Genomic DNA, 72,089 nt, shown 5'->3' with positions numbered 1-72,089 from the left:
TCTAGGGATCTACACTTCTAAGAAGCTCTTCAGGTAATTCTGGTCCTGATGCAATGGAAGGCTTTATTTTAGAGGTCAGCTGTGAGCAGGCCCCTACTGAGAATGGCTGTGGCAGGTTTCCCACACACCTCTCTGCTTTGCTCAGTCTAGGGGAGACAGAAGAAGATTGCAGAGCTGAGCTGCAAGGATTTCCTGCAGCAAAGCCTGCCCTGGTGTGGGCTGGGGAATTTGTTTCCCCAATTCTCATCACTAGTGGTGAGCAGACCGTTCTCTGCTCAGACTAAAGAAGAGTTAACAAAATGAGCTTGAAACAATAAATGCCTGCTTGGAGCCCTAGTTGCTAAAAAAAAAAAAGGGGGGGGGGAGTGAAACAAGAATCCAAAGGACGTGAAATGAGCCTCCTCTTTTGACACCCTCCCTGGTCCCTAACTTTCTCATCTTCCACCTCCCAAGACTGTACAAACTGAGTTCAGATCCTGGAATAAAGATCCCCAGGAATATTGCTGCTTTCGTCACCCCGTGAGGGTTTCCCGAGTGCTGGCTGGAATAAGGTCTGAGAATCCTCCAGGGGCTGCCCAGGCCTGTGTACTAGACATTCAACACACCGAGATTCAGAACCACTTCAGTTTTCCAACACTCGGGCTTGACCCCAGGGACCTGACCCTGAGGAAGCTGAGATTTTCTGAAGTCAATACTCCCACCCACTCCTCAGGTTCTCCCCATCTGAGCCTCGGGATCAGTCAGGCCTCACGTCCTCTCAGCAGTGTTTCTGCTAAAGGACAACAGAGGGTACTGTAAGGAGCACTGGTGGCACAGTGGTTAAAGTGCTCAGCGGCTAGCCAAAAGTTTGGTGGTTCAAACCTGCCAGCCACTCCACGGGAGAAGAGGTGGCAGTCTGCTTTTGTGAAGATTTACAGCCTTGGAAACCACGTGGGGCAGTTCTACTGTGTCGTATAGGGTCTCTATGAGTTGGAATTGACTTAATTGCAGTAGGCTTGGGTTTTTAAGGGCACTGTGGGTTTGTGCTCTATACCTTGAGCACCTGCCCCCTCTGAAAGGTACAAGGAGCTACTGAAAGGACACCATCATAACTGGCAGAAGCCACAGCCCATGGTGCTGAGGGAAAGCTGGGAGGGAGAGAGAGGTGGGTGAGTTAGAAAGGCCCGGTCTGTAGGCAGCCAGGGGCCAGGGTGACCTGAAGCCAGAAAGCTGACTGAAGACAAAAAGCTTCAAACCTGCCCCTCCTGAGTCTGTTTCTTCTTTCAAAGCCTTTTCAAAGTCTTTCGCTGCTCTTATTGGCTAGGCCTGAAAGGCCTTTGCTTTAACATGAAGGAGCCTCCAAAGCCTCTTGGGGCAAAGGATGGCCCAGGAGGCCCTGCCCACCACACTCCGTCCTTCCCGCAAGTCCGAGGGCCAGTAGTTTCAGCCTTCCAGCTCCTCCACCGATCTAATGACTTGAAACAGGATTTCACTGAAGCTGAAACATAACATAGACTGGAAATACTCCTGGGTTCTCTTCTCACAGCAGCTGATCGCCTGGTTCCTAGTTTTATTAGAAAAGTTAGATAAGGGACGAGAAGAGGAGATTGTGGAATGCCTGACATCTTAGCGCCAGTTTTTTTTTTTCTTGAGGAGAAAAGAAGGCGGCATTTACTGTGTCCTTTTTTTTTTCCTTGAGTCTCACAAAATTCTCACAAAGACCCTCTCAGTTAAGGACTGTTGGGAAGTGCCTTGCTTTTCTTTTAAACTTTGTCCTGAGGTGCTTTGATTATGGAGCATATATGAAGAATTTTCCCCTCAGGGAAGCATTCTAATTCTTACCTAGACTGTAAGCAGGATGAGGACATATTAAGTGCTAAGCTTGGTACATAAGGGAGTGGGGACCCCTCAAAGCAGGCCTGTAGAGAGGTTCATTCATGATTCCCTGGGAGGCACACCCGTTGCTCCAGACGTCTTTGAAATGCCTCCCTGGGGAAGGCCTTCAGGGCTGGTTCCTGGCCACGTGGGAATTCAGTCCCGTTTTTCTGTTAACACTGCTCATTTGGGGTCCAAAATGATATTGCCCAATGTCTCATTTCCAAGGCCTCTGCTGTGAGTGTGACTAAGACAATATGGGAATTCTTAGAAGAAAATCCTGCAAGAAAGGCACTTTTTAAATTCAGTATTTTTCAAACCAATGAAGTCTTCATTCTTACTGAAAAAGGAGGGAAAAAAATGCCACAAACTCGGGGGGGGGGGGCGGGCGGGGATATTTGCAATGAACATAACTACGTAAGGATAGGCATTCAGAATATGTTAAGATCTCTCTCAGTGAATAGAGAAAAAGCAAAAACCCAATGGAGAAGAGTCACTAGAAGGCAGATTATAGCAGAGGCACCTAAAATGGCCTATAAACCCGAGCTCCTCAGAAGTAATCAGGGATCATCACAGAGACCACACAGAATAGTCCTTCCCACACAGGAAGCCGTCCAGGGCCAGGCCCCTGAATGAACGTGTTATGAAGCTCTCACTGAGAAAAGAGGATCAGTCTATACCACCACTGGGGCCCACTCGGCATCCTGCATGCCTTTGACCAGAATACCTAGGTTCTGCTTCTGGTTAAATAAAAAAAACAGGTGACCTTATAGGGTGGGGTTTATTTCCCTTAGCCCAGCTTCTCAAAACGGGTGTCTGCTGCCCAAGAGGAGAAAATCAGAGGGAAAACCCATGCAGTGCGCAGATGGGCAGATGACCTGTCTGTTTCCCTGGGGCCAGCCCTGAAATCCTATAGCCCATTTCAAGGTGGCACAGCATGGCCATATTGAGAGGGAAATCTCCATGGTTCCCTGAGATGAGCTCACAGCTCTGCCCATGCCCTGGCCCATTCCAGCACCACCTCTGGCCCCCAGAATCTAGGATTTAGATGTGACTAATTAGCTCACCATTTAAAATTCATTGCTCAAAATCCATTTCCTTATTAAGGGTTACCCTGACCACCCTTTTAAAATTGCAACCAGAAAATCTCTTCCCTCCCATTCACACTCACATGCTCCCTAGCCCTGCCCTATTTTATCACTAGCACTTATCACCTTTAACTGTCTTAGTCATCTAGTGCTGCTGTAACAGAAATACCACAAGCTGATGGCTTTAACAAAGGGAAATTTATTTTCTCATACCCTAGTAGGCTAAAAGTCCAAAATCAGAGCACCAGCTCCAGTGGAAGTCTTTCTCTCTCTGTCATCTCTGGAGGAAGGTCCTTGTTACCAATCTATCCCTGGACTAGGAGCTTCTCTGTGCAGGAACCCCAGCACTGCTTTCTTAGTGTTATGAGATCTCCAACTCTCTGCTTACTTCTCTTTCATTTTATCTCTTGAAAATAAAAGGTGGTGTACATACCCCGGAGAAACTCCCTTTACATTGGATCAGGGATGTGACCTTAGTAAGGGGGTTACAATCCCACCCTAATCCTCTTTAACATAAAATTACAATCACAAAATGAAGGGCCATCACACAATACTAGGAATTATGGCCTAACCAAGTTGAGACATATTTTGGGAAGACACATTTTGATCCATGACATTCCACCCTTTGCCCCCCAACCAAATGCATGTCCTTGCTACATGTAAGACGCATTTACTCCATCATATCACAGCAAAAGTCTTAAATCAACTCCTAGTCTAAAATCCAAACATTCCTCTTCATCTGTGAAATCTAGAATATAAGTTTTCTGTTTTCAAATGCAGTGGCAGGACAAGTGCACGCTGTATATTTCCATTACAAATGGAGAAACTGGAAGAATAGAAGGGATAACAAGCACCAAGCAAGTTAACAGAACCCATTACATTAGCCCTAAAGGCTTTGCAAATAATCCTCTGTTCTCTGAGACCATTTACACAATGGCCCAGCCCTCTGAACTCTAGGTATTGGCCACACTCTCCGGATTCTGAGCAGAGGCCCCAGGGCCCTGGGCTTCAGCTCTGCCTTCCTGACCCACTGGGATGGCAACTCTGCTCCCTCGACTTTAGTCATACCATTCTCCTTGTCCATCTTAGTGGCTACTCAACCCTTAGAAACACCAGAAGCCATGGCTCCACTTCGAAATCCCAAAGGTCAAGGCTATACCTTTTGAGACTAAGGCAGCTCAACTTCCGGTGTTCCTTGTCTCTTTAAACTCTGCTTTTTGGCTTCTTGGCCCTCTGGCCTTATGCCCACATCTGTCCTATTGGGGCAAGTGTTCCAAAGCTCAGTAGCTCCCCCGATAAGTGCCTGGAGGCACCCCACTCTGCCAGGAATCCTCCAGCACACAGGCACTCAGCTCTCTCGCTCCTTGGGTCGACTTCAGCACTGTCTGGCCCTGGTTTCCTGGGTGTGCTGCTCCTGGCTCCCTGCTGCTGCTAGTCCTCTGCTGCTGTTTCTCACCATCTGTACCTTCTCTGGTGTTACCAGTTCTCCTCACTTCCTTCTGAGTCTGTCCATTCACAGTTTCAAAACCACTTCCACATTTTAAGTGTCTGTTAGAGCAGCACCCCATTCTCTCAGTATCAAATTCTTTCTTAGTCATCTAGTGCTGCTACAACAGAAATACCACAAGAGGATGGCTTTAACAAAGAGAAATTTATTTTCTCACAGTCTAGTAGTCTGGTGGTCCAAATTCACAGTGTCAGCTCCAGGAGAAGGCTTTCTCTATCAGTTTTGGAGGAAGTCTTTGTCACCTTCACTAATTGTGCCCTATTTTATTACTAGCACTTATCACCTTTAACATAATAAATATTTCCTAGTTTATTACATTTATTTTCTATTGTCTCTCCACTGGACTATAAGCTTAGTGAGGACAGGAATTTTTGTGTGCTTTATGCATTGATATATCCCCCAATCATAGATAGAACACTTTCTAGTGTAGTATGTTTTAGGTAGTTCAATATCTGTGGAATGGGTGCATGAATCCAAAGAAAGACAGCTCGAACAGGGAAACTCTCTCCTGTCTCTTCTCCCAATAATGGAGGCACAACTGTCACATCTCTGGTGTCTCCAGGGCTTTCCATGCCTCTCATTTGCACCCAAAGCTGTAGACTGGGATTTCCTAACTACTCTTTATGCTGGAGACATGCACGTGAAACGCTCCATGTCCCCCTCCCACCACTGAGATTCAGGTTGACACCCCTCACCCAGGCCCAACCAACATCCCCTCTTTTTTGCTCTTTTGGGCACTCGCTGCATCTGATCTTCCGATGTCAGCAAGGGTCAGAGAGCCCCATGGAAAGAAAGAAAGGCCCCCCCATGTCAAATCTGTGCCCCAAAACAGACATCAAACCCATCAGAAAATCCCAAGCCCACAGATCTTCTCATCAAATTTGTCTCAGAGGTGTCTCCTATGGAAGAATTCAGAGCTGATCATAGGTCATGGAGCCTCACCAGGTCTAGAAGGAGGGAGTCACAAGTTGGGCCTGCATGTATTGAGGTCAACACTCACACCCGTGCTTATGATAGAAGTAGACTCGGCCACTTTTGACTTCATCAATCCCTATTACTCTCCTTTGTACCTTGGTGGGCTGAGCACAGTAAGGATCTTCTGGGAAGCCAGCCATGGCTCTGGCTACTGCTCTGATATCCCGGTTGGGTTTGGGAATGAAGGATGGTTGCTCTAGGTACCTTTAATCCCCACCCCTCTCAGAGGTATGGCCAGTTTAATTGAAGTAGATGTTTCCTCTTTATTCCCTGAATCTTCTCGTATCTGAATTCTTCATTTGGATATTCTAGGACCTCTCTCCTCAGACTGGGATCCAGGGACCAGCAGCACTGGTAGCACCTGGAACCTTGATGGAAATGTAGACTCTTGGGCCTCAACCCAGACCTCCTGACTCAGACTCATCATTTTAACACGATCCTTAGGTGATCTGGGTGCACAATGAAGTTTGGGAAGCACCATGACTGACCTGGATCTCAGAGAAATCAAATATAATGCATGTGAGTTTTGGGCCCATTACAAAAGGGATTGTCATCCCTGAGATCTGGTTTGGCCCCATCTTTCTGTCAGTAAGTGAGATCTCTTTGGTTCCTTCTCAGGAGATAAGCCTTCCCAGCTTCTAGTTGAGGTCTTAAAGAGAAGTACTTAGTACCAAAGGACATGAAAAATAAACTTGAAAGAAAAATGTGTTCATTTCCAGGAGAAAAACTCAGTGCAAAGTGTTGCATTTATACTTGGTATATTTTCAAACTCAGAGGAATTCACAGTTTAAATAATTCTCTTAAAACATTTTTTGTTAATTGACTGCTGAATTAATGTCTACCACGGGGACATGGAAACAACACTGATTTGCTCAACCTTGATAATGTGAATTTATCATATTATTTCAGGAAGAAAATGCACGTTTCTTCATGAACGTGTAATTTAAATAGGGAATCTGCAGAGTTTTATAACTGTTTAATGGTTTAAGCAAGGATAATGAGATAAACTTAACAGATTCTTAGTGTGAATTCCCTTGGATTCACTTGTCGGTAAAGACAGGCAGAGGAGAGTTAAAACATATAGAAACAGTATGCTTCAAAAGCATTGATGATATGTCTTTTCATTTCTGTAGAGTTGTATGTGACTGTTGATAGTGTGTACTGCCCTGGTGGCACAGTGGCTAAAAGCTCGCTTGCTAACCAAAAGATTGGTGGTTCAAATCCACCAGCTGCTCCTTAGAAATTCCATGGGCAGCTCTACTCTGTTCTATAGGGTTGCTATGAGTCGGAATCAACTTGCTGGCAGTGAGTTTGGGTTTTTTGTTTTTTTGGTATGTTCCCATTTATATATGAGTTAAAAGTTAGAAGAACCAAAAAGATAGTGTTACTGCCATGGCTACTGACTTACGGGAACCAAGATAAATTGTCAAGTGAAGAATGGTGCAGAGAAACATGTGGGTAGAGTGTGACCTAATCTCCAGAAAAGCAAACAAACCATAAAGCTACGTGTGTACCTGTGACTATGCATATGTGTTCCAGCAAGCAGGAATGTGTGAAGAGGTACACATGTGTCTTTGAACATGGACACCTTGGAGAAGCAGGTAAAATTTACACATGTGGGGATGACTCTTATTATAATTCTTATAAAAATCTGACTTGTCAAATGTGTTATAATAAGAATACAAGAGTTTTCAAAGTAAAAAAAATCATAGAAATATATATATGTATATATTTAAAACAGTTTTATTGGCTGTTATTTTATATAGGCAAAACACTGTCATCAATACTGGATTCAGAGACTTTCACCACTGGATGAAGAGCAAACTCAGAGACGGAACAAAAGTCTCAGCAAATTTCTTGCTTGTTCTTGGAGCTAATGACCTCTTCTGGTCTCTATACCTGGAAATGGCCAAAAAGAGTTCTGTCAGGATTAATGCAGTCACTGTTCAAACATCTACTGCATGTACATGTCTACGGGGTAAGGAAGAATGCTGGACACCATGTGTGATTCATTAAGTAACACGTGGACCATTAGACCGTTCTTTCTCTGATGTCCCACTACCACGTTCCTCCCCTTGTTGCTCTACTGGAAAACCCACGGTATACATTGTAGGCCTTTTTTCAGGACTCAACATAGAGGAAGTTAACTGGAAAGATACATCTTTTAAAGATAAAGAAGATTTTGTCCACAAGGTCTTTAGACAGGTGGACCTCCCAGGCAACCTCTGCATGGGATGGGAATGCAAGACCCCTCTCGCTCAGTATCTCTGAGCATTTCAGTCTTTCTGTTTCATTATCAGGAGACTGCAGAATTTACCCACTTCAGAACCCTTGCTGCCATCAACCCCAACCATTCCCTTATAGGATCCCTCACTTCCACTCTGAGAAATAAAAGTAGGAGAGCCTGCAGGTGGAGGTGCCTGGCCTGGAGGCCCTATCTATTCTTCCTCACCCCTGAGGGCTTCCCTGTGCCAACTGGGGTTTCATTTCCCAGGGTGGACATACCTCTGGCACCTCCAGGGCTTCCCAGGCCCTGGAACTTGATATCGAGGATGGGACTTGGGCTTTTCTGGGCCTGTGGAGCCTGGGCCTCAAGCTGCCCCTTCCTACCCTCAACCTTTGGTTATCTGTACTCTGGCTGTCTTTACCAGGTTTAGGAGGCCTTGTCTTCTCTTTTGCTCCTTTCATCTCAGTCAGGCTTTTCTCTTCCAGTTCTCTGATCTCGGGGCAGTTCAGGCTAGACCATAGAAAAGAGAAAGACGAAACAAGTGTCATTGATTATGTGTGAAGACTGCTGGGAAAGGAATTGACTGTCATTGGTTTAGAGATTTATGCCCACTGCTCACCTGCAGGCAGGTTTCCCCACAGCCTACTGTCTCTCTGGTTCCTTCTGCCACAAAGAACGTGGTAATGCCCCCTTCACCGTCACACTTCCCTTAGAGCTGTCTTTACAGAGGCTCCCTCTCAGTCTCCCAAGTCCCACTGAAATCCCATTTGACTTTCCCTACTAATGCTGTGCTCATCCTCAAGGCCTCAAGAGCTCACCATCCAGATGAGGCCTGTTCTTTCCTCTCCAAGAGAGAGCCTCTGAGCAGACCTGGTGTCTATGGTCAGCTGTCCTGAGGCTTCTTCCATCCAGTTCCCCCTCCGGCTGGAGCTCTCCATGCAGTTAAGGGGATGGAGTGGGGTGGGGAGGAAGGCACATGTGAGGATTTTACAGGTGCAGTGGGTGAAAGGAGCCTGAAAGGACGTCTTTCCAGAAGGGCCCACATTTTGAGGCCATGCCTGTACCCTCTGTAGCCAGGTCTCCCACATCTGCAGCAGCACCAGTAGGTGCTGTAGTCTCTCCAGCCCCTGTCTCTGCTCCTCTAGATGCTCCTGGAGGTGCCCGGCTCTTCTTGCCAGGACTCCAGGATGCTGACCGAGGCTTAGGTATTGTGTAGACTGGAAGCAGAGCCGATGGGGCTGTCTTTGAGAACTTGGCCTCAAGACTGGGGGCATCTTGCCCACGGAGGCATGGGATGTTTTGGTCTGCCGGACCGCGGCTACCCCCTTAACTGTACACACTTGGGTGAAATACACATACTTGACTCATTGCTTCTCTGGAGTAGCTTGATGAGTGAGATATCTGTTCAGAGGAAGCTGAGGAAGGCCTCTCTGATTCTTAAGGAGTCTTCCTGGACCTGAAGCTTACGTTTTTTGCTTCCGATATTCTAGCTTGAGTGGCACTTTCCTCTTGGGTTGAGACTTCTGATAATAAAGAGTTAACTTACATGAACCCTCTGGGCACTGGGTCCTCAACTGTGACCCAAGACCCTGGTTTCAGGTGTCCCTGGGAGCCTCTCCATCATCACTGTCCTCCACCTCTGCAGGACCTGTGGGTTCTTCCTTTTTCCCTGGGGACCTTCCATCTTTGGGGAACATCACTGTGGGAGACCAAGTCTCCTCTGGGAAATCTTTTGTGATATTAGCACTTCATAACAGAAGTCTATAGTCTTTCAAAGGACTATAATACACTGATAATTTCTATTGCAAAGAGAGGGTCTCCACATTAATTTTTTTGGCATTTGTTGCATGCCAAATGAAATTGTTCCTTTGGAACTTGAAAATGACCTCATTTGCCTGAACTTTCATAATCACACATGACTTCTCTGAGAGACATTTTCTATGAAAGTGATTTTCATGACAGATTTAGAGTGTAAACAGTGAAACAGGAGAAATTGTCATCACTTTTTAAACTCTTTTCAACCTTCTTTTAAGGGAAGGGTATTTATAGGAGGAAGCATACTTAGAATAATTTGTATTTTATATATATATAAAGCTTCTCCTTGTATCCTTAACCAACCCAGGGTAGAAGGTTAAAATTGCCCTTTTCTGAACAGAAGGCCCTTACCATGTTGCTATGAGAAGCACTCCTTCAGGGTGACACAGAAACAGATGTCCATTTCTGAGAGTTTTGATGCCACAAACCTCAGGTGGGCAACATACAAGAACCTCACCTGAGTGTGGCTGGGTGTGCTGTAATGTCAGCCTAACGGTCTGTGCACATTTCTGAATATGAAGGAAGGATTGGTGAGTTAACGAAGAAATGAATGGAAGCAGTTTGGGAGGGGAGTGAAAGCTCCAGGGACAGACAGAAGATGGGATGGGGGACTTGTCAAGAGGGTGTCAGAAAACCAGGAAGGAGCAGGAAGCACGGCCAGGGGAGGGCAGCATAGGCTAGGGGGCAGCAGAGATAATGGTAGTGGGGAGAGCAACAAAACTGGCCTATGATACAGTGGGAAATTAGTAATCCTAGATGAAGCTCAGGTTAAGTCAAGTAGGAATGTAAAAAATTCTATCCTGTAGCTATCTTTGCTGTGAGGGATTTAGGTCCTTGGGGAGAGATGGCGAGGAGACATAGGAGGAAAAGGCGCGTTCCTGGGTCTAGGGAAGGAGTCTGAAAGACCTTCTTCTGCCCTAACAGGCTGGGGCTGCATGGTTCACAATGATGTGAGCCCTGTTCTTCTTCACACCACCCACTCCTAGAACCTCCTGAAAATTTTCTTAGTTCTCCACATAGTATGTTCATTCCATCTCATTAGAAAATATAATAATGCAATACACTTTTCCCTCACCACCCTTTCCTCAGTCCTACATTCTCTGTCCCAGTTGTACACTGGCTTCCTTCCTTTCCATCAGGTTTGAAGGCCAGAACAATTGAGTATTATTTCTGCACTTATTCCAGAAATTTCTCAGAATCCTAAGTTTGATCATTAATTTATTCCTGCATTTCCTATTGACATTACAAACTTTGGTTAATTATCTACTAAATGACAGGAAATGCTTTCTTAGGTCAATCCTCCTTATGACCCTATCTGTTCACCTCAAATCCTTCATCTTGTCCTGTCATAGCTCTGATTTCTCTGGAAATCAGATCCCCTAGTTCCCTAGCTCTCATCCATCTGGGAGATTTTTCCTCCCACCCTTATTTAGAGTCTTAGAGAAAGGCCTCTTCTTCGTTTATCACTGATTCATCCTGTCTGGGTGAAGACATCCCAAAATAACGGTATTCTGAAGGATCTCTATCCCTCCTCCCAGTTACTGATGATATCTGAATCTTTCATGACTTGGAGACTCTGATGTAGTCCTGAATTTCCTGGATTTGCTATCTAAAGACACTCTCCTGCAGGAGACCTCAGATCGGCACCCTCTCCAAAGAGCAGTTGACATCTGAGCGAGCACCAAGACTTCCATAGCCCTTGTGTGACATCATTGTTGACACTGCTCGATTCTATGGGCCCAGTTTGAAGCGAAGCTGGGCAGCAAGAAAAATATGGCAACTGTTGAAGTAGGGGCTTGGGGGCTGGGAGGAGGGAGATTATATATTAAAAATAAATTAAAACTTCTCTCTGCACTCAAAGAGGTTACCATCCCTTGGGAGGGAGAGAGAGCATACAGGGAATGAAAATAGTGTGATAGGCAGTTGCTTCCACCAAATCCTCTCATTTAACTCAGTTTGAATCGTCTCTCCAGCCCTGGTCATACAACATCCACTCTACACCCTTTTCAGGTCTCCTTAGCCTCTGAGGCTTCACACAGGCTCTTCACTCTGACTAGAAGATGTTGTCCCCCTTCTCATCTCCTGGCCTACTCTCCCTGGTGAAGTATGTGGTGAAGAGAACTGACCCTGTTGGAACAGGTTAGGCTTATGGCCTCACCAAAAAGCCCTAAGACTCAGGACTTTTATGCAGCCAGAATAGGAGGTTTAGGAGTTGACTTGGGAAAGCCCATGACCTCTGCTTCTTCCAGACTCTATTTTTGTTTTGGATGCCATTTAGAAAAAGATCCTGGAAATGGGGAGATCTATTATGGAAGAAATTAGGAAAGTTGGGGAGGTGATGAGAGAGGTGCTGACTTCTCGGTAGAAAATAGAAATTTCAACACGAAGTTGCTAGGGGCTCGTTTTGTGTGACTCCCAACTGTATAGGAGGGAGGACTGGTTGGAAAACAGAACAAAAGACGATCTGTGCCTGTTGACAAATGCACCAGTGGCTTCACTCTGTCTCCTCAGAATGTTCTCATCAAGCCATCCCTCACCTTGTACTGAAGCCTCTAGAGAATTCTTGGGGTTTCCTGCTTTCTGGGCCTTTGTCATCCCTTAACTATCCAACCATATTCCCAACTTGGCTCAGGCATCACTTCCTAGTTGAGATCTTCCCTGACCCTTTTCCTGGTAAATTTGTCCACTTCTTGCTCTGTACACCTTTGTATTCAAGATACCCTTTACCACCACATAAAACACAATTACATTTACTTGCCACAGATGATTTTAGAAAGGTCGACACATTCTCCCTCTCTCTGTGTCCATGCCTTCTGTGAGACTCTGGAGCGCCTTTCCTCAGCAGCAGGAGTCTTTCTGCACCCTCAGTTGAGGCTGACCTTACGGTTGCTTTGGCCATCAAGATAGTAGTGAACCAGATACAAGGTGAGAGTTGAAAGGACTTTGCATTCAGACTTGCCCTTTTGTTGCTCTTAAAGCCTGAGAGCCCATGGGAACGGACCCAGGCCAGCCTGCTGGATGATGGGAGACCATTGGAGAGAGGATCCAGCAGTTTCACTGAGTTGATTTTAGATGAAATGGCTCCTAGCTGACCTGGAAGCGAATTGTAGACACATGAGGAAGGCCTGCTGCGAGTCACTGTGCTTGGCCCAGATAGGAAGATCCCCACATTGACAACCAGAATAACTCTGAGCTTAGTAAGTGGTTGTTCTTTTAAGTGCTACATTTTGGGGTCATTTGTTACACAGCAATACACAACTGATACAACGGTTAACTTGGCTCTTTCTCTGATCAGGCAATGAGGGACCTTCTCTGAGTTATCTTATCATCAAGAGTACATGGCATAGGGTCTGAGATGTAGTCAGTATACAGTAAATCTTTTTTGACTTAGTGGATAAATGAATAATATGAATCATAAGTGTGAATCTGCATAAAATCCTGTGTGAAAAAAGCATGATATTTCTTTAAATAAACTGAATTCCAGCTCAGAGCAGCCTGCTTACAAAATTGGGGGGTGGGGGGGGACGGGGTGGTGGATTTTCACCTTACTTATTTTTAGGTTTCCTCCTCATCCAGATATGCAATAATTCCTGGGGTCTAATGAAGGACCAAGGTTTGGAGACAGGCTTCAAAACACCCATTGCCCCAGCCTACGTGGGTGATTTCTCTAGAAGTATTGGCTCTGCTCCTTCCATTCCTAGCTGGAGCAGGAGAACCTTGGCAGGGCTGCGAACACCATGATGGGGTTTGTGTACCTATGTGCCTGCATTATCCTTTGAGGTGCTGCCGTCTACCCCAGGGCACTGTCAAGAAGCAGGGCCAACCCCTTTCCTATTTCTAGGCTCTGCTATCCAACTCTCACTCCTCCCCTGGGCTTCAGTTCACGCAGTGTGATTACTCCAGTGAGCTGAGGCTTTTACAACAGGCTCTTCAGGGTCTCAAAGTTTCAGAGGTTCAACCCTGTGAGTCCAACTACCTCCTTGAAATAAGATAGGGAAGGAAGAAAAATATAGGAAAATTTTATTTTGAATTTAATGTTTCAATAAATTTTCTTGCCATGTGTTTTGAAAGCATCCTGCCTAAAATTTCCCCCTGTTCTCTTACAATTTGCAAGACAGTGAAAAGGGAATGTTTGATTGTGTCATAATCTGCAGAGGATGTCAAGCACACATGGGGTCCATTCCTCCCGATGCTCACACTAGAGCACCCCACCCACTCGGAAATTTCTGCAAGTATTTCGGAGTCCCTCACACGTCCACAATGAACAGCTTTCAAATTCTCCTAAGCAGGAATTATTACTGTCACAGCCTGTGACCCAATAAGCAAGGTTATGCATGGGTCCAGTTGTGCCTTCCCACTAATCTACAGTGCACCATTTCACCTGTCAACCACCACATCAAAGACGTAGTGAAACCCATGTGAAATTGCTCGCCGTACATTGTTGCTGTTGTGTTGTTGTTGTTAGGTGGGTCTAATCAGTTCCAGCTCATACTGACCTTATGGACCACAGATGGAAACACTGCCCAGTCCTGCCCATCCTCACAGTTGTCACCATGTTGGAGACCACTGTTGCAGTCACTGTGTTAATCTTTCTCATTGAGGAACTTCCTCTTTTTTGCTGAGCTTCTACTTTATCAAGCACGATGTCTTTCTCCAGGGGCTGGTTCCTCCTGATAACATGTCCAAAGTACGTGAGACAGAGCCTTACCATCCTCGCTTCTAAGGAGCACTGTGGTCATACTTCTTCCAAAACAGATTTGTTTCTACTTCTGGTAGAATTCAATATTTTTTTGCCAACACCATAATTCGAAGGTGTCAGTACTTCTTCGGCCTTCCTTATTTATTGTCCCAGCTTTTGCATGCATGTAAAAAAAAAAAAAAATGCATATAAGGCGATGGAAAATACCATGGCTTGGGTCAGGCCCACCTTAGACCTCAGAGTGTCATCTTTGCTTTTGAACACTTTAAAGAACTCTTTTGCAGCCAATCTGCCCAATACAATAAGACATTTGATTTTTTTGACAGCTGCTTTCCTGGGTGTTGATTGTGGATCCAAGCAAAATGAAATCCTCTACAACTTCAGTCTTCTCTCTGTTTATCATGATGCTGCTTATTGGTTCAGTTTTGATGATTTTTGTTTTCTCTATTTTCACCATACTTATTCAATCTGTACGCTGACCAAGTAACCTGAGAAGCCAGACTGTATAGAAGAATTTGGCATCAGGATTAGAGGAAGACTCATTAACAATCTGTGATATGCAGATGACAAGACGATGCTTACTGAAAGTGAAGAGGACTTGAAGCACTTAGTGATAAAGATCAAAAACCACAGCCTTCATTATAGACTACACCTCAACATAAAGAAAACAGAAATCCTCACAACCAGACCACTAAGAAACGTCATGATAAAAGGAGAAAATATTGAACTTGTCAAGGATTTCATTTTACTTGGAGAGACAATCAAAGCAGCAGTCAAGAAATCAAATGACGTGTTACTTTAGGCAAATCTGCTGCAAAAGACTTCCTTAAAGTGTTAAAAAGCAAAGATGTCACTTTAAGGACTACGGAGTGCCTGATCCAAGCCATGGTGTTCTCAACTGCCTTATATGTGTGTGAAAGCTGGACAAGGAGTAAGGAAGACCAAAGAAGAGTTGGTGCCTTTGAATAATGGTTTTAGTGAAGAATATTTAATGTACCGTTGACTGCCAAAAGGAGAAAAAAATCTGTCTTGGAAGAAGTACAGCAAGAATGTCCTACTGAGCAGTTACATCTCTCTTATAGGGTTGCTGTAAGTTGGAATCAACTCAATAACAATGGGTTTCATTTGGTTTAAGTGGCGTTCAAGGCAAAAATGTTTTATATAAATATCACCAAATACATTTCCTAAATATAAATTGATAATTTATATTTAGGAAATGTATAAATTTTGTTGCATTTTTGATTTTATAAGAAAATAAAATTTATAACTCTTCAGGGTTATACTTTATCTATATTAATGGGGTGCCAATTATACTTTCTGAGCATTCTTTTTAGTTTATATGATTTTTCAGTTGAGTCTAATAGTGTTTCAGGATGATTATATCATACATAAATACCATTCGTTTTTGCTAGCTTTTCAAAGGTAAGATATTTTTGGTTCCAGTGTTGATATCCAGATCTACGATTTCCAAGAAAAATGTTGAGTATTGGATCCTTAATGTTTGATTCTAACATTGATGGAAAACATTAACAGTGTTTTATTTTCCATTTAAAATATGTATGCATTTTATCATATTACAGATTTTTTTCTGCCTCTTCTAGACTATTAAAAAAAATTAGTATGTTTGTATTTAGTGTTCTATGGGAATTTGTATTATTTTTTACCAAAAATGTTTCTCCTCCACTGATGTGATGTTGGGGTTTTTCTCTAATTTGGAGTATTCATTGACTTCTCTCTTTCTCTAACATCTTATATACAACACTTTCTGTTGGTTGTATCTTCAGAATAGATTCCATATCTGCCCACTTCTAAATTACTCCCTTGCCAACACCCTGGGCCTGGCTGCCATTACAGCTTGCTCAGACACTGTAAGGGCCTCCTAACTGCTCTCCCAACTTTCAATTTTTCCCTCTAGAGTCTAATCAGACAACAACCAGGGAGAAGTTCTTAAAACATTACTCAGGTGACATGTCTCTCTGATCAAATCTTTTCAAAGATTTTAAATAAACCCAAGTCCTTTAGGCTGCCATGATAATCTTTTGGACATATCTCTCACCTCACTACAGAGCACCCCTCTCTCCCTTGATTTCTGCTGTGCATCCTCCTTGTTTTGTTTCATTGCCTCCAGGCCTTTGTACTGGGGTTGGTTCTCTCTCCTAGTATTTTTTTTTTGTTTTTTTTTTGCATATTTTCCTGTTGGTTGTCTCTCCCCTTTCATTCAGATCTCTGCTCAGATATCACTCTTAAGAAAGGACTTTGCTGACCAACTAATTTAACCTATAAATTAACATTCTACTTCAATGCCTTGCTCATTTTGTAAGCATTAGCATTACTTTGAGTTTTACTGTATCTCTATTTGTATATGCATTTTTGTGTATTTCTACATTGGAATGTAAGTTTCTGATGGGTAGAGAATTTGTCTGATGGTTTACTTCCATTTCTATGGGACCTGAAACAGCAGTTGACAAACAATATGCACTTACTTAATATTTTTTAATGAATGGATGATTGTACTGGTCCTATTGTAGGACCATCTTAGGAATTTTGTAATTACAAATATATGTTTAAAATACAGTATCTTTTTATCTACTGATAGCACACATTTTCTGGGATTTTATTTATGGTGTTAAATAATATGCATAAGTGAGACTTGTCCAACTTTATATTTTTGTTCTCTTTGTTATCAAATGTTTCAGTGATAATGCCATAAATATTCATGATATATTGATAACAATTAAGTAGCAACTACAATATACCAAGCAGTGTTCTACACATTTTGTTTACACTAAGTCACTTAACTTTCACAGGGAGTCCCTAGTTGCACGAATTATTAAGCTCTTTGCTGTTAACCAAAATATTTGTGGTTTCAATCTGCCCAGAGGCACCTCAGAAGAAAGACCTAGTTATCTACCTCCAAAAGGTCACAGCAATTGAAAGCCCTGCAGAGTACAGTTCTGCTCTGACACACATGGGTTTGCCATGAGATGAAATCAGTTGGATGGCAACTAGTTAATCCTCACAACGTCAAGACCTATTACTTCTATTGAATCTGTTACTGTTATTACTGCCATTGTACAGATGACAAAGTTGAGGCTCAGAGAGGTTAAGTAACTTGTTCTTGGTCATGCAACTAGAATTTGTATGATTATTATTAATCACACGGTTTTGTTCTATTTTATATTCTCCATTGTCTAAACAGAAGCATCGCAAAAGGGGGGCAGAGGAGGGCACGTGCGCCAGGGTCCAAGTCCAAGGGTGCAGCAGACAAGGTACAGAATGCTTTCAGGCGCCGCAAATATGAAAGCCAGACAAGAGGGGGAGACATTTCTGCTGACTCATCAACATCTATTCGTCTTGAAATTTGGGATAGGGAAAGGCTGAACTTAGAGATTGCCCCTGGAAATGCCTTACCCTCACTATGCCCTGTGTCTGAAATATATTACAAAGTATAAGAATTGCAAGTTTCTTGATATTTTGATAAAAGTAACATAAAAATTATATGACAGTGATTTGCTTTGGATTTTACTAGTTCAGTAGCTTTCTAGTTTAGGTATTTTCTATTCAGTATTTTTTTGGTATTTTATTGATTATATTTTGTTAATGTATATCTGTGAACAGACTTACACACGTGTATATGAACGCACACATGCATGCACACACTCCTACACTCGTGAACACACATATCCACTCAAGGATTTCATGGATAAAATTATAATATTGACATGAAGGTAGACCTCAATAATTCTTCAGATATAGAAAGTTAATGGTTAAGAAGACCAAATTCCACCAATACTGTTTATATATTCTATGCAAATCTAATAAAAATCACAACAAAATTTGTAAAGAAAATGACAAACTAATTCTAAAACTTACGTAGGTATGTAAAGGCCCAATAGTAGCTAGAGTAGTACTAAAAAATAAGTAACATCCCCTACCAGATACCTGACATTTTGTAATAAATGAACAGTGCTGTGTCCTTACTTAAATAAACAGACTTCTCATTTGACTAAATCTAGTTTATGTCATTGTTTAATTTCTATCTCTATGCTTACAACTACCAAATTTATATCTTCAAATAGAATCTCTTCCCTGAAATCCATGGTTGAATATCAACTTCCAAGTTAATATCTCCATGAGGATGTATATTAAGTATTCAAAATTGACTTATTTGAAGTTTAAAGGTTGATTAGGCTCTCCAAGATATTTTCCTGCTCAATCTTCATCCTATCAATAAATGATGCCTTTATTCAACCAAAGCTTTAGTAGCATCCCTGACTCCACTGTTCTCTCAAAGAATGCATTATTCAGCATTTGCTCATTGTCTTCAGGATTTTGCTACTTTTGCTATTTTCCATACTTGATGGTTCAAGTCATCATACTTACTCACCTGTACTTTTGTAATATCTATCTAAATGGTCTTACTGTGCCCATCTTTGTACCATAAAGCACATGGAATAATCCATTTAAAGTATGTTAGATTTTATTACTGTTCTATTCAATTTTACAAAAACCTGAGTTGAATGGAAAGCTTTTAAAACTGAACTCAAGGCCCAACTCCACCTGGCCTCCATTATTGTATGCTCCTCAATTCCTATTACATCACTGGGCTCTTTCATTGTATTACAGCTATATTTTGCTGAGGTTTCTTCTATTTTACGGCTTTAGCCAGTTCATTTGCTTTGAGCAGTCTGCTTCTAGAAATGATAGAGAGACTTCATCCCTGAACCAGTTACTATCTTGTCCTTTTACCCTACTTTTTAAATTTTTCTTCAGATAGCAAGGCACCATCTAACTATATATATGTAATTATGTGTATCTATTTCTGTCTATCTACTACTAGAAAAAGAATTGATGCATGCAAACTCCAGCGTTGATGAAGAATGTTGAATATACCATAGACTCCCAATAGAATGAATGTTTACTCATTCAGTCGTAGAAGAAATACAACCAAAATATACCTTAGAAATTAGGATGGTGTCTTAGTCATCTAATGCTGCTATATCAGAAATACCACAGGAGGATGGCTTTAACAAAGAAAAATTTATTCTCTCACTGTCTAGTAGGCTACAAGTCCAAATTCAGTCGTCAGCTCCAGGGGAAGGCTTTCTCTCTCTGTCTGCTCTGGAGGAATGCCCTTGTCATCAATCTTCCCTTGGTCTGGGAGCATCTCAGTGCAGGAATCTCAGACCCAAAGGACATGCTCTGCTCCAGCACTCCTTTCTTGGTGGTATGAGGCCCCCATGTCTCTCTTCTCACTTCTCTCTTTTGTATCTCAAAAGAGATTCACTTAAGACACTACCTGATCTTATACATTTCATCAACATAACTTCTGCTAATCCATCTTATTACATCATAGTGATAGGGTGTACAACACTTAGCGAAACCACATCAGATCGTAAAATGATAGGCAATCATAGAATCACACAAGGTAATCATGACCTAGGCAAGTTGACAGATATTTTGGGGGAGGGACACAATTCAATCCATGACAGATGGTGAGACTTCAAATTGCTTACTTTGAACATGTCATCAGGAAAAACCAATTGCTAGAAAAAGGTACCATGTTTGGTAAAGTAGAGAGCCAACCAAAATGGGGGAAACCCTCAGTGAGACGGATTAACCCAATAGCTGCAACAATGGACTCAAAATACCAAAGATCATGAAGATGTTACAGGACATGGCAATCTTTCATTTTATGATGCATAAAGTCACCATAACTCGGAACCAACTTGATGGCAGCTAACAACAACTAGAATGCATATACTTTGACATCCTGCTTTGGTATCTGAAAAAAATATTTGTGTCCAGAAAGTATTTCTTGGATGAGTGAATGCAACTTGTGTAGATTAGATTATTAGTCACCAAATATTGACATTATTCCCCTGCTTGCCCCCACCCCCCCAGACCTACACTGTCTCCATGGGAGGAGTATATTTCCTGACCCATTGACACTAGTCTTGGCCATGTTACTTGGTTAATGGAATGTGGATATGAGTGTGAGTGTGGTGTTTCCCAGCCTAGTCTGTAAGAGACTTCTCCTCTGAAAGCTTGAAGTTCTACCATGAGATGAACTTGCCTCAAGTGTCTGCTGTCCCTTCAACTTGTCCAAGGAAATTAAGAGATGCATGGAAACAACCTGAACTCAAAACCTAGCTGATCTGTAGAGTTGCATGAAATACTTTTTATTACGTGTCACTAAGATTTTGTGGTTGTCTTTTATGCATCATTATTGTAGTAAAATTCTGACTAATATCCCAACCCAGTGCCTTCGAGTCGATTCCATGACTAATATAGGAACATGATATGGAAGCCAAATATAGACCTAATGGTATATGAAGTATATGATTAATTCACTATACCTAGAAACAAGGGAGAGGGTTATCCTTGGTGCATCCTGAGTAGCGGGGTATTTCTCATCTCTTTCACGTCAGGATTTGCCATATGACTTGCTGGGCAAATGGAATATGAATGAAGTGAAAGATTCCACATTCAAACAGAAGAATTAAGTGCCATTTACCTGGTTCCATCCATATTCCTATGCATTTGCCATGATAGTGGCTAACATAAGAGCTGCTAACCAGAAATGAAATTAGAAAAGATGATAATACAGAGCAGATTTGCACTTGACTCACACCCAAGAGGTATTATAAATGAGAAATATCCCCACATTTTAAGTCAATGAAACTTGTGGATTGTCAATCAACTAGGATAGAGTTCAAGCCCAGTTCTAAGGATATAACCTAACCATTTCACCAATAACAGTAATCCCATTTGTCGTGATTATTTCTGGAGCATGAATTAAACCAGATGTTGTCTAATTAGGTCAATTGTTTATTTATTCTAGAAGGGGTTCATGCACCTGTAATTATTATACAAGTTTGAACTCAGGTTTTTTTTTTTTTTAACCCAGTTAACACAAATTTTAACTGATTTAGTGATAATGCAAAAAAAGTGCTTTTGCTGATGATAATGGTGATGATACACACCCGTCCCAACCCATATGTATTTTATATAATTAATACTGACAGAAGCTTGGGTGAAACTTTGACTTGCTCTACAAACATGACTAGAAACCAGTGAGATATCACAGGTGTCTCCTATGAACAATAGGCATATTGGTTTTTACAGAGCCTAAACCAAAGATGTCTCTATAATAGCTGACTTGAATATCATATTTTTAATACCATTAGGTGACCATTAATATATATATATTTTTATTAACTTTTATTGAGCTTCAAGTGAACGTTTACAAATCAAGTCAGTCTGTCACATATAAGTTTACATACATCTTACTCCGTACTCCCACTTGCTCTCCCCCTAATGAGTCAGTCCTTCCAGTCTCTCCTTTCGTGACAATTTTGCCAGCTTCCCTCTCTCTCTATCCTCCCATCTCCCCTCCAGACATGAGATGCCAACACAATCTCAAGTGTCCACCTGATATAATTAGCTCACTCTTCATCAGCATCTCTCTCCCCCTCACTGTCCAGTTCCTTTCATGTCTGATGAGTTGTCTTCGGGGATGGTTCCTGTCCTGTGCCAACAGAAGGTCTGGGGACCATGGCCGCCAGGATTCCTCTAGTCTCAGTCAGACCATTAAGTATGGTCTTTTTATGAGAATTTGGGGTCTGCATCCCACTGATCTCCTGCTCCCTCAGGGGTTCTCTGTTGTGCTCCCTGTCAGGGCAGTCATCTATTGTGGCCGGGCACCAACTAATTCTTCTGGTCTCAGGATGATGTAGGTCTCTAGTTCATGTGGCCCTTTCTGTCTCTTGGGCTCTTAGTTGTCGTGTGACCTTGGTGTTCTTCATTCTCCTTTGCTCCACGTGGGTTGAGACCAATTGATGCATCTTAGATGGCCGCTTGTTAGCATTTAAGTCCCCAGACGCCACATTTCAAAGTGGGATGCAGAATGTTTTCATAATAGAATTATTTTGCCTATTGACTTAGAAGTCCCCTTAAACCATGGTCCCCAAGCCCCCGCCCTTGCTCCGCTGACCTTTGAAGCATTCATTTTATCCGAGAAACTTCTTTGCTTTTGGTCCAGTCCAATTGAGCTGACCTTGCATGTATTGAGTGTTGTCATTCCCTTCACCTAAAGCAGTTCTTAACTACTAATTAATCAGTAAAAAAACCCTCTCCCTCCCTCCCTCCCCCCCCCGTGAAATATTTCATAGTTTGGAGGAATCTGGAGGGCATTATGTTGAGTGAAATTAGTCAGTTGCAAAAGGACAAATATTGTATGAGACCACTATTATAAGAACTCAAGAAATAGTTTAAACAGGGAAGAAAGTATTCTTTGATGGTTATGAGGGTGGGGAGAAAGGGAGGGAGAAGGATATTCGCAAATTTAGATAGTAGACAAGAACTATTTTAGGTGAAGGGAAAGACAACATACAATAAAGGAGAGGTCAGCATAAATGGACTAAATGAAAGGCAGTTTCCTGAATAAACCAAATGCTCCAAAGGCCAGAGTAGCAGGGGCAGGAGTTGGGGGACCATGTTTTCAGAGGACATCTAGGTCAATTGACATAATAAAATCTATTAAGAAAACATTCTGCATCCCACTTTGGTGAGTGGCGTCTGCAGTCTTAAAAACACTATCAAGCGGCCATCTAAGATGCATCAATTGGTCTCAACCCACCTGGAACAAAGGAGAATGAAGAACACCAAAGATACAAGGTAATTATGAGTCCAAAAGACAGAAATGGCCACGTAAATGCAAGACTACATCAGCCTGAGACCGGAAGAACTAGATGGTGCCCATCTACAACCGAAGACTGCCCCGACAGGGAATGAAAGAGAGTATCCCTGACGGAGCACGAGAGCAGTGAGATGCAGACCTCAAAGTCCCATAAAAAAATCAGACTTAATGATCTGACTGAGACTAGAGGAACCCTGGAGGTCATGGTCCCCAGACCTTCTGTTGGCCCAAGACTGGAACCATTCCCAAAGCCAACTCTTCAGACAGGGATTGGACTGGATTATAGGATAGAAAAAATAGTGGTGAGGAGTGAGCTTCTGGTCTCAAGTGAACACATGAGACTATGTGGGCAGCTCCCGTTTGGAGGGGAGATGAGAAGGCAGAGGGGGACAGAAAGTGGCTGACTGGACACGGGGAATACAGCGTTGAGAGGAGTGTGCTGTCTCATTGGTGGGAGAGGAACTAGGAGTACATAGCAAGCTGTATACAAATTTTTGTATGAGAGACTGACTTGATTTGTAAAGTTTCACTTAAAGCACACACACAAAAGATGGAAAGAATACACAGAGTCACAGTACCAAAAGAAATGGTCAACTTTCAGTCGTTTCATGAGGTGGCACATGATGAAGAACTGGTAGTAGTGAAGCAAGAAGTCCAAGCTACACTGAAGACATTGGCGAAAAACAAGGCTCCAGGAGCTGACAGAATACCCACTGAGTTGGTTCAACAAACAGATGCAGCACTGTAGATGCTCACTCCACTATGCAAAGAAATTTGGAAGCTAGCTACCTGGCCAACAGACTGCAGGAGACGCACGTTTGTGTCCATTCCAAAGAAAAGCGATCCAACAGAATGTGGAAGTTATCAAATGTAAATCATAGTATTAGTAAATATGGTAAACTAACAAACAAAGAAACTCTATCTATTCTACACTGAATATGACATGCTATCCCCAGGAGATCTAGTGAGTTTATGATGTTGTTGTTAGGTGCTGTTGGGCCGTTCCAACACATAGCGACCCTGTGTACAACAGAACGAAACAGTGCCCAGCCCTGGGCCTTTCTCATTGCTATGTCTGAGCCCACTGTTGCAGCCACCGTCTCAATCTGTCTCATTGAGGATCTTTGTCTTTTTCACTGACCCTCTACTTTACCAAGCACGATGTCTTTTTCCAGGGACTGATTCCTCCTGATAATATGTCCAGAGTACGTGAGACCAAGTCTTGCCACCCACCTTTCTAAGGAGCATTCTGGCTGTACTTCTTCCAAGACAGGTGTGTTCATTCTTCTAGCAGTCCATGGTATATTCATTATTCTTCACCAACAACATAATTCAAGTTTCAGTTCTTTTGTCTTCCTTATTCATTGTCCAGCTTTAGCATGCATATGAGGCGATTGAAAATATCATGGCTTGGTTCAGGCACACCTTAGTCCTCAAAGTGACATCTTCAATTTTTAACACTTTAAAGAGGTCTTTTGTAGCAGATTTGTCCAATAAAATATGTCATTTGATTTCTTGATGGCTGCTTCCATGGGTGTTGATTGTGGATCCAAGTAAAATGAAATCCTTGACAACTTCAGTATTTTCTCTGTTTATTGTTCCAGTTGTGAGGACTTTTGTTTTCTTTATGTTGAAGTGTAATCCATACTGAAGGCTGAAGTCTTTGATCCTCATCAGCAAGCGCTTCAAGTCTTCTTCATTTTCAGTAAGCAAGGTTGTGTCATCTGCATGTCTAGGCTGTTAATGAGTCTTCCTCTAATCCTGATGCCCCTTCTTTTCATATAATACAGCTTCTTGGACTGTATGGATTATATGTTTTTTTAAAGACACTGAGTTTTTGGTAATTTACTATGGCAGCCCTAGAAAATGAATACAGAGCCCTTCACCAAGAACAAGTCCAGTTAGCACCAAAAATGCTCCTGTAAGGGTAGCCACGTAACATGAGACATGGCAGTTTTAAAAAGTATGAAGTAAAACTCTCAGCTTTGACAGACAAAGAGCTCATCTAAGACTAAATTCACTGCTGTTGAGTCGATTCTATCTCATAGCGACCCTAAAGGACAGAGTAGAATTGACCCACAGGGCTTCCAAGGAGTGGCTGGTAGATTCGAACTGCTTGAATAAGTATTGTGAAAAAATACAACCCTGACACACAACTTTTCTGAGCTTAGTATTAAAACAAAACAAAGTCGCTATCGAGTGGATTCTGACTCATAGGGACCCTATAGGACAGAGTAGAGCTTCCCCACAGGGTTTCCAAGGAGCGACTCGTAGATTCAAACTGCAGATCTTTTGGTAGCAGCCAAATGCATAATCATCGCACCACCAGTGGCTTTCAAATCAGCTATAGGCTGATGATCTCCAAATTCTTAGAACCTGGAAAACTACTCTACCTCAGAGTGGTATCCACAGCTGGGAACTGTTCTCCACACTTGGATGACCTCAGACATCCAAATCTAACATGTCCAGAAAAAATCTTTTGCTCATTTTCTCAAGCTTGTTCCTCCATGGTTTTCCACATGGTAGAGAATGGCTCTGGTGACCATGCGCTCATGGTAGCCTGAATTCTAGAAGTCACCTTTGATTCTCCATTCCCCTCATCCCATACGTCTGATCCACCAGCAATTCTTGGCAGCTCAAGCTCCAAAGTACACCTCAAGCCTGCCCACCGTTCCCACCTGCACTACCACCATCACTCCTCACCCTGACCACTGCAGAAGCATCCTGACCGGTCCTCTGTATTTGCTGTCTTCAAGTTCTCCTGGGCTACAGTTAATTCCTGGGACACATTCTTTCTGAAGACCATTGAACAATAGAAGGAGAAGGGCATTTAGTTGTATGCTACCTCCTCTGCTTGAGCTTCATGCCCCTCAGAAATCACTTTTCACTGTCCACTCTATAATGTCTCTATTCCAATTTCCTGTCTTTGGCCGCACTGCTTTGATAGCGTGCATGCATGTGTGCTTCAGGGGTCATGTAGACAGCTGCTTGGAGGAATTTTTCTTAGTACAATCATGGTTGTGTGCCATCAAGAGATTCTGACTCATATCAACCCTGTACGACAGCTTAGAACTGCCTCACAAGGTTTCCTAGGTTGCAGTCTTTATGGCGCAGCCCTGGTGGCACCGTGGTTAAGAGCTCGGCTGCTAACCAAAGGGTGGACAGTTCGAATCCACCAGTTGGTTCTTTGCAGAAAGACATGGCAGTCTGCTTCTGTAAAGACTTACAGTCTTAGAAACCCTGTGGGGCAGTTCTGCTCTGCCCTATAGGGTCACTATGAGTTGGAATTGATTCAATAGCAACTGGTTTGGATTTTGTTTGGTTAGAATCTTTATGGGAGCCCATCTCCAGATCTTTTCAACCTCTGAGCTGGTGGGTTACAACGGCCCACCTTTCAGTTAGCCAAGCACTTAACCGTTGCACCTCCAATACTTAACTCTGCGCGGGAGAGGGCCCTCTCCTGACGTCTCCCGTCTCCTCACTCCGCACACCTTGGCGTTGTCCTTGCTTCTAGACCCCGCCCTCCCCTCTGGAGGCCCAACCCCCCCACGCCCGCCCCCTACCCGGGCCGCTGGGCGGGGCCAGCAGCCATGTTCCTCGCCCTCCAGCCAGTTACTCACGGAAGCGCCCGGACGGGTGGTGAGGGGCCCGGGCCGGATGGCGCGGCTTAGAGCGGACGGTGTTCGTGCTGCTTTCTGTGCCGTGGTTTCTGAAAGGTAGGAAACTCCGGCAGCTGGGTGGAGGGGCCCGCTCCCAGACTGAACAAGCCCGGCCCCTCGAAGGTGTGGAGGGAAGGTGCCAGGAGGGCGGGTCCCAGTCCCAGCATCCCGTGGGCTCCAGAGGTTGGGGAGTCCGGACGTTGGGTTAGCAGCTGGCATCGCCCCCTCCGGCGTACCCCGTCCCGAGTGATCCCCTGGGGCGGATGCGGCGCGGGGGCGGGCGGACGCAGCCACTCTAGGGGCTGCGAGAGGGAGAGAGGGAGCCTCTGGCCCGGGAGACTCAGCTGGTCTGCGAATTTACATCCCAATGGATTTGCGGGGGGGGGGTCCAGCCGCGGGATCCAGCTGCGGAGTGCCCTCGGGCCTGGGGGCTTGAAGAGCTTGGGGAGAAAGGCTGTGTCCAGGGCTGCGCCAAGGTCCCTCCTCTGCCAGGGGCGGGTTTGCGGGCCAAGCTGGGGGATGGGCGCCTGCCCCCCCCGCCCCCCACCTGCTCCCTGTGCCAGGGGGGAAACCAAGGCCCAGAGTTCGCCCGGGGGGGGGTGAGATTCCAGACTGAGGGCGGGGCACTCGCCCCCATTCGTCCTCCCACCCCCACCAGACTCCGTAGGGTGCCAGGGACAGGGGAGAGAGGGATCCCCCACCCAAGGCCATGCTGCCCCTTATTGTTTTGGGCGCTGTGCCTGGGAGGCTGAGGCACCCCGCGCCCGCGCCAGCTGGTCTACTCTCGGGGCTGGGGCGTCGGCGCGGCCCCGGCCCCACCTGGAAAGGAAGGGGTCCTGGGAATCTGTGGAGCAGCGCGGGGATCCTACTCCTTGTGGAAGCAGCAGCGATTCAGTGTCTGTTAACAGTGTGGATGCCGGGTCCCGCTCCCCCTCTGGGAGGCGGGGGTGGGGGTAGCAGGAAGGGGTCCTGAGCAACCAGGTCGTTTGTTAACTTAAACATTTGTGCGGCGCTGTGTACCGGTCGCTGTGGACGCGATCTCTGGTGCTGAGGGGATTTGAGGGTTCCTCAAACTGGCGGGATTTGGAGCCTCTACCCTGGTGGCAGTGGGTTCAGTGGGTTACCCTGGTGGCGTAGTGGTTAAGTGCTAAGGCTGCTAGCCAAAAGATTGGCCATTTGAATCCACCAGGCGCTCCTTGGAAACTCTGTGGGGCAGTTCTACTCTGTCCTATAGGGTCGCTGTGAGTCAGAATTGACTCCACGGCAGCGTGTTTTTTTTTTTTTTTTTTTTTTTAGGTTGGAGGAGATTAGGTGTCTCTCGGGCTGACATTTGAAGGTCTGGAGCTGGCCGTTTATGAGGGTTTATAAGGATTTATAAGGGTTTTAAGCGCTCCGGCCATGGGCGCCAACCCGATCTTCCAGCCCCTGCGGACGGACTGCCCCTCCCCCCGCCCCGGGGGGATTGGCTGCTCTGGGACCCCGAGCCCAGAGGGCAGTGAGAAGCTGACAAACGTGAGTGATGTCCTGCAGGCTCCAGTCGGCGGGGCAGCCCTGCTCACATGGTCTCAATACGGGCAGTCCGCTTCATGCTTGGGGGGTGGTTTCCGGATGTTCACTCGTGTCCCCCCACCCCGTGCAGGGCGACAACTCTCCTCTGGACGGGGACCTAGTAGAGGCCTGCAGGGCATCAGGGTGTGGAGCGGCAGAGCTTGGGCGGGGAGGGCGCGGCCCTGCAGGTTCCTGTACGTGATCACGGCAGGGGGGTGCGGGTCGTGAAGGCTGGGCCTGGTCGAGGACCCACTAGGTCTCGCAGAAGGAGTGGGTTAGGATAATAACAGCATTAATGGGAGTATTGAGAGAGCGCCCTGGGGCGTTGGGTCCCTCGGGAAGAAAAGCTTCTGCTATCGCCACTGGAGCGGTACCCAGGTCGGTCCCGGCTTAGGTCCAGGAGGTTCCCATACTCAGAGGGCCTGGTGGGCAGAACAGAACCGGCGGTGCGCACGCCCTCTCGCGGCCTTGCACCGAATCGCTGAAGTTCAGTGACAGGCGATTCTAAGCCATGGTTTTGGAACTGAATAGTGAAGCAGAGCAAAGAAATGATGCAGTGCCTTGATGGGACCGGTGGAGACAACAAGAAGCAAAGCACAGCTCAAACTTCAAAATTCCACTGAGTGTTAGTACGATTTGGAGGGAGAAAATAGACGGAGAGTCGAGAGGCCCAGAGATGCAGAAGGGTTGGAGGATTAGGGTTAGGGGTTAGGGTTTGGTGCTAGGGGTCCAGGTTTGGGGGTTAGAGGTTTGGGAGTCAGGTTTAGGGGTATAGGTTTTAGGTGGTTGGGGGTTGGGGTTAGGGCTCGGGTTACTCGGCTCGGGCACAAGTGGTTTAGGGTTAGGGTTAGAGTGAGGCTGAGGTTGATTCCCAGTCTTGTGTACCGTCTCTTCCTTCACCAGAGTTACCACATATGTGTCGTTTGGTTGGAAACCCTGATGGCGTAGTGGTTAAGAGCCACCGGTGCTAACCAAAGGTCTGCAGTTCAAATCCACCAGGCGCTCCTTGGAAACTCTATGGGGCAGTTCTAATCTGTCCTATAGGGTCGCTATGAGCTGGAATCAACTCGACGGCAGTGGGTTTGGTTTTTTTGGTTATTGTTTAGTTGGCTTTTCTCTACCCGCTCTTCGTCTCCCTGGTGAACATCAAAGATTGTTTCTGTGCGTAAATGTTTTCATGATAGTGGTCACTTAATGTATATGTCGTTTTGTGATTGACTTAGTATGATGCGCTCCAGATTCATCCATGGTGTTAGATGTTTCGGAGATTCATCATTGGTCTTTATTGTCGTGTAGTGTTCCACTGTGTGTATGTACCGTAGTTTGTTTATCCGTTCCTCTGTGGATGAGCACTTAGGTTGTTCCCATCTTTTTGCTACTGTGAATAATGTTGCAGTGAACACGGGTGTGCATGTGTCTATTCCTGTGACTGCTCATGGAAACCCTGGTGGCTAGTGGTTAAGTGCTATGGCTGCTAACAAAAAGGGTTAGGGTTTGGGCTTAGGGATGTTAGGGTTAGGGTTGTTAGAGTTAGAGTCCTTAGGGTTTGGGTTAGGGGTTGGGGTTTGGGGGTTAGAGTTTAGGGTTGGGTTTTTTGGTTAGGGTTTTTGGGTTGGGGTTAGGTGTTAGGTTTAGGGTTTGAGGTTAGAGTTTGGAGTTACAGGTTAGGTGTTAGGGGTTGCAGTTTGGGGTTTAGGGTTTTGGGGGTTTAAGGTTTTGTGGTTTAGTCATTAGGGTTTGGGTTAGGTTTTAGGGATTTAGGTTTAGGCTTGGGGTTGGGTTTGTTTGGGATTTGTGGTTTGGGGTTAGAGGGTGGGTGTTAGAGGGTTGGGGTTTAGAGTTTGGGGGTTAGAGATTGAGGGAGTCAGGGTGAGGGGTTAGAGGGTGAGGGGGTTAGAGGTTGAGAAGATTATAGAGTGAGGGAGTGAGAAGGTGAGGGTGTGAGGGGGTGAAGGTTAGGGTTTAGGGTTAGAGGGTTTAGGCTTAGGGTTCAGAGGCTTAGGGTTGGGGGTTAGGGTTTGGGGGTTCAGAGGTTGGGGTTGGTGTTGTAGTTAGGGTTAGAGGGTTAGGGTTAGAGGGTTAGGGGTATAGTTTAGAGATTTAGGGTTACTGGTTAGGGCTAGGGTTTAGGGGTTCAGGTTTAGGGGTTTAGGATGGGTTTGGGGTAAGGTTTTAGGGTTTAGGGTTAGAGGGTTAGGTTTAGGGCTTAGGGCTTAGAGTTTAGGGTTTTAGGACTTAGGGTTTAGGGCTTAGGGCTTAGAGCCTAGGGTTTAGGCCTTAGGGTTTAGGGTTTAAGGCTTAGAGTGAGGGTTAGGGCTGGGGGCTGGGGTTAGGGTGTAGGTTTTAGGGTTTAGAGTTAGGGTATTAGGGTTAGAGGGTTAGATGACTTAGGCTTTAAGTTAGGGTTTAGGGGTTAGTGGTTGGGGTCAAGGGTGTTAGTGTTTAGGGTTTTGGCATTTAGGATGTTAGGGTTAAATGTGTTAGGGCTAAGGGTGTTAGGGTTTCGCGTGTTAGGGTTTTAAGTGTTATGGTTTAGGGTTTAGGGTTGTGTTAGGGTTAGGCTTAGGCTCATTCTTAGGTTTAGGGCTAGGGATTTGAGGTTTAGTGTTTGGGGTTGGGTTTGGGGGTTGGGGTTAGAGGGTTAGGGTTAGAGGGTTAGAGTTAGAGGGTTAGGGTTTTGGGTTAGGGTTTCAGGTTAGCATTAGAGGGTTAGGGTTCGAGGGTTAGGGCTAGAGTAGTTAGGGTTAGGGTTGTTAGGGTTAGGGTGGTTAGGGTTTAGGGTTAGGTGTTAGGGTTTAGGGCTTACGGTTAGGTTTTGGGTTTGGGCTTTGGGGCTTGAAGTTTGGGTTTAGGGTTTTGGGCTTAGAGTATAGGGTTTATTGTGTATGGTTTTTGTGTGTAGTGTTTTGGGGTGTAGGTGTTTAGATTGTAGGGTTTAGGGTATATGGTTACGGTTTGGGTTAGGGCTAGAGTTCAGGGTCTTGGTGGTTAGGACCTAAGGGCTTAGGGTCTTAGGGGCTTTGGGGCTCAGGGCTTAGGGGCTAGAGTTAGAGGGCTAAGGCCAGAGGGCCAGAGGGCCAGGGTTATGGTTTGATTCCTGGCTGGCAATTTTTTTCCTTCAATATTTTATGTAAGTCATCCCATTGCCTTCTTGCCTCCATGATTTCTGCTGAGTAGTCCAAGTTTATTATTATTTACTTTCCTTTGTTGGTGACTTCTTTTATCCCTAGCCTCTCTTAAAATTCTCTTTATATTTGATTTTGGCAAGTTTGATTGTTATATGTCTTGGTCACTTTCTTTTGAGATCTACCGTATGTGGAATTCGATGAGCATCTTTCATGATATCAGGGAAGTTTTCTGCCAACAAATCTTCAACAGTTCCCTCTGTATTTTCTGTTAGCCCTCCCTGTTCTGGTACTCCAATCACTCATAGTTATTTCTCTTGATAAAGTCCCACATGATTCTTTGGATTTCTTCATTTTTTAATTTCTTTTATCTGGTTTCTCTTCAAATATATTGGTCCCAAGTGTTTTATCTTCAATCTCAGTTATTCTGCCTTCCAGTTCTTCAATTGTGCTCTTCTTACTTTCTGTTGAGTTTTCTATCTCTGTAATTTTATTGTTTATCTTCTGAATCTCTGATTGCAGTCTCTGTATGGTTTCTTGCAGCCTATTAAATTTTTAATTATATTCTTGAGTAACCTTTTTAATTTCTTCGGCTGCTTTATCTGTGTGTTCCATGGCTTGTTCTGCATTTTGCCTCATTTCCTTCCTGATGTCTTTAAGAGTTCTGTATATTAATCTTTTGTATTCTGCATCTGGTAATTCCAGGATTGCACCTTCATCCAGAAGATTCTTTGAGTCTTTCTTCTGAGAGCTTGTTGAAGCAATCATGGGTCAGCTTTTTTTTTATTTCAATAATTTTTGTTGTGTTTTACGTGAAAGTTTACAAATCAAGCCAGTCTCTCACATGAAAACTTATACACAACTTCTTACATATTCCCAATTACTTTCCCCCCAATGGGAGAGCCCACTCCCTCCTTCCACTCTTTCTTTTTGTGACCGTTTTGCCAGTTTCTAAGCCCCTCTATCCACCCATCTCCCTTCCAGGCAGGAGATACCAACATTGTCTCAAGTGTCCACCCAAACCAAGTAGCTCACGCCTCACCAGCATCCCTCTCCAACCCATTGTCTAGTCCAATCCATGTCTGATGAACTGGCTTTGGGGATGGTTCCCGTAGTGGGTAAACGGAAGGTGTGGGGGCCATGATCACTAGAGTCCTTCCAGTCTCAGTCAGACCATTAAGTCTGGTCTTTTTATGAGAATTTGGGGTCTGCATCCCACTGTTCTCCTGCTCCCTCAAGGGATCTCTGTTATGTTCCCTGTCAGGGCAGTCATTGGTTATGGCCCGGCACTATCTAGTTCTTCTGGTCTCAGGATGATGTAGTCTCTAGTTCATGTAGTCCTTTCTGTCTCTTGGGCTCGTTATTATCTTATGTTCTTGGTGTTCTGCATTCTCCCTTGATCCAGGTGGGTTGAGAATCATTGATGCATCTGAGATGGCCGCTTGTTAGCATTTAAGACCCGAGACGCCACATTTCAAAGTGGGATGCAGAATGTTTTCTTAGTAGATTTTATTATGCCTGTTGACTTAGATGTCCCCTGAAAACATGGTTCCCAAACATGTGCCCCTGCTTTGCTGACCTTGAAGCGTTCAGTTTATTTAGGAAACTGCTTTGGTTTAGTCCAGTTGTGCTGACCTCCACTGTGTTGAGTGTTGTCCTTCCATTCACCCATAGTAGTTCTTGTCTATCTCTTTAGTAAATACCCCTCTCCTACCCCCCCTCCCTCCCCCCTCTCATAACAACAAAGGAATATGTTCTTCTCAGTTTAAACTATTTCTCAAGATCTTATAATAGTGGTCTTATACACTATTTGACCTTTTGCAACTAATTTCACTCAGCATAATGCCTTCCAGGTTTCTCCATGTTATGAAGTATTTCACAGATTCGTCACTGTTCTTTATCGATGTGTAGTATTCCATTGTGTGAATATACCATAATTTATTTATCCATTCATCCATTGATGGGCACCTTGGTTGGTTCCATCTTTTTGCTGTTGTAAACAGTGCTGCAGTAAACATAGATGTGCATATATCTATTTGTGTAAAGGCTCTTATTTCTCTAGGATATATTCCGAGGAGTGGGATTGCTGGGTTGTATGGTAGTTCTATTTCTAGCTTTTTAAGGAAGCGCCAAATTGATTTCCAAAGTGGTTGTATACCATTTTACATTCCCACCAGCAGTGTATAAGTGTTCCAGTCTCTCCACAGCCTCTCCAACATTTATTATTTTCTGTGTTTTGGATTAATACCAGCCTTGTTGGAGTGAGATGGAATCTCATTGTAGTTTTGATTTGCATTTCTCTAATGGCTAATGATCAAGAGCATTTCCTCATGTATCTGTTAGCTGCCTGAATGTCTTCTTTAGTGAAGTGCCTGTTCATATCCTTTGCCCATTTTTTAATTGGGTTGTTTGTCTTTTTGTGGTTGAGTTTTAGCAGAGTCATGTAGGTTTTAGAGATCAGGCACCGGGCGGAGATGTCTTAGCTGAAAACTTTTTCCCAGTCTGTAGGTGGTCTTTTTACTCTTTTGGTGAAGTCTTTAGATGAGCATAGGTGTTTGATTTTTAGAAGCTCCCAGTTATCTGGTTTCTCTTCGTCATTTTTAGTAATGTTTTGTATTCTGTTTATGCCATGTATTAGGTCTCCTAATGTTGTCCCTATTTTTTCTTCCATGATCTTTATCGTTTTAGATTTTATGTTTAGGTCTTTGATCCATTTGGAGTTAGTTTTTGTGCATGGTGTGTGGTATGGGTCCTGTTTCATTTTTTGCAGATGGATATACAGGTACGCCAGCACCTTTTGTTAAAAAGACTATCTTCTCCCCAATTAACTGACACGGGGCCTTTGTCAAATATCAGCTGCTCATATGTGGATGGATTTATATCTAGATTCTCAATTCTGTTCCATTGGTCTATGTGTCTGTTGTTGTACCAGTATCAGGCTGTTTTGACTACTGTGGCGGTATAATTGGTTCTAATATCAGGCAGAGTGAGTCCTCTCACTTTGTTCTTTTTTAGTAATGCTTTACTTATCCACGACTTTTTTCCCTTCCATATGAAGTTGGTGATTTGTTTCTCCATCTTTTTAAAAAATGTCATTGGAATTTGGATCGGAAGTGCATTGTATCTATAGATGGCTTTTAGTAGAATGGACAATTTTACAATGTTGTCTTCCTATCCATGAGCAAGGTATGTTTTTCCAATTACGTAGGTTCCTTTTGTTTTTTTGCAGTAGTACCTTGTAGTTTTCTTGGTATAGCGGTTTTAGTTTTTGGTGAGGTTTATTCCTAAGTATTTTATCTTCTTGGGGGCTGCTCTGAATGGTATTCATTTGATGATTTCCTCTTCAATGTTCTTTTTGTTGATATAGAGGAATCAACTGATTTTGTACGTTTATACTGTAACCTGAAACTCTGCTGAACCCTTCTATTTTAATAATTTTCTTGAGGATTCCTTAGGATTTTCTGTGTATAAGATAATGTCGTTGGAAAATAGAAATAATTTTACTTTTTCCTTACCAATCTGGATGCCCTTTATTTCTTTGTCTAGCCCAGTTGCTCTGGCTAGGACCTCTAGCACAAGGTTGAATAAGAGCGGTGATAAAGGGGATTCTGGTCTGTTTCCCCTTCTCAAGGGAAATGCTTTCAGGCTCTCTCCATTTAGGATGATGTTGGGTATTGGCTTTGTACTAATACCCTTTATTATGTTGAGGAATTTTCCTTCTATTCCTATTTTGGTGAGAGTTTTTATCATGAGTGGGTGTTGGACTTTGTCAAATGCCTTTTCTGTATCAATTGATAAAATTATTTGGTTCTTGTCTTTTTTTATGTGGTGGATTACATTAATTGTTTTTCTAATATTGAACCAACCTTGCATACCTGGTATAAATCCCACTTGATAATGGTGGATTATTTTTTTGATACGTTGTTGAATTCTATTGGCTAGAATTTTGTTGAGGATTTTTGCATCTATGTTCATGAGGGATATAGGTCTGTAATTTTCTTTTTTTGTGTTGTCTTTAGCTGGTTTTGGTATCAGGGTTATGCTGGCTTCAGAGAAGGAGTTAGGTAGTATTCCGTCCTTTTCCATGCTTTGAAATACCTTCGGTAGTAGTGGTAAGTCTTCCCTGAAAGTTTGGTAGAACTTTGCAGTGAAGCCATCAGGTCCAGGGCTTTTTTTTGTTGGGAGTGTTTTGATTACATTTTCAATCTCTTTTTTTGTTATCGGTCTATTTAGTTGTTCTACTTCAGTGTGTGTTAGTTTAGGTAGGCAGTGTGTTTCTAGGAATTCATCCATTTTTTCTAGGTTTTCAAATTTGTTAGAGTACAATTTTTTGTAGTAATTTGATATGATTGTTTTAATTTCAGTTGCATGTGTTGTGATATGGCCCATCCCATTTCTTATTCGGGTTATTGGTTTGTTTTCCTGTATTTCTTTAGTCAGTCTGGCCAGTGTTTTATCAATTTTGTTAATTTTTTTCAAAGAAGCAGTTTTTGGCCTTGTTAACTCTTTCAATTGTTTTTCTGTTCTCTAATTCATTTAATTTTGCTGTACTTTTTATTTTTTGCTTTCTTCTGGTGCCTGACAGTTTCTTTTGTTGCTCTCTTTCTCTTTGTTCAAGTTGTAGGAACGGTTCTTTCATTTTGGCTCTTCTTTAATATGTGTGCCTTTATTGATATAAATTGACCTCTGAGCACTGCTTTCACCGTGTCCCAAAGGTTTTCATAGGAAGCGTTTTCAGTCTCGTTGAATTCTGTGAATTTCTTTATTCCCTCCTTAAGGTCTTCCATAACCCAGTCTTTTTTGAGCAGGGTATTGTGCAGTTTCCAGGCATTTGATTTCTTTTCCCTGGTTTTTCTGTTATTGATTTTTACTTTTACGGTCTTTTGTTCAGAGAAGATGTTTTGTAATATTTCAGTGTTTTGCATTCTGCAAAGGCTTGTTTTATGACCTAATATGTGATCTATTCTAGAGAATGTTTCATGTGCACTAAAAAAAAAATTATACTTTGCAGCTGTTGGGTGGAGTGTTCTGTATAAGTCTATGAAGTGAAGTTGTTTAATTGTAACAATTAGATCTTCTGTGTCTCTATTGAGCTTCTTACTGCATTTCCTACCCTTCACCGAGAGTGTTGTGTTGAAGTCTCCTACCATAATTGTGGAGGTGTCTATCTCACTTTTTAATTCTGTTAACGTTTGTTTTATGAATGTTGCGGCTCTATCATTGGGTGCATAAATATTTAATATGGTTGTATCTTCCTGGTAAATTGTCCCTTTAATCATTACGTAGTGTCCTTCTTTATCCTTTGTGGTGGATTTAACTTTAAAGTCTGTTTTGTTGGAAATTAATATTGCCTCTCCTGCTCTTTTTTGATTGTTGTTTGCTTGATATATTTTTATCCGTCCTTTCAGTTTTAGTTTATTTGTGTCTCTAAGTCTAAGGTGTGTCTCTTTTATGCAGCATACAGACTGATCGTGTTTTTTTATCCAGTCTGCAACTTTCTGTCTCTTTATTGGTGAATTTAGTCCATTTACATTAAGTGTAAGTATAGGTAAGTATGAGTTTAGTGCTGTCATTTTGTTGCCTGTTTTTGACAATTTCATTTTTCCATTTACTTTTTTGTGTTGAGTTTTCTTTGTAGAATGTGTGTTCCTCCCTTTTATAGTAGTTGAATTTATTTTGCTGAGTCGTTATGTTTATCTTGGTTTTTATTTTGAAGTATGGAATTGTTAGACCTCATTGTGGTTACCTTAATATTTACCCCAGTTTGACTAAGTAAAAACCTAACTTGTTTCACCCCATATCACCTTGGTTTCCTCTGCATATGTAAGATCTATGCCTCCTGTATTTAGTCCCTCTTTTTTGACTGTTGTAATCTTTTACATAATGACATCAATGATTCCCTGTTTTGAGTAATTTTTTTTTAATTAATCTTATTTTGTTTTTGTGATTTCCCTATCTGAGTTGATATTAGGATGTTTTGTTCTGTGACCTTGTATTGGTATCTGATATTATTGATTTTCTGACCAAAGAATTTCCTTTAGTAATTCTTGCAGTTTTGGTTTGGTTTTTGCAAATTCTCTAAGCTTGCGTTTATCTGTAAATATCTTAATTTCACCTTCATGTTTTAGAGTTTTGCTGGATATATGATTCTTGGCTGACAGTTTTTCCTCTTTGAGTGCTCTATATATGTCATCCCATTGCCTTCTTGGCTGCATGGTTTCTGCCGAGTAGTGCAAACTTATTGATTCTCCTTTGTAGGTAACTTTTCGTTTATCCTTGGGTGCTTTTAAAATTTTCTCTTTATCTTTGGTTTTGGCAGGTTTGATGATATGTCTTGGTGATTTTCTTTTGGGATCTATCTTGTATGAGGTTCGAGGAGCATCTTGGGTAGATACCTTTTCATCTTTCACGATGCCAGGGAATTTTTCTGCCATCAGATCTTCCACTATTCTCTCTGTATTTTCTGTTACCCCTCCCTGTCTGGAACTCCAGTCACACGCAAATTATTCTTGATAGAGTCCCCCATGATTCTTAGGGTTTCTTCGTAGTTTTAAATTCTATTATCTGATTTTTCTTCAACTATATTTGTGTCAATTGTCTTATCTTCCAGCTCCCCCACTCTGCATTCCAGTTCCTCGAGTCTGCTCCTCTGACTTCCTATTGAGTTGTCTGATTCTGTGACTTTATTGTTAATCTTTTGGATTTCTGAATGCTATCTCTCTATGGATTCTTACAGCTTATTAATTTTTTCACTATGTTCTTGAATGATCTTTTGGATTTCTTCAACTGCTTTATCCGTGTATACCTTGGTTTTTTTGTAGATTGCCTTATTTCATTTGTGAGGTCATTCCTGATGTCTTGAAGCATTCTGTATACAATTTTTTTTTTATTCTACATTTGGCAATTCTAGGAATGTATCTACATCCGGGAATGATTTTGATTCTTTGATTTGGGGGTTTGTAGAAGCAATCATGGTCTGCTTCTTCATGTGATTTGATGTCGACTGCTGTCTCTGAGCCATCTATAAGATTTTGTAATATTTTCTTTTGTATTTGCTCACTGAGTCTTGTTGTTTTGTTTTGTTACAATACACCCACATGGGCTACTAGATTGTGGTATCGTGATTGCTGTAGCTTTTGAATCACTTACGTCCTATTACCAGCTTGCCTGAGCTGTTACCAGGTATATAAGTGTATGAGCCCATTCACTATTCTTGAATAGAATCAGCTCAGGTGTCCTGATAGCTGGTCACCTAGTGTGTGGTGTAGGCTCTCACCTATTATCTTAGAGGAGTAGTGGTGATGGTTGTATGTGCCAGTTTCTATTAGTGGCAGGGGGTCACATTTCGAGGAGGGCAGGATGCTGACAGCCTTCCTTCAAGTGTCAGTGAGGTAGGTGTGGCTCTATTCTCTAGAGTGCTCTGGTGGGTGAGCTCTGCAGCTGTATCTTAGGCACCCAATACTTGGGTAGATGTCACTATTCTCAGACCCCTCTAGCAGGTGGCTAGGTGGTGTGGGTGGAGTTTCAGCCTTCTTTTCGCTTGTGTGGACCAGTGAGGGCTCTGTTTAATAGGTACAGAGGTATCTGACCTCCAAAACTTGCCTTTCCACTGCTGAGCTAAAACAATTATGGTGAGATCTCTATCAGAATTGCCTTTGCATTATAATAGCCACCTAGTTACCTGTAGGGTGAAAGCCAAAGACGATGGGTCTCTTAATGCCTGGATGGAGCTGATTCTGTATTGTTAATTGCAGTTTAGGGAAGTCAGGGAAGGATTTTTTCTTTGATTGTTAAATGGTACTTTTCTCAGGCCAGGAGAATGGGTTAGAAAAGAAAGAAGAAAAAAAAATCGAGCAGTGCACTTCACTCTCTGGCACAGGGAATTCCAGTCTTAATGAAGCTGGCTGGGGCAATGAGGGGTGGAATCAGATATATAGAAGAGAGTAGCCTGGCAAAATATACAAAGTTACTTATGTTGTTTGGTGAGGACTGTTTTTTCTGAGGTTCCAGAGCATTGTGTAGCTTGCGTGTGCTGGCTGTATCCCTGCTGAGACTGTCCCAGAGGGTTAGGGTTGCGTCCATGCTCACACCATCTCAGGAAGCCACAATCAGCTCCTCCACACTTAGTCCAACACCCAGCACCAAGGTTTCCTTTCTGGGGCGCTGCACTCCAGGCTCCAAAACCAGTTGCTGCTTCCCCGTGGTTTTTCATTTCCCTGCCAGCCGCGTCTGTGTGGAGCCTGCGTGTGCTGCCTGGGTCCCCTCTGAGGTTGGTCCTGAGGTTAGGCCTACATCCGTGCTTCCCTGTCTCAGTAAGCCACAATCAGTCCCACCACTCTGACACCAGGAAACCGGTAGGGCTCAAGGCTGTGCTGTGGGACACTGGCTCCGGAAGTGGTCGTTGCTGCAGTGTGGCTGTTCACCCCCCTGTCACTCAGGTCAACTCCTTAGTTCTGTGTTTGATGGTCAGGGTTTGTAGATTGTCCTTTATGTAATTAATTCACTTGTTTTTTCAAGTCTTTGTTTCAAGAGGGATAAGCGGAAGCTTCTACCTAGTCAGCCATCTTGGTCCTGTCCCCGCATCTGCCTCTTTATGTGATTTGATATTGACTGTTGTCTCTGAGCCATCTATAAGTTATTGTATTAGTTTATTTTATGCTTGCTTTTTGTATCCTAGCTTCTTCCTTTGTTTAGTTTTGGTATACCCAGATAAGCTGCTTGAGTGTGTTAGGTTGATTATTTTCACCTTTGAAGCTCTAATGTACTATCACCAGATGGCTAGCACTGTTACCAGGCATATGAGCCTAGGAGTTCATTTATTTTTCTTGTATGCATTCAACTCAGGTGCCCAGGTAGTTGGTCATAAAGTGTGTGGTACAGGCTCTGCCCTACAGTCTTAGAGGGGCAGGGGTTAGTGGTGTAGGCGGAAGTATCTGGCTGCAGTAGGGGGTCAGACTCTGATCAAGACAGGGGTCTGACAGCTGTCCTCTGAGTGTCTGTGAGGAAAGCACATCCCTGTTCTGTAGAGCACACGGGTGGGTTCTGCAGAAGGGCGATGGGTACCCAATGCTTTTGGTTGTAAGTTCTGGGAGGTACTACTTATCCTTGGAGCCCTGTCACAGGTGGCTAGGTATTGTGGGTGGAGCCACCAGTCCTTAGGCCCCTGATGTGGGTAGGTGAAGACCCTGTTTAATAGGCAAAGCAGTGTCAAACATCAAACACCCATCTTTCCACCGTCCAGCTGAAACAGTTGCAGTCTGGCAACAAAGGCCTATTCTCCTGAAATGGGCCCACACAGGTCCATGCTGGGGTGAAAGGTATTCAAAGCCCATGGACCGTTTGTGCCTGAACAAGAGCTGCTTGTGTCCTGAGCTCCTCAGCTTAATTGAGCTAGCAGATTATCTTTCCCTCAGTTGTGAACTTATACCTTCTTCAAGGACGGAAGAATGGCTCAGAGTGGTACCGGGGCCTATCTCAGGCCCAGGGAAGTTGACAGCCACTGAAACCAGCTTGGGGGTTGGGGGCGTGGTAAAATAAACAAAAGTAATTAGCTTTTGCTGAGAGTGCCGTTCTTCTCTTGTTCTGGAGGTGTGAGTAGTCTGTGCAACTTGCTGTCTTTCCCTGAGCGAAGCGCCTCTGGAACACTACTGCCAGCCCCACTGCAGTCGCTCCAGGGAATGGTGCCTGAGGGTTCCTGGCTATTCAGGTCCAGTAACTCCTCTCCACTTCCAAATAGTCTCTCCCTCCCCCTGCCGTTGAGTCCATTTTCTAACTTTGCCTTTGATGTTCAGGGCTCCTAGCTTGTCATAAATATAATCGCTTCACTTGTTTTTTCGGGTCTTTTTTGTAAGAGGGATCACTGGCAGCATCTCCCTACTCTGCCATCTTGGCCTCGCCTCTCTAATATAATCAACAATTTTTTTAAAAAAGAAAGAAAAGAGTGAAACCTGTAGAAACAACAAATAACAGAATGAGATCCACAGAAAAACTAGATATTTGAACTATCAGACAAAGACAGTGAAATAACTCTATTATGTTCAAAGAAATAAAGGCAAGACTTAGAAATTTGGCAAAAAACTAGAAACTACGAAAAAGATCAACTTAGAAAGTCAACTGAAAACTATAGCTGAAGTTAAAATCTTAATGTATGTATATAACAGCAGATTACAAATGCTGAAGAGAGATTTAGTGAACTGGAAGACATGTTGGAAGAAAATACAGGCATAGACAAAAGGAAAAATATATATAATATAAAAAGGAATAAGATACAGAGAATACAATGAGAATATCTAGCATAAAATACTTTAAGAAGGAAGAAAAAGAATGAGGCAGAAAAACTGAGATCATGGCTGAGAATTTTCCTCAAATGATTAAAGATATCAAGTCACGGATTCTAGAAGACTTACAAAACCCAAACCAAAAAAAAAAAAAAAAAAAGAACAAAGCCACTGCTGTCAAGTTGATTCTGACTCAAAGCGACCCTATAGGACAGAGTAGAACTGCCCCGTAGAGTTTCCAAGGAGCGCCTGGTGGATTCGAACTGCTGACCTTTTTTTTGCTTAGCAGCCGTAACGCTTAATCCCTACGCCACCAGGGTTTCCTTATAAGACCCATGTAGGGTAAATACAAAGAAATTCATAGTAGGACTGCTGAAGCTAAAGACAAAAAACCCCACAAAAAGCAAATAATTGAACACTACTAAAAGATTATCTTTAAAGGACAAACAAAGAAACTGACCGATGACTTCTGTACAGAAATAGTGAAAACTGTAAGACAATAAGATGGTATATTTAAATTACAGAGAGAAAATCCATGGCAACCCAGAACTCTATGCTGAGGAAAAACATCCTTCATGAACGAACAAAGAACTTTTGTTTTCAGACAAACAAAACCTAGATAAGTTAACATCAGCATGCCCACATTAAAGAAAATTCCAAAGGTATTCTTCAAGCAGAAAGAAAATAGGGTGAAAGGCTTAAGATGCAAGAAGGAATGAAAGTTAATGAAATGGGTAAAAATAGAGGATTACTGACTGCATAACATAATAAGAATAGACTTTATTGGGTTTAAAATATGTAAGAAATTAAAATGTATGATAACGACAGCATTTTGACTTTTATGGCTGTATGGTCAGGAAACATGCTGTGTAATATTCTGATGTCTTGGATTCTGTTAATGCTTGCTTTGTGGCCTAATACGTGGTCTATTCTCAAGAATGCTCCATGAGCGTTAGAAAAGAAAGTTTACTTGACTACCGTTGGGTGAAGTGTTATGTTTAAGTCTATGAGATCAAGTTGGCTGATTGTGGTATTTAGGTCTTCCGTGTCTTTATTGAGCTTCTTTATGGATATCCTGTCTGTCATCAGAAGTGGTATGTTGAAGTCTTCGACTATTATTGTGGAGCTATTTCTCTTTTCAATGCTGTTTGAGTTTGTTTTATGTATTTTGGAGCCCTGTCATTGGGTATGTAAGTATTTATTATGATTTTGTCTTCCTGGTATATTGACCCTTTAATCATTATATAGTGTATTTCCTTTTCCTTTGTGGTGGATTTTACTTTAAAGCCTGTTTTATCAGAGATTAATATTGCCACTCTTATTTTTTATTGTTGTCTGCTTGATATATATATATATATATTTCCATTCTTTGAGATTTAGTTTGTTTATGTCTTTGAGTCTATGGTGTGTCTCTTGCAGTCTGCATACAGACAGATCATGTTTTTTAATCCATTCTGCTACTCTCTGTCTCCTTATTGGTGCAATTAAACCATTTACATTTATCATAATTATTCATAGTTATGAGTTTAGTGCTGTCATTTTCGTCTTTTTTGTGAATGTCTTGTTGACATTTTCCTTATTCCACTTAATTTTCTCTGTTGAGTCGTTGTTCTTTGTGCATTTTCTTTTCATCCTCTTCATTTTTGTTGCCTTTGTATTTACTGCTAATTAATTTTTTCTGTGCTGAATCGTTTTTCTTTTTAGTCTTTCATCTTTTTCCTTGTTGTTGCTTTTGTATTTGCCGAAAATTTATGTTTTCCTTGTTTTAATGTGTAGGATTGTTAGTTTCCTTTGGGTTACCTTAACATTTACCTGTTTTTCTAAATTTAAACCAATCTTTTATTTCTTTATATCGTCTTGACTTCCTCTCCATATGAAAGATCTATGACTACATTATTTAGTCCCTCTTTTTTCTCTTAATGTTTTCATCTTTTACAGATCGATGTGTCTGTTTCTACATTTTCAGTGTTTTAGCTTTGATTTATTTGTGAAGTCCCTACGTGGGTTGATATCTGGTTGTTCTGTCCCGTGTTCTAGTCTAGGGTTGTTAGCTGATGTTATTGATTTTCTAACTGGAGAACTCCCTTTATTATTTCTTGTCATATTGGTTAGGTTTTTAAAAATTCCCTAAACTTCTGCTTATCTGGAAATGTCCTAATTTCACTGTCACATTTGAGAGACAGTTTTGCTGGATATATAGTTCTTGGCAGGCAATTTTTTTTTTTTTTCCTTCAGGGCTTTGTATATGTCCTTCTTGCCTGCATGGTTTCTGCTGAGTAGTCAGAGCTTAGTCTTACTGACCCTTCTTTATAGGTGACTTTTTGTTTATCCCTAGCTACTCTTAAAATTCTCTTTTTATATTTGGTTTTGGCAAGCAAGATTATTATATGTCCTGGTGACTTTATCTTGGCATCTACCTTGTGTGGGGTTCAGTAAGCATCTTGGATAGATATCTTCTTATCTTTCACAAGATCAGCGAAGTTTTTAGCCAAGAAGTCTTCAACAATTCTCACTGTGTTTTCTGCTATCCCTCCACCCCCTGCCCCGATTCTAGTGTTCCAATCACTCTTGATAGAGTCCCACATAATTCTTAGAGTTTCTTCAATTTAAAAAAATTACTTTATCTGATTTTTCCTCAAATAAGTTGGCATCAAGAGCTTTATCTTCAGTCTCACTAATTCTGACTTCCAGTGCCTCAATTCTGCTCCTCTCATTTTCTATTGGGTTGTCTAATTCTGAAATTTTATTGTTACTCTTTTGGATTTGCTTGCTGTCTTTCTATGGATTCTTGCAGCCTGTTACATTTGTCATTATACTCTTGTGTAACTTTCTTAAGTTCCTCTATTGTTTTATCTGTGTGTTCCTTGGCTTATTCTTCGTTTTGCCTGATCTCCTCCTGGATCTCTTGAAGGGCTCGGTCTATTAATCTTTTAAATTCTACCTCCAGTAATTCCTGGAATTTTTTTTCATTTGGAAGTTTTCTTGATTTGTTGTTTTGGGAGCTTCCTGAATCCATCATGGTCTGCCTCTTTATGTTATTTGATGTTTACACTTGTCTCTGAGCCATCAATAAGTTATTATATTCATTTATTTTATGTTTGCATACTGAGTCGGAACCTATTTGATGGCACTGGGTTTGGTTTTGTTGTTGTTGTTGTATTGTGTCCTAGTTTCTTGTTTTATTTTAATATGCCCAAATAGGCTGCTTGGTTGAGCTAGTTTGATTATTGGCACCTTTGAAGCTCTTACATCCTGTCACCAGGTGATCAGAGCTGTTACTAGGTATGTGAGCCTAGGAGCCCTTTTACTTTTCTTGTATGGATACAGCTCAGTTGTCCACGTAGTCGGTCACCAAGTGTGTGGTGTAGGCTCTCACCTACAGTCCTGCATAGACAGGGTTGATTGGTGTAGGTACAGGTGTCTGGCTACTGTGGGGGGAATGACTGCCCCTGAGTGTCTGGGAGGAAAGCATGTCCCTGTTCCCTAGAGCACATAGGTGTGTGGGTTTTGCAGCCAGACCATGGGCACCCAATGCTGTTGGTTGTAAGGACTGGGATTCACCACTTATTCTTGGACTCCTGAATTGGGTGGCTAGGTGACGTGGGTGGAGCCACCAACCCTCAGGTCACTGATGTGGGTAGGTGAGGACCCTGTTTAATTGGCAGAACATTGTCAAATATCCCGAACCTGCCACTCCACTTTATAGCTGATACAGTTGAAAACAGGCTTCAGGTATATACCCTGTTGTAGTGTGCTAATGAGGGCCTACGCTGTTGACATGGGCCCACACAGGTCTATGCAAGGGTGAAAGGCACTCAGAGTCTTTGGACCCCTTATGTCTGTGCCTTCCCTGAGTTCCTGGCTTAGGGAAGCTGGCAGATTATTTTTTGTTGTTTGTTCCTGCTCCAGGGCATGTGATAGTTCCTACTTCTGGCCCAGGGGACCCAGAAATAGCCAAAGCTGGTCTAAGACTAAAAACAGAGAGGGAGGAAGCAGGTAAATGGGAGAGATGTTCTTCCCAAAGGGGATGATTTTTGATTTGTGTGGCATTTTAAATGCATGTACTTATCTTTTGCCAACTTAGCACTGCTTTTCACTGGTTCTGGGGGCTTGTGTAGACTTTCTACCACTCGGTCTCTTCTGATGTGAAAAACATGTCCCGAGCGTCACTGCTTGTGTCACCGCACATGCTATTCAATCCAGCCTGCAGAGTGCTGGTTTCTGCCGGGTCAGATCTCTCAACGTCTCACTGCTTCCGAACCATATCCCCCTCCCCCTGCCACTAAGTCCAATTCTGTAACTTCACCTTTGATGTTCAGGGCTCCTAGATTGTCATATATAATCGATTTACTTCTCTGGGTCTTTGTTATAAGAGGGGCTACACAAAGCATCTGACTATTCTGCCATCTTGTCCCCACCCCTACAAGAGACATTTTTAATCACATTCCTGAATCTGACACTATCACAGAAACTTATCTCTGAGAAAATGAAATAGGGATGAGGCAGTAGGCAGAACAAACCCGTTGGGTTGGAGTCGATTCTGATGCATAATGACCCTATAGGTCAGAGTAGAACTGCCTCATAGGGTTTTCAAGGAGCGGCTGTTGCATTTGAACTACTGGGCCAGAGTATATTTGGAGCACTGGTGGTGCAGTGGTTAAGAACTCAGCTGCTAACCAAAAGCTTGGCAGTTTGAATACATTAGCTGCTCCATGGAAACCCTATGGGGGCAATTCTACTCTGTCCTATAGCGTTGCTATGTGCTGAAATCAATTCACCAGCAATAGGTTTGGTTTTTTGGTTTACTCGCCTACATGAGTAAAATTTGTCTTGAATCTCTAAACTTAATTCTAATGTAAGAATGAAATTGTAGCACTTCTCCATAAAGGTTTATCTTAAGTCATCAGGATGAAAACCAAACCCACTGCCGTCGAGTCGATTCTGACTCATCCCGCCCCTATAGGACAGAGTAGAACTGCCCGATAGAGTTTCCAAGGAGCGCCTGGTGGATTTGAACTGCCGTCCTCTTGGTTAGCATTCGTAGCACTTACCCACTGTGCCACCAGGGTTTTCTCGTCAGGATAAGCCTGTGCTGGTTTATTGGGTACCTTCAGGAATTCTTCATCAGTTATATTCACATTAAGAAGGAAAAAAATATCAGAAGGAACTTCATACATCTTCACCCTTCATTTCATGCAAGATTCAGGTGTGTCAGTGAGGATGGTTGTGTGAAATTGATCCCTGGCCCTCAATACTTCTGGAGCATTTCTGTCATTTACTTGTTTCTTTTAATGCTTCTGCAACAATAAACTGCTTGATAATCAGTATTTGGCAGTATTTGTTTTATTGTGTTTTCAAAATATTCTCTTATGTAAATATCTTGTTAATAGCTGGTAGAGATCCATGCATGTCTATAAATTTACTTCTGAATCTTGGAGAATTGACTCGTCAAATGAAAATGATGCAATATATTATTATACATAACAAACATAAATATATGGGCTGTGTTTCCATTTTGTTGGCGACGTTTTAAGCTTCTGTTCTGGGATCTCCTTTTTGTGACTGGTCTTCAGCAATATTCTCTGTGGCACCTAGAATCTGAGTGTGTGATTCCAGGATTGCACTCGTTGCTATAGCGTGTGCTTCCCAGTGGGTATTAGAAAGACATTTTAATGCTGATCATTTCCTATGAAGAGGTCATCGGTGAATACAGATGGCAAAAAATTTGTAAAATATCTGAATAGAAGAAAAAATCATTTTTTTGACAAAAATCCATTGTGATACATCCTACAAAATTAAGTGAATATGCAGCACCTTGGTATGAAAATGGCGTATTCATTACATTCCAGAATTTTCTGTTGCATGCCTTTATAATGCAGTGACATTTCACAGCATTGTCATAGGATTGGTCTCTGCACTTAGAAAAATCAATTTTGCAAGCTTCGCCTAATTAGTGAAACACTTGGTTTGCAATGTCTTTGAGGGCTAATGCGATGTGCTCTCCTGACTCGCTTGGTGCATGTTACGCCTTCTTTCCCTCAAGTTTCTTCAGTTTGTAATGCAAATGTCTAGCCTGTGCCTTTTATGCCATTGTACCTTTGGAAGCAGATAACTTGTGTCCTAGATTTCACAGATGAAGAGGGATTTTTGAATTTTGGACTTGGACTTGATTTAAGACTTTTTCTATGCTATGATGGGATGAGGAAACCCTGGTGGCGTAGTGGTTAAGTGCTATGGCTGCTAACTGAAAGGTCGGCAGTACGAATCTGCCAGGCGCTCCTTGGAAGCTCTATGGGGAAGTTCTACTCTGTCCTATAGGGTCGCTATGAGTCAGAATCAACTGGACGGCAGTGGATTTGGTTTTGGTTTGTGATGGGATGAATATGTTTTCCATTTTCAAGAATGTGATTTGGGGGGGGCCAAAGGGTATAATGTCATGGATTGAATTATGTCCCCCCAAAATGTGTGTATCAACTTGGATAGGCCATGTGAGGTTGTCCTCCATTTTGTGATGGTAATTTTATGTTGAGAGGATTAGGGTGGGATTTTAACACCTCCCTGATCCGAGATATAGGGAGTTTCCCTAGGGTGTGGCCTGTACCACCTTTTATCTCTCAGGAGATGAAAGGAAAGAGAGTTGGGGACCTCATACTACCAAGAGCAGAGCATGTCCTTTGGACCCGGGGTCCCTGCGCCTGAGAAGCTCCTTGACCATGGGAAGATGGAGCACAAGGACCTTCTTCCAGAATCAACAGAGAGAGAAAGCCTTCCCCTGGAGCTGACGTCCTGAATTTGGACTTGTAACCTACTAGACTGTGAGAAAATAAATTTCTCTTTGTTAAAGCCATCCACTTATGGTATCTGTTGTGGCAGCACTAGACGACTAAGGCAGCGATGATTTTAGCTTCTGTTTTGGTGTTTCCTTTCTGTATCTGGTCTTCAGCAATATTCTGTGTGGCACCTAGAATTGTACTTGTTGCTATAGCATGTGCTTCCCAATGTGTATTAGACATTTTAATGCTCAATCATTGCCTGAATGTGTTTTAAGAACAGCTCAGCAGTGAGTAGAGGTGGCAAAAAATTTGTAAAGTAACTGAATATTAGAAAAAATATCAATTGCTTTTGGACAAAAAAAATCTATTGTGATACATCCTACAAAATTAAGTGAATGTGCAGCACCTTGGTATGAAAATGGCATATTAATTTCATTCCAGAATTTTCTGTTGTATGCCTTTATAATGCAGTGACGTAATGGCAGCATTGTCATAGGATTGGTCTCTGCACTTAGAAAAATCAATTTTGCAAACTTCACATAATTAGTGAAACACTTGCTTTGCAATGTCTTTACCAGTATGATTTTTTAAGCTAGCAAATGTGATAAATCACCACACAGGTTTTCTATCTGTTGGAGATACGGATCTTTAAACAATACTTAGCTGGCCTGTATGAGAAGGCTCAGAAGTGGAATCCACAGACAAAATGAAATATCGAGCTATACTTATTTCACTGACAGTAGTTGATTGAACTTCATCACTTATCAAGATTATAAATTTTTTACACATTATTTTAGAATTATAGGATGGATTGCCCTTTCCTGTGTTACCATATTTTGAGATGTGACTTGCTAAAAATAGATCAAATGAGCAACAAGTTGAAGCCAACTTTAAAATTTTCCATTTCGTGGGGACCCAAAGACTTCATTTCTTTTTCACGAAGATAGTCCACATTCAGTGATTGTTAGGACAACAAAGACACATTACAAAATGGCTTTTCAATACTGATGTTCATTAATTTGTGATTCTAGTTCATAAATTAAGCCAGAACAATGTGTTTGGTTTAAATATGATAACATAATCTTTGTGAATTGAACTATTTTCATGTTTACCGATCCTATTCAATTTGCACCAATTGCTAAATTCATCTGTAACAATTCGAGAATTAAATGAGGATGACGGGTTTGTTTGTTTGGTTAGTAGGTTTGCAAACAAAACAATACAGGGAGCTGACTGATGGAGATTGCAGTAGCCACTCCCTCTTATAATTTTCATCATTAACTTTGCACTCTAGAAAAAATTCTGGCTACAGAACTTTGTTTACCGTCCAGGAATTTTCAACACAAATTTACAAGTGGACAACTGTGATGTTGACAATCACTTGGGCCTCTTTTGATCCAGTAATTTACTTCATTGGAAGAAAATTATTCCACAAGGCAGGATCTGCACTTCTGTTATTTATGCGCTCTGCAGATGTGACAATTTAATATTCTTAGTTTCACTTTCTAGATCATTACTAATTTCTTTTTTTTTTACTACAGCAAGAAATAGTTGCAGAATTTGGAACAAATTCTGTTATATTAGTATTGCCATCGTTAATTTCAGCACTAGTGGTACTAGTAGGATGATTCCCACCCATTAAGCACGTACCTTTAATGCAAGAAGTCTCTGCTGATTTATTACATCCTAAAAACGAATTTTGGAATAGTCTTTAGGGATTCACAGATCATTTTCTTTTTATCTTCTGCAGGCTTCCATTTTTGTACGGCACTTAGTTATTGCCGTTTCATTTTGCCTGGATTGAAAATTAATGTCACTTTTTAAATTTGATTCTGCCATAACAATAAATTTGAATAATAGAAAATAAATTTATAAAACCGGAAGTTTATAAAATAAAATTTACTTTAGAATTTAGACATAAACACAAAAAATTTATATTTGAAAATTAAATAACTCATTGCTGTGGATTAAATTTTAACTAACAGTGACCCTATTGGACAGAATAGAACTGCATAGCAGGGCTTCTAAGGAGAGGCTGGTTGAAACCTTTTAGTTTCAGCCAAGCTCTTAACCACTGTTCCACCAGGGCTACATTTGAAAATTAGTAAGTAAAAACGTTAATTTGGACCATGAGATTTTGTTCTTCAGGTCTTAGATAGTCCAAAGAAATAGTACATGATATCCTTCTCCGTGAACTAATTCCTCCTGAAAACAGGTCCAAAGTATGTAGGATGTAGTCTAGCCATCTTTGCTTCTAGGCTAGGGTACATTCTGGTTATACTTCTTTCAGGATAGATTTTTTCGTTCTTTTGGCAGTTCATGGTATATTCAGAATTCTTCACCAACACAATTAAAAGGCATCAATTCTTCTACGGTCTTCCTTATTCATCAGCCAGCTTTCCCACACATACGAGGCCACTGAAAACACTGTGGCTTGGATCAGTTGCATCTTAGTTTTCAAGGTGATGTCTTTGCTTTTCAACACTTTAGAGGTCTTTTGGGCCGATTTGCCTGATGGCAGTGCATCTTTTGATTTCTTAACTGCTCTTTCCATGGGTGTCGATTGTGGATCCAAATAAAATGAAATCCTTGACAACTTCAGTCTTTTCTCCATTGATCATGATGTTGCTCATTGGTCCAGTTGTGAGGATTTTTGTTTTCTTTATGTTGAGGTGCAATCTCTACTGAAGGCCGCGGTCTTTGATCTTCATCAGTAAGTGCTTCAAGCCCTCTTATCTTTTAGCAAGCAGGGTTGTGTCATCTGCAAAATGCAGGTTGTTAGTGAGTCTTCCTCCAATCCTGATGTCGTGTTCTTGGTAAAGTCCAGCTTCTCAGATTATTTGCAGATTAAATAAGTATTGTAAAAGAATACAACCCTGACACACACCTTTCCTGACTTTAAACCACGCAGTATCACCTTTTTCTGTTTGAACGTCTACCTCTTGATCAGGTTCCTCATCAGCACAATTAAGTGTTCTGGAATTCCCACTCTTCGCAATGTTATCCATAATTTGTTATGACCCAAGCAGTCAAATGCCTTTGCATAGTCAATAAAACACAGGTTTAAACATCTTTCTGGTATTCCCTGCTTTTGGCCAGAATCAATATGACATCAGCTGTGATATCCCTCCTTCCATGTCCTCTTCTGAATCCTGCTTAAATTTCTGGCAGTTCCCTGTCAATGTACTGCTGCAGCTGCTTTTGCATGATTTTTAGCAGAATATTACTTGCATGTGATATTAATGATGTTGTTTGATAATTTCCACATTTGGTTGGATCACCTTTCTTAGGAATCGGCGTAAATATGGATCCTTTCCAGTTCGGAGGCCAGGTAGCTGTATTCCAAATTTCTTGGGATTAGACAAGTGAGTGATTCCAGTGCTGCATCCATTTGGTGAAACATCTCAGTTGGTATTCCGTCAATTCTCGGAGGCTTTTTTTTCTCACCAATTCCTTCAGTGCAGCATGGACTTCTTCCTTCAGTACCATCGGTTTCTGATCATATGCTACTTCCTGAAATGGTTGAAGGTCGACCAATTCTTTTTGGCATAGTGACTGTGGGTATTACTTTCATCTTCTTTTGATGCTTCCTGCATCATTTAATATTATACCCGTAGAATCCTTCAGTATTGCAACTCAAGGGTTGAATTTTTTCTTCAGTTCTTTCAGCTTGAGAAATGCTGAGTGTGTTCTTCCGTTTTGGTTATCCATCTCCAGATCTTTACACATGTCATTATAATACTTTTTCTTCTCAAGCCACCCTTTGAAATCTTCTGTTCAGCTCTATTACTTCGTCATTTCTTCCTTTCCCTTTAGCTACTCGACATTCAAGAGCAACGTTCAGAGTCTCTTCCGACATCCATTATGGTCTTTTCTTTCTTTCCTGTCTTTTAAAGGACCTCTTGCTTTCTTCATGTGTGATGTCCTTGATGTCATTCCACAACTCACCTGGTCTTCAGTCATTAGTGTTTACCACATAAAATGTATTCTTGAGGTGGTCTCTAAATACAGGTGAGATATACTCAAGGTCATACTTTGGCCCTTTTTGACTTATTCTACTTTTCTTCCGTTTCAACTTGAACTCCCATATGAGCAATTGACAGTCTGTTTCACAATCGATCCCTGGCCTTGTTCTGACTGATGATATGAGTTTTCCCATCTTCTCTTTCCACAGATGTAGTCAGTTTGATTCCTGTGTATTCCAACTGGTAAAGTCCACGTGTATAGCTGCCGTTTATGTTGTTGAAAAAAAATATTTGCAGTGGATGAGTCACTGGTCTTGCAAACTTCTTTCATGAGATTTCTGGCATCATTTCTATCAGCAATGCTGTATTTTTCAACTACTTTTCCTTCTTTGTTTCCAACTTTAACATTCTAATGACCAGTAATTATCAATGCATCTTGATTGCACGTTTGATCAATCTCAGGCTGCAGAAGTTGTTTAAAATCTTCAATTTCTTTGTCTTTGGCATTGGTGGTTGGTGCATAAATTTGAATAGTCATATAAACTGGTCTTCCTTGTAAGTGTATGGATATTAGCCTATCAGTGACAACATTGTACTTCAGGCTAGATCTTGAAATGTTCTCTATGATGATTAATGTAACGTCATTCTTTTGACTCTGGTGGAATATCCGTGTTTGTAAGACTGCTCACAGACTGTTTCACCAGAGAGTTTTCCGGTACTGCAATATCTACCACTAATCTCTGTGATCCCTGTGAACTGGCAAAATAAGAATAGTGCTATAGATTTCTTCCAAATACAGAAAACATAATTATGAAAATGTTCTTGCCATTGATTATGTTCTTTACCAATCCGTTCCGATGGGATTTTTGATACTTCACTCGAAAAATGAGTCCAAGGTACTGTGATGTGATTGTTTACTTTGTGTGGCCTTTCTAGCCATGGTCTTATAACATCCACCCTGGTGCTTGGGCAGGACTGTGTGATAGGGTAATTGTGGCTCACCAAGGGGATTGTTTAGTTTTCCCTTCAAAGAGAACCAGTTCCAGAGCAAAGAGGAGGCTTCAACTCCCATCAAGGAAGAACAGCCAGGAGCTGAGCATATATTATGGACCTGAGATCCCTGCACTGAGAAGCTGCTAGAAGCAGGAGACTGAGATAGAGAGAGGAAGCTGTAACCCTGAAGACGGTAAGATGCCATGGCAGGAGAGACCAAGCAACAGGGACCCGGCTATAGGAGATGCTGGCCCAGGGAGAAGGAAAGCTGAGTGCCTTTGGAGAGAGGCCCAAGGCCAGGCAGAGGCACGCCTATGAGCACAGGAGGGAAGAGGTTGTCCTGATAGAAGAAATGTATTCTGAGTATCTTTGAGCCTGAGTTATAACTGTTACTTCCCTAATAAACCCCATAATCATGAATATGGACTGTGAGCTCTGTGTGGCCGTTGCAATGAATTATTGAACCCAGCAGAGAAGTAGGGAGTGCTGTGTGAGGGACAGTTGGTGTCAGGGTTAGTGAAGATGGTGGAGAGAGGATAGTTTTTTCACCAATGCCTTCAATGCAGCTTCGATTTCTTCCTTTTATACCATCAGTTCTTGATCTTATGCTACCTCTTGAAATGGTTGAAAATTATCCAGTTCTACTGCAGTACTATATTAATATCAGACAAATTATACTTCAGAAAAAGGAGTATTATTGGGAATAGGTAGGGACATAACATAATAGAGGTTCACTTCTCCAAAAAGATACAACCATCCTAAATGTGTACATATTTAACAACAGGGCTCCAAAATACAAAAACTAATAAATCCGAAAGGGGAAATGGACAAATACGCATTTGTAATTGGTATCAGTACTTTTCTATCAATAATTAATAGAGCCCTGCTAGTCGAAGTCCAAAGCATCTGTATGAACCACTCATGGATGTCTATGTGTGTGTGTATGTATATAGTATAAAGACAAGTAATACAGAAATAAACATAGAGTCCTTGGGAGGTGCAAACGGTTAATGCATTCAGCTGCTAACCAAAATGTTGAAGGTTTGAGTCCACCCAGAGGCACTTCGGAGAAAAGGCTTGGCGATCTACTTTTGAAAAATTAGCCGTTGAACTGACACACTTGTGTGTCACTACTACTCTGACACACATGGGGCGAGGGGTCACCCTGAGTCAGATCAGCTTGATAGCAATTGAATGATTTTTTTATTCATTCTGCCAGTGTTTGTCTTTTAATTGGTATCTTAGGCTGGGTTCTCTAGAGAAGCAAAACCAGTGATATATATATATGTATGTATTTATATATAAATAGATTTATATCAAGGAAATGGCTCCCGAGGCTGTAGAGGCTGGTAAGTCTCAAGTCCATGGGTCAGCCTGGTGGCTTCTCCTGACTCACATAGATGCAGGGACTGCAGAACTCAAGATCTGCAGGTCATACAACAGGTCTGTGGTTCACAGGCTGCAAAGGCTGACAAATCTCAAGATCGGCAGGTAAGCTGGCAGCCCGCGGCTCACAGACTGCGGAGGCTGATGAATCCCCAAATTGGAAGGTAAGCTGAGAGTTCAAGTCCCAAAAACTTGAGATCAGATGAAGAGGAGCCAGCTGCAGGATTCAGAGTGAGCAAAAGCTCAAGAGCCTTGCCAGAAAGTCCACCTATATTGGATGCAGTCCACACCCCTGAGGAAACATCTGATTGGCTACTCACAGCAGATCCCATCATGGAGGTAATCACATTATATCACATCTCATCATGGAAGTGATTGCATCGTTTTACGACTGCTAAACTACATCATAACTGCCAAAGCACTGAGAATCATGGTCCAACAAAGTTAACACACAACTTTAATGATCCCAATTGTGAATTTAATCTATTTATATTTAAAGCAATTCATGATAAGGAAGGACTTATATCTTCTACTTTGTAATAGTAGGTCATATACGTGTTTTGTTTCTCATTTTCTTCACTACTGTCCACTTTTGTGTTTGACTGATTTTTTTTCAAGTGTACAATTTTGATCCTCTCCTTGTTTCCTTTCCTTATATTTTTTAACTTCTTAGTGGTGAGCATGAGGATTACAATTAATATCTTATATTTATAACAATCTTCTTTTAATTAATACAAATTTAGCCTCAACAGTATACAAAATTCTGCTTTTATTCAGCTCAGTTACCTCCCCTACTTACGTTGCTGGTACAAAAATTGCATCTTTATACATTGTGTGTCCATTAAGAGAGATGTGTAAGTATTTTTATGCATTCGTGCTTTAAATCATATATGAAAAAAAGAGAGGCATGATATAAAAATATTACTGACTTTGTTTTATCTAAGTAGTTACCTTTACGGAGTCTTTGTTTCTTTTTATGGCTTCCAGTTACTGTCTAGTGTCCTTCCATGCCAGCCAGAATGATTCCCTGTAGCATTTCTCATAAGGCAGTTCTGCTGCTAACACACTCCCTCAGGTTTTGTGTATCTGGGCATGTCTTAATTTCACCTTTATTTTTGAAAGATAGTTTTGCTAGATATTGACATCTTGGTTCATAGTTTTGTTTCTGTATTTTTTTTCCAGTATCTTAAATACATCATCCCACTATTTTCTCATCTCAATGGTGTCTGATGAAAAATCAACAGTTAAACTTGTTGAGACTCTCTTCTTGTACATTAGGGGTCACTTATCTCTTGCTACTTTCAAGTTTCTGTCTTCGTCTTTTGACATTTTGATTATGTCTCTCTGTGGATATCTATGTATTTATTGTCCTTTGAGTTTATTGAGCTTCTTGGATATCTAGATGACATTTGGGAGACTTCCAGTCATTACGTTTTCAAATATTCTTTCTGTCCTTTCATCTTTCTTTCCTTTCTGGGACTCCTTAATGAGTATATTGGTATGCTTGATGTTATCCTGCAGGTCCCTTAGGCTCTGTTCATTTTCTTCATTCTTTTTCCTTTATGCTCCTCAGTTAGAACAATTTCAGTTGTGCTTTTTCAAGTTTACATTTTCCTGCTTTCTTGCTCAAATCTGCTGTTGAGCTCCTCTAATGAAAATTTTATTTCAGCTATTCTACTTTTCAGCTCTATAATTTCTATTTGGTTCTTTTGTATAATATTTCTTTATTAATATTTTCTACTTGTTCATACATTCTTCTCTTGGTTTCCTTTTTTTTTTGGTCTATGGTTTCTTTAGCTCTTTGAGGAAATTTAAGACAATTGGTTTAAAATCTTTGTCTAGTAATCCCAATATCTGTGTTTCCTTAGGGATGCTTTCTGTTCATTCTCTTCTTTCTTTCTTCTTAACAAATGAACCATCCTTTTCTTTTTCCTTTTATGACTTAGAATAGTGTGTTGAAAACTGGATATCTTAAATATTATAATGTAACTCTGGAAATCAGATTCCCTCCAGTCATTAGGGTTTGCTTTTTTTTTTTTAATTGTTGAGGGCCAGTCATCCATTTGCTTAGTGATGTTTCCAAACTAGTTCTGCAAAGATTGTATGTCTTCTCATGTGTGGACACTGAAGTTCTGTTCTGTTATGACAGCAGTCAGTTCATGACCTGACAGTGATTTCTTTAAATGCTTGTAGCCAAAAAGAAAAAGTAACATTATCCCAGTCTTTGCAGATTGGCTCTGAACTGGGGTGTTCTTTCAGTGCTAAGCAAGAGCGCCTAAAACTCTGCCTTAGCCTTCACTTCCTGCCCATGGAGCCCAAAGATCAGCCAGAGGTGCAAGCCTAAAGCTTTGTCAGGATCTTTATGAGCATGTCTTCATCCTTAGGCAAGAATATTGCACTTCAGATTCCTCAGTATATGTGGTAGCCCTTCAAAGCCCTTAAACCACCAACCATTGTCCTCTCAGCCCCCTTTTTTCCAAGCTTTTGGATGTCTCTGCTGTTTTCTCTGTCCTTCATCCTTTGACCCTGGATGTAGGTTCAATTCTTATACCTTCGTACTGCTCAGTTTCCATCACATCATACATTTTTTCTTATGTGCTGTTGAGTCAGTTCTGACTCATAGTGACTATAGGATGGAGTAGAACTTCTCCAAAGGGTTTCTAAGGCTGTAATCTTTATGGAAGGAAACTGTCATATCTTTCTCCTGTGGAATAGTTGGTGGATCAAATCAAAAGGTTTAAGAGCTGAGTGCTTAACCACTGCACTACTGGGGCTCCTTTTGACATCATGCATCATAATAGATTTTTAACACACCCCTCAGAAACATAGAAGTCCATAAATTGTCAAGGATACAGAAGATTTAACATGTATAAAAATACCAGATTGATATATGTGTATGTGTGTGCATTATCTAACCACTAAAGAATATACATTCATCTCATGCACATACATAGTGTTTATAAAAATTAACTGTATACTGTGTTATAAAGCAAGTCTCAACAAATTTCAAGAGTCTGCAATAATATAGAGGATACTGTGTAAGTACAGCATAGTTTAAAAAAAAACATCTTAGAAAAAGAAAATACAAAATCTCCATGTGCTTGGATATTTTAAAATACTAGGCATTAAAAAAGACATCATAATGAAAATTAGAATATATTTTGAAGTGAACAATTATGAACATAGTACATATAAAAATTGGTGCAGTACAGACAATATAATATAGGAAACTTACAGCCTTAAAAGTATAATTGGAAAGAACAAATTTTGAAAAATAAGTGAGTTAAACATCCATTCAAAATGTTGGGAAAAAAACAGAAACAAACATTCATAGGAATTTTTGTTTCTATTAATGATTGGATACATGCAACAGACGATCAACGAAGACTAAAGTTAATTCTTAGAAAATGCTAGTAAAATTGACAAACTTTAGGCAAGATTGATCAAGTGAAAAAGAATGAAGGTATAAATAACGAATATCAGGAATTAGAAAGAAAATGACTGCAGATCTTGCAGAACTTAAAGATAATGTGAGAATGTTATGAACCATATTAGCTAATAAATTTGCAAATTTAGGTAAAGTAGGCAAACGTATCATACCATGTAAGTTAATAACAACGATTCAAGAAGAAACAGGAAGCAAAAGTAATTCCACAATTGTTAATAGAATTGAATTGGAGCTCAAACTATTCTCAAAAAGAAAACTTCATGTCAGATGGCTTTTCCTGCAAATTCTGCCAAATATTCAAGAAATACTTCACAAATTCTTCAATATAAAATGAAATATATACCCAAACTCATTTTATAAACCTTGTAGAATGAATATTGATACCAAAACCTGACAAGAGCAGCACAAGATGGGAAAATTACAGGCCAATGTCACTGATGAACATAGATGCAAAATATAAAAAGAAATAGGCAAAACAAATCCAGCAATACTCTAAAGAAGAATATATTATGACCAAGTTGGGTCTATCCCAAGAATTCAAGGTTAGTTTAACATTCAAAAATGAATCAGTACAATTTGCCATATGTACAGGAAAAATAAATGTGGTTATACTAATAGGTGTAATAAAATAAGTATTTGATAACCTCCAGCATCCACTCATGTTTTTTAAAAGAACATCTAGCATGCCATGAGACCAGAAGAACCAGAAGGTTCCCGGCTACTGTCGCTGAACATTTTGATCAAAGAGTCCATAGCAAAGCCCTGATCAAAAGGGGGAAAATGCAGAACAGAATTTCAAATTCTCATGAACCCTAGACTTTTTGGAGCCATTGAGGGTGAATGAACTCCTGAAACTATTGCCGTGAGATAATCTTTAAACATTACACCAAAAGCCTTCCCTTGAATCATCTTAAAACTGAAGTATAAAAAAGAAAACACCATACTGTTGCCATTGAGTTGATTCCGACTCAGAGACCCTGTAGGACAGAATAGCACTGCCCCATAGAGTTTCCAAGGTGCAGGTGGTGGATTCAAACTGCTCTTCTTTTGCTTGGCTACCGTATCACTTAACCACTGTGCCACGAGGGCTCCAGAACATTAGCTACTTAACTAATAAAAATGGTCTACCTTGAGCATATGCTCTTTTAAGAACTGTCTATATGGCATCAGATTGCCAACAGCTACTGAAAAGATTAGATAGGAACCTTAAGGAGCAGTGGGTTTATGCTAATGACAGAGGAACTACTCAGAAAAGGAGGGTAAGAATGGTTGCACAACTTGAATGTAACCGATGTCGTTAAATTGTACAGGTAGAAACTGTTGAGTTGGTGTATGTTTTGCTGCATATATTCTCAACCACAAAAAATACATTTACAGGTAATAATTAACAAAAAATGTCAAGGAGAGCTAAATATTTTGAAAATAAGACAGAGTTGCATGTGAGGGAATGAGTGGGGTGAGCTGTTTTAGATTAATAGTAAAGGCTTATGGGAGCAGGATATTTGAGGAGATAACTGACCTATATCAAAGGAGAGAATAGCTGTATGAAGTTCTGGAGGGAGGATATTGCCAATAAAGGAAAGAGTTGTTTCTGAGGCCCTTTAATAACCAAGTGTTCTGGCATGTTTTGAGGAAGCTCAGGAAATAAGTCATGGCTAGTGTGGAGTGAACCGAGGGAAGACTGTTAGGAAATGAGGTTAGTATGGTGGGCAAGCCCCGCATCATGAAAGACCATGGGAAGGATTTGGGAATTTTTCCTAATTGCCATGAAAAGCCACTGAGGTGATGCTGTTATGTAGACTGTAAGAGGGAAGATCGGTGGCACGGAGTCCAGTTTTCACCAAGAGATGATGGTGGCTGTAAGGTGGAGGTAGTGAGAAGTGGATAGAGTCAGGATTTATTTTAAGGTAGCGCCAAGAGTCCAGAATATGTGTCAATGGATTGGATGCAAGATTTGAATAAAGGAGAGAAATCAAGGATGATTTCTAGGTTTTTGTCCTGAACAATCCAGAGGATAGTGAGAACATTTGCTGAGATAAGGAAGACTGGGAGGTAGATAAGACACTTGGACGAAGAATTTTATTTGAACCACATTAAGTTTGAGATGCCTAGTAGACATTCAAGGGGAGATGTGAGGTCAGCCATTGGTGAAGGAACAGGGCAGAGTATGTAAATGAGGGTATCCTAGGGCTCAGGTGGAATTGACTGCCATGAATTGGCTCAGATAACCTAGACAGTGAGAAGTGATGAGCGATGTTACTTAAACAGGGCATGGAAATCAATGAAAAAGGTGTGGGAGTGGCAGGGAGGCTAAGGTAGAGAAGTTTCTCTCTTCCTAAACCTGATTGGCTGGATTTGAAGACATCATAAGTTCCTGTATGAGAAATATCCAGCAAATTACCAGTTGATTTAATAAATTGATAACAAAGTCTACCTTTCAGCCAAAGATTGAAAAACAAACAAACCAATTGCCATCCAGTGAATTCTGACTCTTAGCAACCCTATAGGACGGAGTAGAACTACCCCATACGGTTTCTAAGGAGCAGCTGTTGGATTCAAACAGCAGACCTTTTGGTTAGCAGCTGAGCTCTTAACCACTGCACCACCAAGCTCAAACCAAGAATAACACACATGAGGAACTTACTCCTTAGTTCAATCAAGTATGTAGAAATTCAAATTTGTAATTTTGGAGATTCCCCCTCTTTTTTTTCAAAGTGGGGGGCATTGAGATGGAGGATTTTCCTATGCCCACCATCCTAAGGGATTTAATTAACCCATAGTTGAGACATTGTAAACATCTCAAGAAATTATTACCTTTGAGAAACTTGAGGGTGAGTAGGCATATCACCTGGCTCCTCTTAAACTCCTTTTAAAAACCTGACTTGAAGACTCACCTGCCTTTTTGAATAAGTGCCAGCTTGAATAGGCAGGGTTCAGGGAATTGCCAACCAAAGGTATGGTTTCTCCAGAGGCCTCCAAGAGGTGTAAAAGAAGAGCGGAGCCAGACCCCGTGCTTGGGACACACCCTTGGTAGGAAATATTTGAGTGTGTGTGTGGTGAGGGGAGCACTCGGTGTGGGAGAGTGGGGTGGGTGGGTAATAGGGAAATGCCTGTTTTTTTTTTTTTTCTGGTTTTAAGAAACAGTTTTTTACTTTTTTTTTTTTTTTAATTACAACAAACAGTTCAGTGGAGTCATGTTCCTTATCTGCAGGGGCTAGTGGAAGTGCTGATAGCTGAGAATGTAGCCTGCTCCCCAAGTGCGAGTTGGCATTTTGGAGAGAAAACTTGATGTTTGGAGCACTGACTGGCCCTGCCTTTTCTAAATAATTAAGGGTGGTGGGGTGGTGGTAAGAGAAAGAGGATGGTCTATGAACACTGACCCTGGAAAATTAACTCCCGAGTGTGTGGGTTGTGGATAGCAGGAAAAGAACATCACCCGCAAATGACAGCAGTGCCTTTATTTATTTATTTATGCTTCTTTTTAGTTCTGAGTTGTTTTTAAGCCACAAATTAATGGGGCCACCATGAGTTTTCAGAGAATGAGTTTTACAAAAATCTAAGTGTTTTAAATATTGCAAGGATTTACTTATATATGCTGTATATGAGAAAAGTCCTTACAGTTACAGGGAGGAGAAAGAAAGTATATTCAGGAATTAAATTTTCACAGTTCTCTGAATTCTTATATTTCTCTTGTTGTCCATTTTTCTTTTTTTGTCCTTCATCCACCCCTTCCACCTTTACCCACTGTCCTCATCATCTAGTGCTGCCGTAACAGAAATACCATGAGTGGATGGCTTTAACCAAGAGAAATTTAATACCTCGCATTAAAGTAGGCTAATAGTCCAAGGCATCAGCTCTAAGGGAAAGTTTTCTCTCTCTTTCGGCTCTGGAAGAAGGTCCTTGTCCTTATCCTTCCCATGGTCAAGGAGCTTCTCAGGTGCAGGGACCCTGGGTCCAGAGGACATGCTCTGCTCCTGGTGCTGCTTTCTTGATAGTCTGAGGACCCCAACTCTCCGCTTGCTTCCCTTTCCTTTTACCTCTTGCGAGATAAAAGGTGGTGCAGGCCACACCTCAGGGAAAGGTGACCTGAGTGAGGGTGGTGTTACAATCCCACCCTAATCCTCTTACAGTAAAATTACAATCACAAAATGAAGGACAACTAGGCAATAGTGGGAATCATGGCCTAACCAAGTTGAAACACACGTTTTTTAGGGTCATAATTTAATCCAAACCGAATCAAACTTGTCACCATCAAGTTGATTCCAACCCGTACAGACCCTAGTTGATATTAACTCATAGAGACCCTATAGCATAGAGTAGAACTACCTCATAGAGTTTCCAAGGACTAGTTGGTGCATTCGAACTGCTGACCTTTTGGTTAGCAGCTGAGCTCTTAACCACTATGCCACCAGGCCTCCACTTGATACACAGTCCACCCTAATTCACCACTGTGTTAGAAAAAGGTGTTGCTATTCTGAAATAAGAACTTTTTACTATACTTTTGTGTTCGTGGTTGCTTTGGGTATGTCTTTAAGAACTGAACAGTTAACTCATACCCATTAAAAACCCATTGCCACTGAGTCTATTCCAACTCATAGCGGCCCAATAGGGCAGAGCAGAACTGTGCCATAGACTTTGCAAGGAGCGCCTGGTGGATTTGAACTGATGACCTTTTGGTTAGCAGCCATAGCTCTTAAACAGTACACCACCAGTGTGGGAGGGGTTTAATTGATAACATGATGTCTGGGCTCCAAGGGAGATGGAATGGATGTGCAGGAGAAGGGCATGCAGAGGCAGCCTGTATAGTCCCCTGAACTCTGTTCAAGATCATAACACACCTCAGTAATCACTTGAATCTAAACATACAACTTTAACAGTTGATGTAAATGACTTTACACATGAATTTTGGAACGCAACTATTTCTCAATGGAAGTTTCTTCAACTAAGCTGTTTGTATTCCCTTAATAATTATGAAAGCTAACATTTATTGTGTTCATTCTGTGTGTAAGGCCTTTTTCTAAGTGCCTTGTGTGTTTTATTTAACCTGCGTAACAACCTTTTGAATAAGACCCATTTTAGAAATGGGAAACTGAGGCAGTGAGAGATAAAGTAACGTTCCCAGATCAACCAGCTGATAGATTGAGTTAGGATTTAAACCCAGGCACTTTGTTTCAGAATTTGCTTATGTAATCACTGTACATGACAGCAGTGAGCCCTAGTGGCTGTGTGGCTAAAGAACTTGGCTGCTAACTGAAAGGTCAGTGGTTCGAACCCACCAGCCTCTCTGCAGGAGACAGATGTGGCAGTCTGCTTCAGTGAAGACTTACAGCCTTGGAAACCCTATGTGGCAGTTTTACTCTGTCCTTTGGGGTCACTATGAGTTAGAATCGACTTGATGACAGTGGGTTTTGGCACATAATACTAATGTGCAGTGTATTCTGTATGCCGTGTATATGTTCAGAAACTAATTTTCCCAACATTTATGCCATATATAGATTACCAATCCAGTTGCCGTTGAGGAGATTTTCACTCATGACGACCCCGTGAGTTTTCAGAGTAGGACTGCCCTCCATACGGTTTTCAATAGCTGTGACCATTTGGAGGTAGATTGCCAGGCCTTTCTTCCAAGGCAACTGAGTGGATTTAAACTGCCAACCTTTCAGTTAGTAGCTGAGCACTTAACTCTTTGTGCCACCTAATACATATATATACTAGGAGGTTTTCCTCCTTATTTGTACTTTAATGTTTTGTAGCCTGTTATGAATAGTTGTTCCTGGCAGTGAACTAGATGCTAAAGAACAGAATAGGCACATGTAACCCTCTCTCACCTTCTCCCTCCCCTCTTTCACAGAGATGAAATGAAAAGGAATTAATGAGGACAGATTATTGGATTAGGGCCCATACTCAGGGCTCTAACAGCATGGGGAGTTTCTCCTGTCACTTCAGTTCTTGTTCAGGAATTGGCACCTGCTTTTTGTGAATCACAAATACCAGTGCTTTATATCAAGCCATTTAGATTTGGGCTATGGAGCAGTGACTTTAAAAAATTAAATGTTATTTTCAGAGATTTTTTCTATTAATTGTTTACATTTATTTTAATTGTATATTCTGAAACCGCTACAAAAAGGCATGAAATAATTGTTTAAATTTTAATTCGTATGGGTCAAAATGTATGTTAAACTACCTATTGTCGCCTTCACAGTCGTTGTTATGTTTGAGCCGGTTGTTGTGGCCACTTGTTACCAAGTATGACTTTCTTCTCCAAGGACCGATCTCTCCTGACAACATGTCCAAAATATGTGAGATGAAGCCTCGCCATTCTTGCTTCTAAGGAATATTCTGGCTGTACTTCTTTCAAGACAGATTTGTTCATTCTTTTGGCAGTCCGTGGTATATTCAATATTCTTTGCAAATACCGTAATTCAGTGCCTTCAATTTTTCTTTAGTCTTCCTTATTCATTGCCCACCTTTCGTGTGCGTATGAGGTGACTGAAAACACCATGGCTTGAGTCAGGCGCACATTAGTTTTCAAGGTGACATCTGTGCATTTGAACACTTTAAAGAGGTCTCTGGCAGCAGATTTGCCCAATGCAATGTGTCGTTTGATTTCTTGACTGCTGCTTCCGTGGGTGTTTATTGTGGATCCAAGTAAAATGAAGCCCTTAGTGATGTCAACATTTTCTCCGTTGTCATGATGTTGCTTATTGGTCCTGTTGTTAGGCTGTTGGTCTGTAGTCTTTGATTTTCTTCAGTAAATGCTTTAAGGCCTCTTCACTTTCAACAAGCGAGATTGTATCATCTGCATATCTCAGGTTATTAATGAGTCTTCCTCCAATCCTGACGCCTTATTCTTCTTCAGACAGTCCAGCTTCTCGGATTATTTGCTCATCATACAGGTCGAATAGGTATGGTGAAAGGATACAATGGAGATGCACACCTTTCTTGACTTTAAACCATGCAGTATTCCTTGTTCTGTTTAGATGACTGCCTCTTTTTCTATGTACAGGTTTCTCATGAGAACAATTAAGTGTCCTGGAAATCTCATTCTTCCCCATGTTATCCATAATTTGTTATGAGCTGGAGTAGGTCTCAGAAATAATGTGCCATTTCTTCCAGTTGGTCCTGCACAGCTGCCTACTTCCCTAGGTGGTAGCAGGTAAGGCCTGTCTCAGAAACACTCCCCTCCTCACTAAGCATGATTCTTCACACTGCTCTATCTTCTTTCCCGTGTGTGTCTCCTGCCCTCCTCAGTGGCTGGGGAAAATGATAGTAGTCCACTATGAGATTTATTCTTTTATTATACTTTATTTTATCATATGTTTTTATAACATAGTTCCGTTAAAATCAAGGGTAATAAAAATGTTTGTGTGATGGAAGTGGATAATCCCACCCATTGTGTCCATCTAAAGTTTCATGAGAAAACTGTGCCCACAACAGAGGGCTCCCACTCCTCTGGCTCACTGTATTTTCTCCTCGTTTATTTGCTCTTCCCTCTTTCCTGATGGATGCATGGGACCACTGAGCTTCAGGACTCCACAATTCTCCTTTTCATACCAGTGTTACTGTAATCTTGGGTTCATGGGCTGCCTTGCCACAGATTTACTCATTCAGTTTCTGTTAATTATTTCATTACTTAAAAATCTCTCATGAATTTTTCCAGAAGTACATTCTATTCCTCAAAAACTTGGAAGCAATGGGAAAATATGCAATAAATAACAAGAAAACATACGTAATGCATAGAATAAATTATTAACGTTCCGATATGTCTGTTATCTTACTTACATTGGCATGTATGCGTATTAGAGTCTCTGGTTGATGCAAATGGTTAATATCTTGAGCTGCTGACAGAAAGTTGGAGTTCAGGTCCACCCAGAATTGCTGTGAAAGAGAGGTCTGGCAGCCTACTTCCGAAAACCCAGCCACTGAAACCCCTATGGAGTACAGTTCTACTCTGGCACACTGGCGTCATCATGAATCAGAACTGACTCAGTGGCAACTGGTTTTATGTGTGTATTAGCACACACATTTATGTATATTAACACAGATATTATATCCTGATATTTTCATTCATCATTAGTCTTTTCTCATGATAATTTTTTTTTGTTTTTTTTTAATGAGGGCATTAAATTACTTTATAATATTCTGTGTGCATGTAGTATATGTTTTTTAACAATTTGAACTATAGTTGCAATAATAAATGTGCATGTTTCTAGTAATCTTCAATGTATACTTACATCTTTTTAACATACATCTCTGCCATTAAATCTCTTTGTTTAATTATTGTTTAACACTCTTTACGCCTAAGAGATGGTCTCAGAAGCAGCCCTGATCAGTTTTTCTCCCTCTTACTCATGAAGCCCCTTAATGTATCCCAAGGTATCAACTACGAAGCATTTTACGTCCTTATCATTTGTTTATTTTTCATTCAGTCAGTATATTCCATGGGCCAGAAATAGTCTATGTTATGCAGATACAGTGGTGAAAGGTACACACTGTCCCTGTCCTCATGAAGGGGACAACCCAGTGCAGGTGGGAGGAGCACTGGGGAAATGCAGCTGAGAGCAAGGACAGACAACCCTCCAGGAACCACACTGGACTTCAGAGAGGCTTGTTGGCTGCTGTTCACCTGGCAGGCTTCTAGATACCAGAGTACCCTTGGGCTTGGTGCCTGCTCCTCTCTCTATTGACACCCTCCCTGTAGGATGCCTCAGTGAGTTTACTGCTGTCTATTTGTAGCTAAGGACGTGAGGTTTATACCTCCATCCATTCAAACTCCTCCTGGGTCCAGACTCATATATTGAAATGTCAGCCTAACTCTCTGTATTGACCTCTTTATGCATTATAATGATACATTCCTCATATGGCCATCATGAAAAGCAAACATGAAAGGGAAAGCACAGGAGTGCCTGGCACCAGTGTAGGTACTCAATGAACATTAGCTGTTGGTATTATTCTTGACATCCCCATGTGGGGTGAAGTTTTATTACCTGACATCTCCATGTGAATATCTAACACCCACACCATGTTATCTAGGCTATGAAACAATTCTTGGTTCCAACCACCATTCCATTCTTATCGATGAATTTCTCAAGGCTTCAGTGATGGGATTGTGTGTTTTTCCACACAATGGACGTGATTAGGAATGGTTGGCTAGGTCCTACACAATAAATTGCTCCAGCATTCCTATGGATGACCATTGAGACAAGTTTCAGCCAACGAATGTAGCAAAGAATTGTAACCACTCTCAGCTGTTCATGCGAGTACTCTCAATCCAGAGTATCTGGTAAGTCGACTGTTAGGGATTGAATTGTGTCCCTCCAAAATGTATGTGGAAATCCTAACCCCGGTACCTGTAAATCTGACCTTGTTAGGAAAGAGGGGGCCTGCTTTTATTATGTGAATGAGGTCATACCAATGTAGGGTGGGTCCTAAGCGTAACTCTTCTTAGTTATAAAAGGAGCAGAATACACACAGACACAAACAGGTGAAAAGGAAGACAGACAAAGAAGACAGATGCTTCTAGAAGGCCAGGAACACAAATGATTGCTGGCATCTACTAGAAGCTGAGGTAGACAAGGAAGGACCTCCCACTACAGCCATGCCCTGAATTCGAACGACTACCTGCTAAACTGTGAGAAAATAAATTTCTGTTCTTTAAAGCCATCTAGTTGTGATATTTTTTGTTATGGAGGGACTAGGTAACTAACACACATAACCGTGCTTATAAGTTCAGCCCAGTGCAGAATAATTTTCTTCCCTCCTTGGTCTAGCCCACCCGAACCTGCTCTTTCCCTATCAGTGTCCTTTGCTTTCACCTAAGAGCTATGACAGAGTAAGCTCGATGGTGATGCATTGAAATTTCAATTTATTTTATATTTATGATTATTATTAATTCCAGTATTTTCTACAGTTTTCAATGGAGACAGTCTTATAATCTATGAATAGCATTTATACTTTTTCTTTTTTTGTACTAGCTTACACTTCCAGTGTTAAATGTTTAATAAAAGTAATGATAGAAGCACCCTTATTTTATTGTTTATTAATTTTAAAGAGAATGTCCCACACGTCACCATGAACTATCATGCTAGTTGTAGTTTTCCACGTTCGGGAACTCCTTTTCTGTTCCATGTTTGCTCCTAGTCCTTATCTCTCGGTGTGATTGCATTTTATCAACCTGCTTTGCCCCCATCTCTTGAGGTGAGGATATGTCTTCTCTTCTTTCACCTATGCATGTGGTGAATGAAATTACTAAATCTTTAATGTTCACTCAAATTTGTATGCCTACAATAAACCGCCTTGATCATGGCGTGTTACGTGGTTTATACTTTGCTGGATTTCCTTTGCTTGGCGTCTTACGTAGGGTTTTGCATCTCAGTTACTGAGTGTGCTTGTCCTCTAACTCTTCTTCTACTATCCTTCTCTAGTTTGTTATCAATTTTAAACTAGCCTTAAGGATCAAGTTAGGGGAATATCTCATGATTTTCTAATCTCTGTTGACTACGTACAAGATTAAAATGACTGTTTCTTGCATGTTTGCTGGAACCTGACTGGAAACGATCTAGGTCTGCCGTTTTCTTTGTAGGGAGATGTTGAACTACTGACCCGCTTTATTTAGTGGTTAAAGGCATCTTCTGGTGCTAATTTACTTAGAAAAAATTCTGATGCATGTTCTAGGTTGCTCGAATCTCATCTTTAAATATTGATTATCAGGGCTTGTAGCCTCATGCAAGCCAATTCATCAATCCCAGATTTCCCCAAAGTCAGGCTCTGCAACTCTTCCCGGTACCAAATTCCCTCATTTAAGACTTATTTGCAAAGAAAGAGACAACAGTATGCTATCTACGCAGTTGTGTATGCGCAGCCTTCTTGAGTCCATATTGTGAGGATACAGTCTTCTAATACTTTTTTTGTAATTGTTCTTTTTCTTCTTTTTTTTTTCCTTTTTTCACTGCCAATACACCCCCTCCCCCAATCTAGTAGTTTTAAAGTTGTGCGTTTCAGGTTCAAGTCTGTAATCCAGCTGGGCTTCTGTTTGTGCTGCATGTGTGCATCAAAAGAACGTGCTTCTAGAAGTAGAAAGCAGGCAGTGCGACTGTTGGGTGGTTGGCGGGGTAGGGGGAGGGGAGCTGCTGCTCAGAGAGGGCGCCCGAGGGAGGCACGAGATGCCGGGCTGCCCACCGCAAGCCCGCAGACTCCAAGGAGGTGGAACCCGCGTGCGCCATGAGCCTTTTGAGACAGGCCCAAGCCCGCCCAGCCGGGTGCTTGCAAGTTCCACCAGGACTAGGGGAAGCCTAAGGCCAAGGAGGGCAAGGTCTAGGGTCTGGACCTGAGAACTGGTTCTGCCACTTGTGATCGCAGAGCTTATGCTGGAAAGGAGGGCAGGAAGCATATCACAACGTGTGTCCGGAGGATGACCCAGAAGGGCGGGAGTTGTGGTCACCCAGGGACTCTGGGTCTGCATATGGAGGCCCCCAGGGTGCAATTCCAGGAGCAGAAGGCAAAGCCACAGAGGCCAAAGTGCACCTCGCCAATGCTTCCCAGGGGCATTGCCCCAAATCTGGGGAGCAGTCCCTACTCTGGGCTAGGGACTTTGTTTCCTCCATTGTCATCACTGACTGTGAGCAGACTCTAGTCTATGCAGACTAATGAGGAGTTATCAAAATGAGCTCCAAACTCCGGATTTGAGTTAAGGATCATAAACTAACATAGAGAAATACGACTTTAGCAATAAGTGACTGTTTGAAGCCCAAGTTGCCTTAAAACACAGAATTTCAGTCTTTCAGCTCCTCTGCTAATGTAATAACTAAGAACAGAATCTCACTGGAGCTCAAAGATGTGGGGCACTGGGAATACTCCTGGGTCTGTCTGCTCACGGCTGATTGCCTGATTCCCAGTTTTATTATACAGCTTAAATACAGACCAGAAGAGGAGTTTGGGGCTTGACATCTGACATCTTAACACCAGTTCCTGTTTCTTGAGGAAGGAAGAGGTAAAATAAATCAGCGTTTACTGTGTCCTTCTCCATCCCCGGAAGTCCTTGTGAAGACCCTCTCAGGTAAGGACTGACAGGGAGTGGCTTGGTTTACTATTCGACTTTGTCCTTCAGTCACTTTGTTTATGTCCTGCATGTAAACTATTATGCATTGACAGAAGCATTCTAATTCTTATGCAGAATGACTAGACCTCCTGCAGAATGACTATATTGTGCCTCCCTTGGGCACCCCTGTCTGCGCAGCACCCTCCACCCCCAACTGCCCAACCGCCTCTCTCCTGGCATTCTGCTTCTAGAAGTATGTTCTTTTGATGCAGAGATGCAACACACACAGAAATCCCAGCTGGATTACAGACTTGAACCCGAAGACCTTATGCAGAATGACTATTTATGAACCACTAAACTCAGTACTAAAGCAGGTACTTACTCCTCAGAGAAGGCCCTGGGGGAGGTTGATACATGCATTCCCCAGTGCTCCTGCTGCTCTAGAAGTGCCTGAAATGCCTCTCTGGGAAAGGCCTTCAGATTAGGCTCATGGCCCACGTGGGAATTCAGGCCTATTTTTCTGTTAGAACATCTCATTTCGCTCTGAAAATGTTATTATCCAGTTTATTCACCAGGCATGAGTACAGACATCTCATATTTTCAAAATTAATCCCATTCTCTAATACTAATTTGCCACCAAGAGTATATTCCAAAGTGTTTCCAATAGGCTAGCAAGTCTTTCCAAAGAGGGGAGTCCTGCTCCGTGTTGTGCAGTGACAGCAGGGATGGCATAATATGTTTACCCAGATACCTACCACTTTTTAAAAATTTTTTATTGTGTTTTACTTGAAACTTTACAGAGCAAATTACTTTCTTGTTCAGCCATTTATACACAATTGTTTTGTGACATTGGTGGCAATATTCATGATGTGTCAGTATTCTCTTCTATGCTCCAGTTCCCCGTTTCCATCTGCCATGATTCCTGTTCCATCCTGCCCTCTTTTCTGTGCTTTTGGGCAGGTTTTGCACTTTTGGTCTCATACACACGATTGAACTAAGAAACACTTTCTTCACGTGTGTTACTGTTTGTTTTATAGACCTGTCTAATCTTTGGCTGAAGGGCGAACTTCAGAAGGTACTTTCGACTTTGTTGCTTTCCATAATTCCTGAAATTCCAAGTCTACCACCTGAAGAACTTCCTTTAGTGTTTCATTTAGAACAAGTCTGGTGGCGATGAATTCTCTTAAGCGTCCTTCACCTGAGAATGTCAATATTTTTCCTTTACTCATGAAGGAAATAACAGCCTATAGAACACTGGGTTAATGTTTCTTTTCTTTTAGTGTTGAAAAAGTGTTGTTTTCACAGCCTTTTGGCCTCCATGGCTTCTGATGATGAATACGGAGTCATTCCAATTGTTTTTCCTGTGTGAAATGAGTTGTTTTCTCTCTAGCTTCTTTGAAGATACTTTCTTGGTCCTTGTTATTCCACAATTGACAGTGAGGCATTTGGGCGTAAAATTATGTGAGTTTAACTTGTTGGAGTTTGCATAGCTTCTTGAATCTGTAAGTTTATGTCTTTCAACAAATTGGGAAAGTGTTGAGCCAGTATTTCTTCAGATACTTTTTTCTACACCACATATTTTCTGTACACCTTATGTAATTCCAATAAATAAATGTTAGATATTTTTGGATTTTTTTGAGGCTCTGTTCATTTTTTTTTCAGATTGGATATTTTCAGTTGAACTATTTTCATCTCATTGATCCTTTTGTCTGTCAACAGCATTCCGCTGTAGAGCTGATCAAGTGAATTATTTATCTCTATTTTTCTATTTTTCCTGTCTAAAATTTTCATTTGTGAATGGTTTCTATGTATTTTTCTATTTTTCTAAGGTGTGCCTGTTACTTCTTTGAGCGTGGTTAAAGTAGCTTTTTAAAGTTTTTGTCTATGATTCCAAGACTTACAGAAAATGTTGATGTTGTTTGTTTTAGGAATCACTTGACCCAGTTATGTTCAGGCTGCAGGTTCTTTCCCACCTTCTGTGTGCTGTGGCTCAGATGTCGGTTCAGATTTTG

General features: G+C 41.7%; 1 long non-coding RNA gene across 1 annotated transcript; it reads left to right on the top strand.

The window, feature by feature from the left end:
* Positions 1–26,467: 26,467 nt before the first annotated feature.
* On the top strand, positions 26,468–72,071 carry LOC135229555 (uncharacterized). Its single transcript, XR_010320243.1, has 3 exons — positions 26,468–26,582; positions 69,948–70,095; positions 70,213–72,071. It is a non-coding gene; the product is annotated as an uncharacterized LOC135229555 (long non-coding RNA).
* The last annotated feature ends 18 nt before the right edge of the window (positions 72,072–72,089 follow it).

Source organism: Loxodonta africana, unplaced genomic scaffold, assembly GCF_030014295.1.
Source record: "Loxodonta africana isolate mLoxAfr1 unplaced genomic scaffold, mLoxAfr1.hap2 scaffold_379, whole genome shotgun sequence".
Classification (NCBI taxonomy): Eukaryota; Metazoa; Chordata; class Mammalia; order Proboscidea; family Elephantidae; genus Loxodonta; species Loxodonta africana.
This window is presented reverse-complemented; position numbering and strand designations above follow the sequence as displayed.